General features: G+C 39.2%; 1 protein-coding gene and 1 long non-coding RNA gene across 2 annotated transcripts; both read left to right on the top strand.

Annotated features, from left to right (window-relative positions):
- The first annotated feature begins 346 nt into the window (after positions 1-346).
- TMEM182 (transmembrane protein 182) lies at positions 347-24,000 on the top strand. Its single transcript, XM_023918053.2, has 5 exons — positions 347-4,236; positions 4,624-4,723; positions 6,133-6,231; positions 14,774-14,911; positions 22,858-24,000. Exons 1-5 carry the CDS (start codon positions 4,096-4,098, stop codon positions 23,079-23,081), a joined length of 702 nt encoding a protein of 233 aa, XP_023773821.1. The 5' UTR covers positions 347-4,095; the 3' UTR covers positions 23,082-24,000.
- A 3,841-nt stretch (positions 24,001-27,841) lies between these two features.
- On the top strand, positions 27,842-36,848 carry LOC147654044 (uncharacterized). The gene is made up of 3 exons (XR_015284354.1): positions 27,842-30,992; positions 31,098-31,823; positions 33,116-36,848. It is a non-coding gene; the product is annotated as an uncharacterized LOC147654044 (long non-coding RNA).
- Positions 36,849-60,948: the final 24,100 nt, after the last annotated feature.

Below are 60,948 nucleotides of genomic sequence, written 5' to 3'. Positions count from 1 at the left end.
TGAGATACTCCCATTACTCTTCAGAACAGTAAATGAGCATTGAGGTTTCAGAAGGACTCAGCTCTGAGGCGGTTGCTGAAATTGTTTCTTGGTATATAGCGAGACATACAGCCAGTTCTAAAAGGCTGTTTTTAGATCATGGACATATCTGCCAGCACAGATAAGGAGCTGCCTGCCAATTCCAAACATACGCACCCGACACTTACTCAATCACACACAAACATAAACAAGCAAATAAACAACATCCTCTTCCCATAAATATATTTTTTTTTTCCCTTCAGATGGAAAAGGAAAAAAGAAACAGTCTGCTATTGTTTTTTTACATTTTTTTTCCTTTTCTATTTTTAAATACAAGAAGGGGCTCAGATACTATGTTGAAGCTGGAGCTATTATATGCATAAATAAAATATGCAGATTCAGGACTTAGTTTAATCCTATCTAGCTGGTGAATAAAAAGAAATAAAATAAAATAAGTTTTGCAGCTTTGTTAAATGAGACTGGAATCCATCCATTATGTGGGTCCTTCAATCTTCACACTCACGTCAACAAAGTCAATGAATGTTGGGCTTAATTAGCCAAATTGATTGAGTATTAAAGCTGATTTAATTACTTCATTGTCATTATAGTAGAGATAAATTTGGCTAAGTCATTTTGGTTTAAAATTACAGTACTGCAGAAATTTAGGATTTTGAAAGGAGTTGGGGAAGGACTTTGTTTAAGATTCAGGATAATGATTGTTTTGCCTTGGTAAGCTTGGCTCTGTTTTCTCTGCCTTGAAACTTTCTTCTATGGAAGAACCTTCAGAATTTAATTTAATTAAAGAAAAAAGCACCCTGAGACTTTCTTTGAGTATTCAAGTGGTGGATAACATAATTTTTAAGCTGACATAACAAGTCTTAACATGGCTTCTGATTCATTCTTGACATAGACGGGCATAATGCTGGCCATGTTAGAGTATTTGGAAGATAACACTGCCAGAGAATGTGCCATAAATATAAAAGAGAATAATTAAATTAGATCCTCTCAGGATGAACATGCTAAACTGAGACCAGAGTGCATGTACAGTGTATTAAAAAGAAATACTTGCACTGCACAGGCAGTAATTCAGCTGTCATTTGAATTCAGTGAAACTTTCCATGCAAACTGATTGCAGTGAAGCAACTCACGAGAGTTAGTTACTCTCATGCAGAAACAGGTTCACAGAGTCACTGACATATTTCTGTCCTGAAGCCAGGTAGGTGTAACATGACTGGAACTAGCCATTTGATATTTTTGATTGTTTGTTTTATTAATTGTGGTTCAGTAGCTAAGAGAGGTGTCTGGAGTTCGCTTTTTTCTTCTCATTAAATGTTGGAAAAGTTCACTGTTGTGATGCTATAAGACCTCCCATTATTTAGGATGAGCTAAGTGGCATAATAAACAGTGCATCAGAATTAATTTTTTAATAGATATCGTGAAGGACTTCATATAATGGATTTTTGTTTATTTTACATTTTTGTTGTGACTATCTCTTTGAATTTCACTGTATGAAATTCATGAACTTTGGGCCAATGCTTTCTGAGGCTACCCACACACCAGCAAAATAGTTGGGAGCTCCAGCTCACTGAGTAAGATTCAGTTGCAGATTAAGACCTTTGCCTTCAGACATCTCCACGTGAAACACGGATCTTTGCTGCAGTTGATCGAGGTCTGGCTAAAAGAGTCAGTGGTGTCTCCAGGATGGCCTGACAAGCTAATGGAGCCTGGCTTCAGAGGCAGCCTGGGTCACACAGGTGGTGTGAACCTGGCCTGTAGCTGTCACTCAAGAAAGGTGTCAGCCTCCTCTAAGTCCCCCTTGTACCTGCCTGCCCAATGTAGGTATGTAGATGCCTTAGGCATCCTGGAGCATCCGACTGTGGGAGGTGATGGAAAAGCCACCATATCCCTCTTTCCAGGCATGATTTCAGTCACCATCATGTGGGGTCCAGTGTCATCCAAGGGGAGAGGGGGTCTAGGATCTAGGATCCTGTGTGAGGCTAGCAGATAGTTTAACAGAGAGGGAAATACACCCTTCTGGCATGGCAGCTGAGAGCCAGCAGGATACTCTGTAACTGGCTAAAGCTAGGTGTCTGCCAGAGTGACTGAGCAGAGCCCTGTGAGTCTAATCTAGGTTGTGATGAACTGCTCTCTGGCTCCACTGAGTGTGATCACTATTGATTATGATTGAAAGACATTTAGTTTATATGAAATTGTATAAATTTGGACATGTTAGTGCTGAACTGAATCCTACTTTTTTATTTTTTTTTTTGACACATTAGAATAGAATTGAATAGAACAGAACAGAACAGAATATTTTCTGGAGGGGACCTACAACAATTATCTATTCCAACTGCCTGACCACTTCAGGGCTTACCAAAAGTTGAAGTATTATTCCAAATTGCATATAATCATTTTTAATTAATTTTATAGCACATTCTATGTGTTCTTATTTTTCCTGATTTTTTTTTGTTGCTTTCTTTGATAGTGAAAATAAAACATCACTTTCCAGAATTAGGTTTCCAAACACCTCCCTTCTGCTGTATCAAAATGAACTGCATCAGTGGACATCAGGAGAAACAAATATGACAGAAAGAATCTGTTTGAATATTCATTTGCTGCTCTGCATACACTGAAACTCTGAAATGCAAAAAGGCCACAAAATATTAGATGTGCTTGTGTATGAAATTAATATCAGGTTTGAATAAAGTATGATTCATAACAAACGTGCGTATGATGCAGGGCAGATTGTGTAGTGGTATAAAAACCACTGAGGAGGACACAGCACCAGTTCATCTGTGTAGAAATGAAGAGAGGTGGTAGAAACAGTGTTTCTTTTCCCTTTCTGTCCTCAAGCATGCTGATGCACTGTCCAAACCAATACTGGCATATTGAAAGTAGGAGTCCCTTTGGAGTCCTAAGTCTATTGCCATAAAATATTGTGGTAAGTGTTTTCTGGAGTAAACTGGCTTAATTCTTTTCTTGAGCCCAGCACTTCCCAGTATGTGATATCAATGGAAATTCTTACTCTGGTGATAAATAATTCCAATGAAATTTTATTGGGTAAAGACTGTAGGATCTGGTACATGTTATACATTTCTATAAAAGCATGCCCTGTAAGCCATGAGAGATGACTGGGAAAGCCTGCTTGAAATGAAATTAAGTTGTTGAAAAAGCCTTTTTCTTGTACAGTGAGTACTTGTAATTTAAATGTTTCACCTCATCACTTTCCAAAATGGCCAAAGCATGAGTTTGTGAAAGCGTCTTCTTGTTTTAAAAAGATTGAAGTTTTTTATCAGGTGCTTGAAGGAATTTTTAATTGCATAAATTTTTGATATATGCAAAAAAAAGATGCATCTGAATAAATAAAGCATTTAAGTGTTTTTGTGTTTAGTGTTGCTAAAGTTATTAGTTAAAAGGTAGGATGTAAATTTTTAAAGATAACTCTATATTTATTATATAGGATTTTTCAGAGGCGTGTCTTCATTTTGGCTACCATATTTTAAAAGTCTGTAAAGAATCCTCAACCTTCTTTTGATAACTTGACTTATAGTAACTTCCAAAGTGTTGCAAGTTTTCTGCTAGTAGCTAAGGAAACTTTCACCACCAGGCCAGGCCTTTGGAAGTTCTTGCTACTACTGTGTGCTCTGTAATGCTGCTCATGTAGATGGACAGAGCCATTGCAACTCCATCTCCACTGATGTTGATGCACCAGCTGCAATAATATTTCAAGTCAATCCCTGATTAGTTAGGGGAAGGTCAGCTATTTCTGACTGGCCTCGCCCGGACAGCGAAACAGAGCAAAGCTCTGCCATCAGTGTCCTAAAATAGAAGGCCCTTTTCATCTGTCAGACTTGAGTCAGCCACATGGAACACAAATTTGGAGACACAAATCGACTCACAGGGAATTGGGAAGAAGGACACAGACAGAAAGTCAAGTGAAGAGAAACTTCTTCAGATATGAGCTGTATTCTCCAAACAGTTTTTTAGTTACTTTCACAATTTTTATTTTTTTTTTTATTTTTAATTTTACTGCTCACCTTTTACGGTGGTGTTTGTTTGTTTTTAATAACTTCAATAATGAAACTGAGCGTGGGGATATTTTTTGGAGGCTTCTTTGCAGCTCTGGGTGTTTTGCTTTTTTTGGTGGCATTTGGAACTGATTATTGGCTTCTTGCTACAGAAATAGGAACTTGTTCAGAAGTACCTGAAGGTGCTGGGGTTAGTATGAACTTTTCATTTATAATGAGAATTATATATATAGAATTTTTGGATGTGTTTATTTTCTAAGAATTTACTTCTGCATATACTTTTGAATATACTAATTTTGACCTTCTGGAGGCTTACAAGCCTACCACAAAACCTCTTATAATCATTTGTAATCAGCTCTAAAATGAATTTTTATTTTGTGATACTACTTTTGCAGTATATTATTTCAAAAGAAGAATGAATGTTTATAAATGCTGTAGCTGACCTAAATTCTGACAGGTTGTGTGTCATTATGATGGTGGTGGTTTTTACCTCAACATCTAATTGAACTTAATTCTTTCAGCTGTTCAAAAATTGTATGATAATGGCTTTCTTTTTGTTTTTTTCATTCCTTTTTAGGGAGAGAAGGCCACTTTCCATCATGAAGGTTTCTTCTGGAGGTGCTGGTTTAGTGGAAATGTAGGAGATAATAATGCCAGCATGTGGAATTTTTGGTATAGTAAGTAATTTTCCCTTTTACATTATCTACAGTAGTTTGTTCTTAATATTGTTGGGGTTTGGTGTGTTTTTTGTTTTTTCTTCTGTCTTATGAATCATTAGATTTCACATGGCTTCTTTGGGGATCAGGTTCTTTAGCTACCCTAAAATAAATTCTTGACACACACTTTTGTAATCTGTACTATAGGAAACCCCAGCACAAAATGATACAAGTTGAGCTATCAGATTACACTGTGATTGTTATGGATGCCCTCTTAACCTAAGTCCATTCTTAGCTACACAGTCTTTTACCACTTACTGTTAAGTTGTTGGTTTATTTATTTTATTGTTTAGTTGGTTTATTTCTGTTAAGTAGGGAGAAAAAGAGCTTAGTGGTTAGCCTGGTCCATGAATTTTTGCTTGGAGAATTTCTCCATCTGTTCTTAACTGACTACAAGTGGGTTAAGAAGGGAGTGGGCAACTCCACAGTGAAAACAGTGTGGGACACACCATCTCCAGAAGAGCTCCTTTATTACATTCATAGATGACCCATTGCTTTCTTTCACTACATCCAGGATTCTAAGATAGAATTCCAAGACCAGATAGTGTTTTACAACCAAAATCTCTCTTTAAGAAATCAAGAAAACTTCTCCAGTCTTTGACACTTCCTCTGAGGTAGGGAGCTCACTCACCTTATTGCAAGATTTCCATAGTCCTTGTGAAAAGCAGGTGCCATCATACAAGTTTTACTTCAATACCCCATATTTTCCTAACTATATTGCTTTGTCTTGGGTGGAAAATGTAACATTCACTGTAGTTAATTTCCCCTTGTTATTTATTTGGAAAATTATGTGGTCAGGAATCTGAAATTTAGATGGGGTTAAAGTTGTAGTCAGGTTTTGTCTTTTGCCAGGAAGAAGTTGATATTTTTAGAAGTATTTAATATAAAGGGTAAAATTCCCCTTTTCTGGAGGATATTCTTTCCATATACTAGACTCATATTGTGGACATTGTAAACTTTATGAAAATGCTTGATATTTTCGTTGTTCTTTCACAGAAGATAAATGGTATGGATTTTGTTTATTTAGTTGTTTTTTTTTCTGCATATGTAATATTGAGAAGAACATAATTTACCCTCAAATGAGAAAGGTACATATACATAGAAAGGCATACATATGCAACACATATAAATTGCAGTGTGCCTTCAGCAGGGCTCATTTACTGTCCCAGAGTACAAATTGGAATTGCTCTTTAAGGAATATTCTTATTTGGATAACAAGAATTGTATCTTTCTAAACTAAATTCACTGTAAGCTGTTGCCTAGGAAAGGACCTGAAATCTTGACCTATGAAGCTCAGTTTGCCCATTTGAAGAACAGACAATATTGCTAAGGCACTTAAATACTAATCTTTAGCTTTCTTTCATTTTTAGCCAACCAGTCACCTTCTAAGAATTGTACGCATGCTTACCTGTCCCCATTTCCTCTTCTGCGAGATGAGCACAACTCAACCTCCTATGACTCTGCAATCAGTAAGTATTGTGTGGTGCAAGTGAATACAATGCCTATAGTTTCAAAAAAACAATTTGTGTGCTTCAAAATAAAACAGCCTTATCACTCTGCAGAGTTTAACTAACAGAATTTTGGTATTTCATACTTCTCATAATTTTACAATGTGCATATTTAAGCCACTGTTTAACAAAGCACATAAAGAAATGCTTAGCTTTAAGCATGATGGCAGAATGGAGGTAATTTCTGGGGGAAAAAAAAAAAAAAAGAAGACATTTCCCTTCTAGTGTTTTTTTTTTTTTTTTCTTCAACATAGTAAGTATCTTCCTTGGACTGAATGCATTAAACAAGTATTTCTTGTCATGTATTTCAATAAAACTGGTTTTGGTTGGATTCTTTTGTTTTGTTTTTTATTTTGTTTTCTTTTGTTAAATAAATAACCACGTATAGAAATGCATTGCATTTTAACTTTATGAGGAAGGAGGAGCAGAGCCTTGATGCTTTCTAAATTTATTTAACTGACTCAGATATACTTCACTGAGAAACTCTTGTAATGTGAAGAGATACATGTAAGTATATATTTATATACAATGGAAGACAAACATTAATAGAAAACTGTATGTTTGAATAGTGGCTAAAAAGCTCTGTCTTTAGACACTTAGAAACGACTTAAAAATATCAGGTATATTTAATCAGATTAATAGCTTTACACAAACACATTTGAAGTAAATAACTTCTGATACCTATTTGGTATGACTTTTTATACAACCTGTGAGGTGTGCATGCTACATGTCTCTGAGCTCGCTGACTAAGGGACTTAAGTGATCCCTTCCTGTCATGAAGCTGTAATTATGCTTTTGCTAACCTTGAAGTGTCTTTAAAATCCAATTTTTATGCTGCAGACATGAAAAAGAAAATAAACTATAATTATAATGGTTCTTTTAATCTTTAGAAATTATGAACTGTTTGTCCAGGAGGAATTCAGACCTCACCATTCAGAGATCTAATCTGTAACTTCACAGCACATCTAGAACAGTTTATCTTTCCATTTGAAAGTGACAGAATCATCAGCTCCTAATAGCCTAGACAGAGTTTGTATTCCACTGTTCACTCATACATTCACAAAGGTTCCTCAAATTATATTGCATGATTACACAGAAGTGGACAAACAAAGAAAAAGGAAAGGAGAAGGAATATCATCAAAAGTTTAATTAATTTTAGTTAATGTTTGCCAAAAGAACCACAGCTCAAATATAATTTTTCTATCTATATTTCATATTAGGAGATTAAAAGTAGGCAGAACTGTCCTATAGATGCTGGCCCAGGTAGAGTATATTCAGAGCCATTCCTGCTATATAAATAGATACAGTTGGATTGCTTTTGAGCTCATTAAAACTGAAGAAGGTTTGGGTTTTTTTATGCCTACATTTCATTTTCAGCATCTAAGCTATTTACTAGAACAGATATGATTGTTCAAGAGTCTTTCACTACTTTTTATGAAGAAGGTTATGTCATCATCTCTTCTGTTAGTTCAAAACTTGTTTCTGCTTTAGTCTAGTTTGACAATCCTGCCCATGATATTTGTCAAACAAGTTTTAAAAACCTTCAGCTGCGGTTGCTAAATTAAGAAATGCTAGAAGGTTATCCTTTTCTTCTTGACTCCCAGTGCAGGAAGTGGTTCTCTATAAAGCCAGTGGAAAAAGGCTCCAGCTTGGTTTCATGGAGAACAAGATTTCATCTATGATTTGTATATCCAGTCTGTCTGCATCTAATACTTTGCACCAGCTAAGCATAGAATAAAAGGGAACTACCAAAAAAATGAGGTTATTGTCCCCTTTTTTGTTTCTGCTACTGTTTCTTGACAAAATATTACCATTTTCATGGCTCATAGCTTTCTCGACATATTCTCTTTTGGAGATGATAAAAAGCCCAAATATCCTCTCTAGGTTTATCATTGCATTTTTAGTGAGTCAATCAAGTTCTATGTTAGCAAGATATAACAAGATAGCAGGAATTTTTCTATCATCTCCATTTGCTTTTTCACAGAAAAAGAAACAACTGAATAAAGTGCTTTAAACTTCATTGGAAAAATCAAACATGTATAGAACACATTTTCTAAAAATCTCCAAGTTTCTGCTCAGAGCACTATTATTTTTTGAACAAATAAAGGCATGTGACTTTTTAACAGACTATCTGCCTTAAGAGACTTTTGGATCTTATCAGAGGAATTTGAATTTAACTTTAGCCCCTTTTGCAGTTCCTTGCGTGGAGACACGTAGGTGTGTCACTGTCCAGCTAGAAGAGTTCAGACAAAGATAAGTTGCCTGAAGAGCATGAAATCTCTGATGCTTTTTGAGGTCAATGTCTGGACCAAGTTCTCTGTTGACATAACTTCTTTGGCTTTAGTAGGAATTTGGCTCAGAGCTTTTCTGGGACAGAATTCAAAACAGGATCACCTATCCTCTCTTAGTTTATTTACGTCTTTTTATATGCTGGGTTTGCATTTGTGTTGTAGTTCCCAAAAATCTTAAAGCACTGAGGATGAGGGACTCTGTAGTGTTTCAGTATGCCTTTCAAAGCTTTAGACCAAAGGCTCTGTTCATTCTGATGTACAAACCTAGACTATGAGCTCTTGGTGTCAAGGACGACAGCCTTAGATAGAAATGTAAAGACAGAAGAGCCCACGGGGCTGCTTATATTGGAGGTTTGAATGCATGCTTTAATGTAGGAGATATCTTTTAATCATTATTGTTAGATGCATGATCAGCTTCAAACGGTTAGATAGAAATGCTTTGAAAATACAGAAAGTTTGCTATATCTGTTAATCATGGTTATAATGTTTTTGTGCATTCATTGGTTTTGTTAAATACCTTGACAGAGTGGGGAGGACTTTCCCATTGCTGTAGTGTAAGGTATCGTCAAAAGGTGTGTGATCTATCATTTGTGGTTAATGTACTTTAAGAAATTTAAGGTCATGTAATTTATCTTAACCTGAAACAGGTTCTAAATCAACTCAGGGGAAGCCTGGCTCTAGTGACTTTCTGTGATGGTAGAGGTTTAGGGTGACAACTTTTATAGTGTGCACCTCTTAAGGTGACTTAGCACCTCATTGTGTTGCCAGCAGATTCATTTTTATGGTAATTCACATATGTAAGTGCAATAAACTACAATCTAGGAATAAAAAAAAATAAATTAGACCATGCAAGAGAAATACCACAGCAGCAACCTATATATTTTAAAATAAACATATATTTGCATAATCATAAGCAGATTAATTGCCCCATTAGGCTATTCTGAAAACATAATATATAGTACTTTAATATTAATTAATTGCTAGCTAGATTCATGCATAATATCATGTCACTAGATTACTTAACACTGATGTTCAAGGGTTATCTTTCCTAAAGTTCTTTTACTATAGGACAACACTAGGCCTGTTTTTGTAAAATGTGCAAAGTTCTTACTCATGGAAATAGTCCCATTTATGGGCGCTATTATATATTATATGGCTATAATAGGCCATAGTGAGATTGCTAAGAAAAAGAAGTGAAAAGTCTAACACTTAGTCACTAATTCATTATTTTTATTTTTGAGTGGATTTTTTTTCAACTTAATTTGGAAATAAACAATAGTTCCCTAACTGTTGTAAATCATCCCAACACCTTTTGAAGCTGAAGTGGAAGCATTTTAATGGGGCAGCACTGGCACATTAGTTTAATACTCAGAATTTTTAGCCACTAGTATTTTTTTTCCTGAATATTAGTATCTTATTTTGTCCAGTACTGGGCACATTGCCAGCATTTGATGTAATGCCTAATGCATAATACACAATGTTTATAGGACTGAAGCAAAAATCTGATTCAGCAACTGTTAAATCTAAAATGGTGAGATCAAATTTATTGGCAGGTTTTTTAATGGGTTTAAATTAACCTAAAGTTATCTGGAAAATATCAGCAATGAAATCTGAAAATAGAAGCTGTACAACTGAAATGTTACCAGCAGTCTATTTCTAGGGGAAAAAACTACTGTTATGTAATAGTCATATAATTGCCCATGAGAGATTGTAATACAGTACATTTATAAGTGTGATCTCTGTAGTCCCCCAAGCACCAATAAAGTATGAAGCATTTTAAAAAGCAGTGTGAATCCATCTTGTGAATATTGTATTTGTTTTACTGTTAAAGTTATTTTTGAAAAAAATAAGGGATAGTAAAGGGTGCTGAATGAAGCTGAGGAAAGTCTTGCAGGGTTTACTGTGTTGCCAGGTGTGCCTCCTGTGTTGCTGCTGAGACAGGTGATTACATTAACAGTTGTTTATCTCTTGGTTGAGATCAGTTCAGGCACTTTCCCTTTCACTGTTTTGGCATTGTGTGTGGCAATACTCTTCTCAAAAGCATTTCAATATCTCTTACATTAAATAGAGAGGTAAAAAAACCACACATTCCAAAATACAATCTACTGTCAGATCACAGGAAATGCTCCCTTTCCGATGTGATCTTGTCTGTAATAGTTCAAGGAATCTTTTCTAAGTTGTTTTGCCTACCCCTGTGAGTTTTTATGCAGCATTTGAAACACGTTTCAAAAAGCTTTTCATAATAATAATAAATATACTTTATTATATTAATGTAATAATTCATATTGATTTTAAGATTGAGTGGCTGGGGTTTTTATGGTAAACCGCAGTACTTGTATGGACTGATGTCTGTGTTTTGAAAACAATTTAAGTCAGCAAGGGCAGTAAAATACTTGGTATGCTTTCATGATGCTGATGTTAACATCTCCAATAGTGGAAGGGTGTTGCTTTGTGACATTAGCTAGGCTGTTCCTGACTAACAATTATGGAGCTCCAGAAGTGTCCGTGACTGCTACACAAGTGTGTTGTTGTAGGTGATACTGCTCTGTAACTTTTCAAATATATTATTGCTTCTCTTTCATATCATGCAGCAGCAACATCTTAAAATATGAATTTTTAACTTCAGTTTGTAATAAGTGATGGGACATACTATACTAGATATGAAGGCTTTTGGTAATTTTCAGCCATTTCTCCAAAATTTGGTCCCTTGAACAAACCCAGATACTTCTAGTTTTCAAATAATGCAGAAGTCTCTAGAAGGATCTAAATTAGGATCTTCAGAGGGAAAAACAAGTAGCAAGGGAAAACTACAGGTCATGCAGTTTTGGAGGAATATAATGTTCCCATACAGGCCTGATGGTGCAGTTGTGTGTACTCCTGTTTTCCGCTAAGTCTATTTTATTTTTAGGGCTGCCTGTCATTTCCAAGGCAAATGTTGTACTCAACAAAGGGGCAGCTTACCAAGATGAGTTACAAAACCTTCTGTTTAGCACTCTTGCAACACAGAGCAATGGTATCTAAGATTTTAAATACTGCAGATATGTTTACTTTGCACTGTGCAATAGTGCTTGTACTTTAGTTCTTCTGTTGTAGGAAACACTTGGAATAATGTGTGTATTTGAGGTAGGTAACTCTAACATATCTGTGAAGTACCTGGAAGACACAAAGGTACTTCTTGTCATCTGGACTAGAACATGGGCTATCCTATGAAATACCTCAGTGAGACTTGAAATTGTGCAAAGTTTTGTTAGCACTTTGTGTAGATACAGTTTGTATGGGTTCACCAAACCACTGTTTCCTGAAACAGACTGTTTGGATCACAGTGTCAGCCCTATTAACAGGATGTAAAGAAGAGTAATTCAAAGCAGAATCTTCTGTTGCATTTTATCTATCATTGTGTATCTCGACCTCAGAGTAGCAAGGTCTTTGACTTGAAGAGTAATTTCATTCTTAGGAAGATTTCATTTCAACCAGCTCTTTTGTGTTCATCTATAGATGACAGCTAAGCTAAATGACAGCAGTAGGCCTGAGTTGTAATTTTGAATGACTAGCCGTGCAGAAATTGATCTTGCTCATCTAGGCAGAGAAGATGGGAAATGTGATCTAAGCAAAAATGGTCAGATTATAAAGTAAGTGAAGCCATGTTTTCAGGAAAATTATGGCTTTTTAATTCCCGTACAAAAGTAAACTCTGAGTGGGCGTAGGGCGTTTCCTCAGACCTGTGCCACAAATGAACCGAATGACTTTCTGCCTTGCAGATTAGAGGGGGTAGTATTTTGCTTGAAAAGTCAAAGATTCGTGAGCAGACTTTGTACCTGTCAATTACATTCTATTTTTCAATTGATGCTTAATAACTGAATTAGCTTAGTAAACAAATATTAGGAAAATCAGACTTTATCCTGATTCTTTCAACTAAATAACTGTTTTGGAGAAATAGAGTGGAAGTGTCTGTCAGGTAATAGCTAGGTGAAATCAGTATTTCACACATAAAGCATAAAATAGTTACAGTGTTGGAGCAGGGAAACAGCTTTTCTCTTGTATTATTACAGAGAGGTTGAAACAAATTTTCATCAGTTACATTTGTACTTCTTTTGTGCTGTTTCTAATTTGAGTATCAAATCAAGCTTTTCTCATGAAATTTCACTAAAAGCAGACTTCAAAGCTTCCTGTATGAATAACAGGTAATGAAAATGGATGTTGGTTTTGTAATGCTGGAGAACCTTGTGTCCTCCTCCATTCAGAAAATAGAACCACTGCTCCATGGCTTAGGTGACTGACCATAATAATATACAAGAAAGCTTTTTCAAGGTCCATTTTGGCCAATATGTCCTATTATGTAGTATGACTTTGAAGTACCTTGGGCCACCCATGTAAAAGAGTTGGGTGGTTATAGATTGATTTAGTGGTATTAGGTTTTAAACGAGGAAGTAATGTCCCATGGACTTGGAGTCTGCAGTGAAGCTTATCAAAGTAGCCCCATGAGTAAAATAATATGAAATTGCTTCAGAAACCCTAGACTGAAGGACTTGGGAGATTTACCTTTCTAGGTCTCCATTCACTGTCCACTTGCATTAAGTGAATCATTTAACTATGTGTTTAGCTTTAAAAAGGTGCCTAAATCCCATAAGAGGTATAGTACTTAAAGCAAAACACATATTTAACTGCTTTGCTGAGCCATAGCCTTATTTCCTTACCTAGTATTCCAATAATTTTTTGTTTATGTGGAGACTTGGATATGAACCAAACCACAGTTTAACCCTTCTGCCAGGTACTTTCAGACACATTCATCCTTTTTATGCCCAAATCTGCTGATCAGTGCGGCAGAAAATTATGTCTCTGAATGTTTGCCTGGATTAAAAAGGGTGTTATTTAAAAAGTGTGACTAATGTAATGTGGCGAGCGTGATCTAGCTAATACAATTACAAGGCTGATGATGTATACTTTAACTTGAGTTAAACTGGTCAAGTTAAAAAAAACCATAGACTTTTGGAATACATTAGTGGGAAACACAAGCTGCTAATGCCTAGAGCGCCTTCAGATTTCAGATGAGAGAAAACCTGAATTATTACTGAATAGGTGTCTCTAACAAGCTGTATGAATTTGAATCTTTCAGGATATGAACCAGTATAATAGTTGCTTGGTTGTGTTTTTCCATAACAGTAAGTAGGTGCTGTCAGATGACAAGTGGCAGTTTCTTTTGTGATACACTTTTCCTGACTTGCCAGCTGGCTTATATGCTTTCCTCGAGTTGGGTGGAAATGTTTTTCACTGACTGAATTGTCAGTGCTTTAAGATTTTCAGATCCGACGATGGAGATCTTTACAACTCATAATTTTACTAATGGGTTGTGTTAATGTACCAATTTTTAAATTCATGGGAGAAATTTATGTCACTCTTGTACCATTTGTAAAATGATGACTTTGTTAAATGGATGTGCAATTAACCAGCTAAAAACTAATTGTTAGAAAGACTCTTTTGGCCAGAGTATGTCACAAAACTCTCAGCTCATTTATCACCAGCTGCATCCATTAATTCAGCACTGCTTGGCACTGCCTAACAGGGGCTTCTGAAACATCACATTTTAAATTTAATAAAATACAAAGAGCTTTGGAGCAGAAATAGGCTAGTTTAAGACACTTAGCTGCTTTTCAGAAATACAGTTTACATTTTCTTAGTTTCTCCCTGCTCCTAGCTTAAGTTTCTTTCTGATAAATACGGCTATATATAAGGAGTATTATCCAGCAGTAAATTGTAAAGAACTTACAGATTGTTATTGGTGATATAGTCTGGACACTAAGAGTGTCAAGATGTTGCAGGTCTCTGCTTCTTCCACACAATTTTGGTAAAATAATTGTATCCTGTCAATCCAATCATTTATCCCAAAGAATCACTGCTATAGCTTTGCTGTACCAGTTGTCAGTTTGGTCAGGTTGCAATCTTACAAGGTACTGCTAAATATTCAGCAGATGGATTTCATTCAGAATAACTTACATGCTGTTTTCTATGATCATTAGATAAGGACTGGTAATCAAACCTATTTTGATCCACAGGATATATAATGTGGATAGAATTAGAATTAGAAAATAGAATTAATGTTTCATTTGTTAATAAATCAAGTGATAAAAGAAGGAGGATGGAAAATTTTTGTTAGCCAACTTGGGTAAGCTCTAAAAAGCATTGTATTCCTTTTCTTCCTTCTTCCTTTTCTCCAGTTTATCGAGGTTTCTGGACGGTTCTTATGCTCCTGGGAGTGCTCACTGTTGTGGCAGCTAGTTTCCTCATCATCTGTGCAGCTCCTTTTGCCAGTCACATTCTATACAAAGCAGGAGGAGGCTTTTTCATCATTGCTGGTGAGTATCATGTTTGCTCAGTCAATTATAGAGTAGAAAGGATGAGTAATTTCTTCCATTTTCCTTAACCAAAAATTATATCAATCATGGTTAAAAGAAAGAGAAAGCATATGCTTCTAGCCTTTGGCTTGTGGAGTGCTTGTCCTGGAGACAATTCTCTGCACGGTTATTTAGTCATGAAGCTATTATAAAAGCTATTTTTGGGTTAAGGTTGAGAAAAAAACAACAAAACACATCCAGGGCAAATAATGGAATTACACTGCAATTTCAATCTACTTTTTTTAACAGGAAAAAGAATGTGTATTTAAGAATGTTGCCTTATAGGATTCTCAAGGGCTTTAGCTAAGGAGAGGGTTTTGTCCTTTATCAGTGATGCAAAAGATGATTACCGTGGACTCTGAAGAAGTTGAGAGACAGAGCACATTTACATGACCAATACAAGAAAATGCTTTGGATGTGATAGGACTAAACAAAATAGTTGTCATGTATGAGTAAGTAGGAGCTCTGTGAATGAAAGATAACAAATAACTGAATTCCCTCCTTCCTCATAACCCACACGTACGGCGGAGAATGCATCCTCCCAGGATTCAGCTGATATGGACAGCTCACTGGCAAGCTGTTTGCTTAACCTTGGGAAGTCTGTGAAGATGTCACACTGGTGTGTAAGATATAGTTATATAGGATGTAAATGATAGTATGTGCTCCACTGCTGTTCTCTGTGGTTTAAAGCCTGATGAGGGGCAGCCCTGTGAGAACATATTATGTTACAGGGCAGAGCCACCTGTGTCTGGGCTCTCTTTTTGCTTCTTACACTGACCTCCTGACCTTGCTTACCCGTTCACCTCTAAGCTCTTCATATGCAGCAAGTGATCATTATTCCCTTCCAAAGGACTCTCAGTGAAGTGTGGGAAGTATTTTATGATATTTTAATTGAAGAAAATCCTGCATACTTACATTTTATCTCTTGAGAATTACTCCTGCACACTTTTAAAAGACATACAAAAAATATTCATAGACTGTTGGAGATTCTAAGATATTTCAGTGCTTTTTGTCACTAATTTGCAGGGCAAGAGCCCATGTGAGTCTCGCTCTTTTTCTGCATTTGTAATGCATGAAAAACCTCAGCTGTCACTAGAAAGTAGCAGAAGCTGTTTGAGAGGAAAAGGACACTTGAAAGATGTAGAGCTGATGGGCAGAGGTGCAAAGCGATGCCTGTGTTCTCCACTCTGGGTCAGTTCATCTGCCCTCATTTAAACAGGGGAAAGTTAGATCCCCAAGCCTATGTTAGCCTCCCTTGGCTTCCCTAGGAGGCCTGCAAGAGGCAATAACATTCATTGGCTGTAAAAACAGTAGGTATGTAAGAAGTCCCCCAGCTGGGGATTCATTTCATACTGAAAGAGGGGCCTAATTGGATCAGATGAATGTGCTGTGGAGAAGCCCTACACCTCTCTTTCCTTTACTAAGAGAATCTAGAGAGACTATTTCTTTATGTAGGTGAAGTTAAGTGAGCTTTGTTATCCCAGTGTGTGACCTTGGGTCTGTGTCTTTTTGCCCCTTTTGCCCTTTGTCCCTATAGAGCAAATGGTTCTTCAAGGGAAATCCTGATTTTTTACTCCTCTGTATGTAGCATGTTTCAACTTCAGCACTGCTCTCAATCAGGGATTTAGAAAAAAGATATGTTATTTTTACTATTACCATTGCTGTTGTTGAAAAGCAAAGGTCTTTATCAATATCCTGCTATAATTTGTCAAAAAGTAATGGTGGCAGGAGACAATAGGACCCATTCAGCTTGCTCAAGGCAGAGCAAGGTAAGATAGAATCTGATGCAGAAGAGGGTGATGTGCTGTACTGTGTCCCTGCTGCCCTGATCCCTTCTCTGTCCATCTCCTTCAGAACTAGAGAGGATTTTCATTTACTGCCTGCCAAATCAAAGCAGGCCATGGAAGGATAGAGTGATGAGAAGTGGTGCATATTTATCACTTCTCAAGCTTGTGATCAGGATGCAGCCAGGATGTGCATCTACTTAAACACAAACCTAATGGGAAAATGAAAAGATGTAATGTGACTTAGATTAATGGGAATTAGATTTGGTGAAGTTAGAGTTCTTCTAAGACAGAAACCAGGTTGTTTTGAAGAAAAAGAAAGGAATTATACACATTATTTTGAAAGAGCCTGGATGCTGTCTTACCACAGAATTCAAGTATGTGTTATACTGTAGAGAATAGTCTTCTGAGAAGGAAAATAGACAAGATGATTGGTTTTTGGAAGTTAGGAAGAAGATAGGGAGATCAGTCATTTTCCTACTAGCATGTCTTAAAAAAAAAAGTTGGATGAAATAATTTTAATGCCTGTTATTGGACAGAAGTATCTTTATCTTTTTTTCAGCTTTAATTTCCAAATTAGCAGCAGATAAAAGCTCTCCCTCAGCTGAAGAGTACATTGTAGCATGATCTGCTGTGATGTCCTAGGGTTCCAGAAGTAGCTGAAGATGCTATTGGGAATGAGAGTCACATCAACTGTTCAGCCATCTGAAAGCTGTTTCATATGAACCAACTGCTTAAATTTCTATTGTCAACAGTAAGAAACACTCAGGTGGACACCTCACCTTCTCTGTGATAAGGCAGATAGACTTGCCTTTTGGAGGCACCCATTCAAGAAGCCTAAACAGAGATCCTGAGTGACACAAATAAATGTACGTAGAAAAGGACCTCTTGTGGCAATCAAGTCTGACATCCCATTTAGAGCAGGGTTGTCATCAAAGTTAGATCAGGCAGCTCAGAGCCTTATCCAATCAAGTTTTTAAAATCTCCAGTAACTGATGTTACGCAGCATCTTTGGGTGCTTGTCACAGTTTGACCAACTTCGTTGTAAGAAATGTTTTGTTTTCACCTGATACTGCCCTTGATGCACTTTGTGACTATTACATCTCATCCTGTCAAATCTGTAGGTCTCTGAAAAGTCTATCCCCATCTTTTCTATAGCTCCATTTAGAATGAAGACTGGATTCTTCCCTAGACTAAAATTCCCCTGCTCACTTCGCCTCTACTTGCTCTCCCTTAAGCTTTGTGTTGGCCATCACCTCAGTTTATCAGTATTTCTGTTTCACATGGGGACCCCAAACTGGACATAGCTTACCACATATGATATCACAAGTGTTGAATAAAGGGTGATATTAGTATTTTCAAGTCTGATGACTGTGTTCTTTCTAATGCAGCTCTGTATGAGGTTAATTTTCATTTCTGCCAGACCTGCTTGGACACATAAAGGGACCATTCTTTTACTTTAAGGAAATTGTCTATGATCAACACCAGATTCTTCCGGGCCCCTTTGCCTTTTAAGGCAGTCTTTGCTCTTCAAGGCAGCCTTTCTTAGGATTTTGCATACCAGTTCTCTGCACTCATTGAAGTGTATTCTCCTAAGTTCTGGGTTTTACCTTCTGTATTCCTCCTTGGATATTAACCTTTGCCATTCCATGGCCATTATAACTACAATTAACACCATTTATCTTCTTCCTGACCCATTCTTCCTTAATTGGGAGTAGCAAAACTTTGTAACCTTATTAACCACCTGAGGCCACAGGTGAAACTACACCTGCAATACCTGTGGGGAAAAGTGAGTATCAGTTCCATGATACCCCAGTCAGTGACTTGAATGCTGCCTTTGCAGCCTCATCTCCGTGTCTACAACATCAGAGGATGGTCCAAGAACAGCTACGGTACTGAAAACTCTAAGAAGCCTTATAGTTGCTTCAAAGGTCATAGGAAAAGAAGAGAAAGCTGCTATAAAATGGTCTTATAGAGAGCCTTAAATTAAGTCTGTAACTACCTTGTGCCTCTTTCTGCCTGGTGGTGGTGAAAACTGTCCTCTTGTACTGATGCAAATAAGCAATATACCAGATTGTACACAGAGCATTACAGAATCACACCCTGGTGAGGAAGCAAGATTAGAAGTATGATTGCTGCTTCCTGCCAAAAGAGTGAAAAAAGATGGTACTTTAATTTGACATCCTAGATGAGGACAGAAATCTGTTTTCATAGACATGTACCTACTCCAATAACTTTTGCATGGGATCCTCTGCATGTACTTCAGCAGAGAATGCCAACCATCATTTTTAAATAAAGGTCACAAGAGGCCTGAATTCAGGAATCTGAAATAAAGAAATGCATTTAATAAAAAATATACACACACATAGAAGTTTTCCTCAAATGAGATAAAGAGTTCTAAACTTCCAGGCATAAGTAAAAAGCTCACATCATTCTTTCCAGCACCTGTTGTCTTCACGTCTGCATAGTAAAAGATTCATGCCATAAACAGCCATTCACCATTGACAAGTGAAAGGCATTTCTACGTGGGAAGAATCAGCGCTAAAGGCCAGCAAACTGCTTCTTGAATTCACAGACATTTCTAAAGGTTCCGTATTCTTTCTCCTCTACAATATGCACAAGTATTTGTTTGAAAGAAATTCAAAGGAATGAATGTGAAAGACAGAAAAGAGTGACCTCAGAGAAGTCCGTGTCTTATCACACTGAACAGAGCTATGTTTCAAACATGTGTGTTTATAAAAAAAAAAGAAAAATGAAAAAAAGAGACAGAAAAAGGAGTAGGAGGGAAGTATTTATTTGTCTTAATCTCTCTCAGACATATTTCATGTTCTAGGAATAATTTTCCCCATCATTATTGATTCATGCAACTGCTGTTCTATTTTTTATTCACTAAAAGGCAAAGGCAAAAGGACGTCTGCACTCTATGAAAAAGGTCTGAATGCCAAAAACGTAGAAATATATCACAGCACACACTGTTCCTAAAAATATTTACTTCAAGAAATTGTGGATTTTTTTCAGTCTCAGTAATTTTGTCTTGGAGCTTGCCTCTGAGAGTTCACGACATTCCCAATAGATTGTCAGTACAAGAATGCAGGAGCAGATTTCTCAGGATAAATATATGTTCAGTAAACTGTCTCAGCACTTAATTCCCATGAAATCATAACTCTGTGAAAATTAGACAAAAGGAGTGCTAATGAATGAATACTGATGGAGGCATGGTCAGTTTTTACTTAGCCTGATTCTATTGTTCAAGATATTTATTGAACAAGCTGAGTAATACACCTATTAATTAGTCTCCATTAGCAGGTGATGAGAACCCTTAAATACTCCTTTAGTGCCTTAATTAACTAAGAGGGTTTACATACTCTTCCTTTCTTTTTCTTACCTTTTAAGGGAGGACATTTATCTCTGCTTGACATACATTTCTTCTGCAAATTCCCATGCCCCACAATTTGCCACTCACAGGTGTAAGAGCTTGCTGTGAAATCACACCCAATGGATGATAGATTCCCCGAAGTTGTTTTACCACTGGCACCACTGGCTTGCTATTTTGCACCTACATGGTGTTAATTCTAGTTTAAGCACCTAGGTGTTGCTTCAGAGTGCCTGAAAAGCAAAGGGTGTCCATTTCTAGATTAAAGCACCTTTGATGCAGTTTTGTTTTAATGACAGATGTTTTTGACTAACTGCTTTACATAACTTTGCTTCTTCTCAGAATACCAGGGGGCTTTCCAGGTCTGCAAGGCCTGGATATACTTACCTGCTGTTATAGTAAGGAAATATACATCACTACTTTTTGTAATTATTATAGATTTGGACTAAGTTTTCCCCAGTGTAGAGGTTAAATAGAGGACTAGTTTGAAAATGCATAGGCACAGCTGGTTGAAGAAGTAAATTCTAATGTCCATATGGATTTTGCCAGATTATTAATGTATCTTTCCAAATCTTAGGGCTGTAAATTTTTTTTTGTTTAGGTTTTGAAATCTTGAACAAAATCTATATATCTAATAACTCCATTTATGAATCTTTCCCTGAATTTTTCTACTTTTTAAAATCAAAAGTTACTAGCTCTTTTTTGTTCTAATTTTCCTTGTGTTGCCTACATTATCTGTTATCATTAGATGTTCTGTTCTAGGAATCTTCTGCTCATTTTGAATTATATTTGAAGAGTCTTCAATTTAATTTCTCACTCTTCATGTCTGGCCCTAAGGCGATCCTTCTCTCTGATTGTTTCAGTGGTTTTATGTTTAATACAAGCACAGTACTAAATTCCATCAAAATCGAGTTTTACTTAGGTAAAATACTTTCAAAATTGAATTTATGCCTTTTGGAGTTGAGTGTTGGGTTTTCTCAAACTTTGTTAGGAATTTGAACCTTAGCAAAAAATGTAATCCTGGAAGTGTATTTCATAGATATGAAATGTGTCTGCCTCCTTCTTTATTTAGTTTTTCTTCTATTATTTCAACCTCCTAGAAATTGCAGATCCTTGGGGAATGTTTTGATTATGCCTCAGCTTAACTACTTCAGCCCTTTTTTTGTTCGTCTTCAAAAGTCAGTGTTTATAAGGATTGAACCATGAGCTCTCACCTGTCAGATGTTCAGGATGCATGTAGAGATTTTACATTTCGTCCATAAAGCAGTAAAAGGAAGATCACCAGATCACCAAGTTAGCTGATGCATCTAACCTGCCTGGTTTTGTCTGCATCGAGTGAGGGAGTGAGGACAACAGCTGTTCCCTGGTAAATGGGCAGAAAGTTTGGGGAAAGGAGGTTGTGAGGCAGCATCTCAGGTTGGGGATGGGGATGGGGAAAGGTAACTATCAAAGGTTTCCAAGCCATGTGGATATGGAAGCAAATGACTGGCCATGGGTGCTTACAAAGTGCACCTGTAGATTTTGCCACAAGTGTCACATTTGTTCAAGGTTGTATTGCAAGTATTTAGCAGGATGGAGAAGAGACCACAAATACCTTTGACTCACAGCCTGTAGCCTCAAGCTTGGCAGTGAAGTGTTCCCAGGACTGTGCCCTGACTTGTGTTTTAATGAGGCACGTTCTGGGATAAAAACGTGATGGGGTGGTGTCCCTCAAATATTTTAATGTTGGAATAGATGTTCCTGCTGCTGTAACTGTGCTGTGACAGCTGGAGCTCAGGGAGCAAATGGGTACAGGCTGAAGCATGTGAAAAATTTAGACTCGTGCCCTTGGTCCTCCAGCAAATCTTCTTCTGAAGCATCTGTTCTGCAGGCTTGCATTTCTCAAGTGTCCGCATTCCTCTAAAGTGAAATGAAATATTAGGAATGCAACTGATACTTTGGAAAGCACTTTCTTCTTATATCTCCTTCTGGTGCATAGTAACAAGGAGATTATCAAAATTTGTAAGGACATGTGCTCCTATTACTGTCATGTATAAACAATTCGAAGGCCTTTCAGAGGAGTGGTTGGGAAAAGGCTGTGAATTATGTGGTGGATTAATTTCAGGAAGCTGTCATATCCAATTTGAAGTTATTACTAATAGCCTTCTTCATAGTTATTATTTAATTATTGTTGGGTTTTGTTCCTCTACCAAGAGCTTCTTTTCTAAATGTGGATGATTTTGAGTTAAATAATTTGAATTTTTATGCAAAATATTTGAGTAGAATACTCTGAAGTTTTGTGTTCCAAACACAGCCCATTTCATAAGAATAAAGAAGAAAATGTGGAGAGATGAAGATAATAGAAAGTTTCCCACTCCTTTCTATATCCATAAGACTGATAAAAAAATTGCTGAAGTTTGGGAAGCAAAAGTACTTTTTTTTTTCCAGATTGTCCCATTCCATTCCCCTTCCTTCCCCCACCTTGATCCTGAATTCAAAACAGTAAATACCTGCATGAATTTTGTCATCAAAGTCTGCCTACCAAAACCAGATATCTCCTTTGTCATGGGAGTATGCCTTTCAGTGCAAATCAGGAGCAAGATGGAGGTAGTGCTAGTTAGAGGAAGCCAAAGGCAAAAGTTATCCACTGGTGGCTGGCTGTGCCATGCTGACAGGACCTCAAGCATTGATGGATTTTTAGGTAATATACATTAAATGCACTCAGCATCTGTCTCACACTCTATTGTTAAAACCTGGTGTTTCTTTTCCAGGTGTCTTGTTTTCGCTGGTTGTCGTGATGTATGTCATCTGGGTCCAGGCCATGGCTGATCTGGAAAACTACACAAACATGAAAAAAATGGATTGCCCAGACTTTGCTGTTTATGTACGTTATGGCTGGTCGTTTATGTTGGCTCCTATAGGAGTACTTTTTGCTTTATTAGCAGGAATGCTGTTCTTGTTGGTAGGGCGTTCCATTTATTTACACTCAGACTAGTCAGATGCTCCTGAAGCTTCTGAATACAGCAATACTTGTGAAACCTTGTGACAGAGTAAGTTTACTCTGGAACACAATTTTGTACATTATTAGCATTATGGCAATCTTAAGTGTGCAGGCAGACTTCTGGAATTTCTTCTGTTAATTGTTTAAGGGTGAAGGACACAGAACTCAATACAGGAAGAAACCATGTTTAGTCCCAACTAGTTGTTTTTAATTCTTTAGAAAGTACAGTTGTGGTTCTTCACATTGTACTACTAGCAACATTTTTATAGGTTAACAAACAGAAGAGGATAAAATTTTTCTGCAAGCAAAACATGAATTGGCTCAGATCAACAATTTATACATTTATTTTTAACTTTTACTTTTAGCATTTACACACTGTACTTCTGTTTGCAGAGAATAGCACAAGGTAGAGGAGAAGGCAAACATTCAAACACAGTAATTCAATCTACCTCCTCTCCTGTTTTCCACTACTTGCCTTAGCTTTAATGGCAGCAAACATGTCTGCACTTCATAAAAATAGAGTGCAGTTGTTCATGGAGCATCCATAGGAAGAGGACGAGAGAGAAGACAATTGCCATGAATGTGTAAAAGCTTAACTGTTCTATTACCCATTTCTCTTTTCTGTATGCATTTGAAAGCTGTTTACTTCTGTATTCTAAAATCCATGTGTTTTATGATTCTGTAAATCCATGTGTTGCATGATTCTGTAAGCCAAAATGCCATAGTACAATCACTATCTGAAATTCTGCCAAAATTGTACTTTGAATTATAGCATTAATATTTTAATTAAGTTTTAACCCTTTTATTTTTCAGTGGAACAATTGGCTCCTCTAACAAATATTTTCATGGTTGTGTAAAATTAATTTTTTATTAAAAAAGATTTATTATCAAGACAATATCTAGGACATGTAAACGTGTGTCTTATGCAGCCTTCATTTTCCCACATATTAAAAATCTGCATTATAGACCAAATCCAACTTGCCTGCTAGGCTTTCTGGAGAAAGCAATGAGCCTAGCTAAGACAGCAGGGAAGATGGATTTGGTTCTGCACTGTAGGAGTGACTGGTTCTGTGTGTGCATGCACATCTGTGTCGAAGATGGGGTAAGGATGAGACTGTATGCATGGTATGGAAAAGGTGGGGTTGAGTTTTAACAATGGGGAAACTTTGTCTGGCATTGGGCCCAAATAGAAATTAAATCCATCTAAGAGTGTGCTGGTTTTCACTTTGTAACTCAATGCAGAATAGTTTGGGGCTGATGGGGAAAAGTAAAGGCTGCATGTTGTTCTTGTTCATAATGCTTAATTCCACAGCTGTTACAAATACTGAAAGCATTGCTAAGAGGCAGGGAAGGAATGCCCACAGAGAAGATGTGGTGGGCCAGATTGGATGTTACTTCCATTTTGGGAGGTTTTTTTGATTGGAAGCTTTCCAGCCTTTCCTGCTACTTATTTATTTTTCCCTCATCAAGATTAGTGTTATACATTATAGAACAGGAAGACAGCAAGAGTGGGAGGTAGGGAAGCTTGGACTGTGAGGTTTAGAATAACTACCAATTCACAAAAATATTTTTATTGGCAAATAACATGGCGTTTTTAATTATTGTGTCAGAGAGTATGATGGGTGAATTTTTACCAAATATTCATAAGCTCATAAATGATAGCCATCCGGAGAACATTAGGGTTACACCATTATGCCATTGGTTAGTCAGGAAATGCTGAAATTAACCCTGCTTGTTGTGCATGTGGTATTATATTCCTGCCCTTAATTACACAATCACATACTGCTTTTCAAATAATAACTCTATTGGTATTTTCCCTCTTTACAGTCTAGGACACTCACTGGTAATTGTGAAGATAAACTCAATAATCAAGTGTTATTGAGTAGTTACCCCCTCCCAAACCCTGTCTGCTTCTCTGCAGGGGACAGTTCTCCTCCACAAGAGCTTAGAGGGGGCAATATGTTTGAGCCACTTTCTTGCAGCTTTTGGAAGCTGGAGGAATTGAGAGGTGCCTCAGAGCTGGACTTCTTCCAGCAAACCCAACCAACCATGTGTGCAGCAGCAGCTAATAAACTCTGCAAGGATTGAGCCAAAGGCTCTCGTGGCGCCCTTAATTCAGCCCATATGCATCTTCAGAACTCTCTCCATTATGCAGCTAAATTAGTAACACTTTTGTGTGCAAGACATCCTTTCTTGGAGGCAACCCTTTGGGTCAGACTGTGGATGTAATGGCTGTTGAGATCCAAGGTATTTCTGAGGATTCCCTTGGAAATATCTCGAAGCCTTTCCAACACCAGTAGAAATTTCTTGAATCCTCATAAATTTTTCTCTCAAACTCATACTTTGGCAGCAGTCTGTAGCTCTATCAATTTGCTTTAATTGGATTCCCTCTTAGTGGCAGAACTGAAAGTCAGGCTCCTTCTGAAATGGTGGGGTTTGTTTGCTCCCTCCAAAAAATGTGTGTAGGTAAGCACATGATATGTAGTAAGTAATTGCTGCAGGCCAAGGAACGGTGTTAAGGCTGGTGGGGAGGCATTTCTGGATGGATATTGCCTAAAAACACAGTTTAACTCTTGTTCTTCTGATTTCATTAAAGAGCTATGTGCAGGGGAATGGGTTTGTAAGAACTTGGGGAAGACAGGCCAGCTAAGGAGACTTGCTTTGTGGCATTCTTCCAGATATGCTTTTGTCTAGAAAATCCTTGGCAGGGATGCAGGGATTTTCATGAGAGCTGAATAAAATATTGTAAAGAGGATTAAGTACGCTAATCAAAATATTCAGTGAAATTGGTCAAAGAACTGTGTTCCTCACAAATCCATAGGAGTTTGGGAGTTTGGTTATTTTTTTTCCCTTAATAATTTCCTAGCTGGCTTAATAGCCTATGATCATATTGGAAGAAAAGAGATTTATTTTTTAAGAAATGTGTTTGGAAGAGTGAGGAAGAAGAGTAAATAAGAAGCATTTTCTGATTACTTTCAATCTGTAAATCATCCATTTGTCCAGTGCAAACATGGCAAGGACCACAAAGGAGGCAGTGTGAAAATGAAGAAAAGGAGGTGAGAGAAGGAGAAAAAGACAGGTGAGTGTCCCTCTGTTGATTCCATCTGCCAGCCCTCTGTGCAGCTGTTGTTCATCCCTGGGGCATGCACCAGTGCAGTGTGGCAAAGGCAGCTGTGGACAAGACCAGTCAGAAAAGGATTTGCCCCAGTTTATTCTTTTTACTTATTTGGATGGCTGCTGTAGGTTTCACTGGAACTGGCCTTCATGAAATTTGTGGCTGTTTATTAGCATTTACATAAATGAGGTAAATTTATGTGTTCTCCTCAGTGTTCTCCTGTGAGGAAATGAAAAAAAAGGCCTGCTTTATTTCTCCTCAGGGTACCTACCTGCTGCAGCTGAGACTGTACTCTATAGTGTGCTAGTAAACTGCTAGTAGGACAAGTTGTAAGTAGTGTCTGTTGCTGTCTTTATTCTTGCAAAGTCCTGGCTGCTAAGTATGTTGTGCTTATTATCTTTTAGGAAGTCATATTGAACATCTTAAATGAGCTATTTACCTTCTGATGCAGCAGCTGGCTCTCCTCTGGCTCTCCCGTTCCCATTTCTCCTTTTGGCAGTGTGATTCCGAGGCAGTGAGGGCTAGATAAAGTATGTTCACATGAAATTCTTCTGTTAAAACTTACAGCAAGTCTGAACTGATGCAGCTGAAGTTGGTGGAGACACTGAAATTGAAAACAGAAGTCAGTCATCTATAATCAAAAGTGACAGAAGGGATGAAGAATCACAAGTACTTACAGCACCACTTTTCCCTCTGTGTCCCTCATTCACTTTACCAGTTTAAGACCCAAACTTGCCTGCCTTTCCAGTCCTTATGTGCCTTATGTACCCAGGAGATATATTTCTAATAGTGGTCAGGAGAGCCATTTGACTTGAAGGTAAGAAGGAATGGAGACATATTAGACATCTCCAAACTGCACCTGATTTTCCCCTATGTCCCAAAGAGCCCAGAAGGGCCTCATAGACTGCTGCAAGACTCCACATTTTGCTGTGAGGATAAGGAGAGGGCTTGGAGTAAAAATCACCCCTTGTTACTTGCTGTAGATCTGTTCCTTATCTGTTCCTAAAATCTGGCAAGGATGGATTTGATACAAACTAGGGAGGTAGGGGGATGGTAATAGGGTAGGGGTGGGAGGTGGAGCGCGGCTCTGCACAGGGAAGGTGCCTTTCACACTGACAGGCAGCCACTCTGTACTAGGTTAAATCAAGGGAACAGTCTCAGTGGTGTTACTTCACATTTGTCACACTGTTACTCCCCACCTTGTACCGGGGTACCTTAGGAGATCTTATCTGAAATGACCTGGACATGGTTCAGGTTTTAAACCAGTGGAGAGAAAGAGCTTAAATTAATGCATCTCTGAGTTGGAAACACATTTAAACCAGGAAGAAACCCAGAAGGATAATGAAAAACGTTCCCCCCTCCTCTTCTATACCACATCAGATTGACTAATCCTCTGTTATGTGGCTTTACTTTGAAACAGATCATTCTCGTTGCAACACGTTTAATGCCGCCAGCCACCACATGGTTATTTGGCAGCTATTTAAAGCTCAGATCATATTACTCTGTCGCAGTGCTAGGCACCCAAGTTCCAACTGGTATACAACTGATCTAAAGAGAAATCAGCTTCAGGTTTTGTTCCCTGAAATTAAATGTGACGGCATGATCTCTATGATCCTTTCTCTCTCTCTCTTTTTTTTTTTTTTTTTTTTTTTTTTTTTCTTTTTTTTTTTTAATGCATTATTACTTTTTGGAACAGCATTTTGCTAGCACCACAGGGGAAATTCAGTTAGGTTGTCAGCCTGATATACTGTATTATCAGACACGTTAGCTTTTCCTCCCTCTTACATTTGCTTAAGAGCTTATAAACCACAGAGAATAAAAAGTGCTAAATAGAATGAAATGACCTGTCAAGGGTAGATATAGTATTTGTGAATGACTTAAAAAAATTCCAGCAGCTTCAAGCACTCCAGTCTCACTGACTGTCTGCGTTATCTTGAAATTTGGCATCTTTCTTTATTCCTCCAAGTAAAGCTCTTTGATGGTCATTGATCTTTGATGATTCTGTCTTGAAAAGGACTAATTTTGTCTTCCCATATTCAGTCCAGGGTGAGATTTTGTAGCAGGAGAGGATATCTTTATGAGATTTGAAATAGATTTGAAACCTTCTCTTAATATCGTAAGACTGATCTTGAATTTTACAAAACATCGACCAAAGTCAAGAAAAGCTAGTCTCAATAAGAATTAATCAATAAATACACTGTATTTAGTAGGGGATTTAGTTATTCTATTAATGGAAAACAGGAGAATTTTCCATGGAAAACAAAGCAACTGATCCCATGCCCAGCTCATTTTGAACTCTGATAGATGTATAAAATTCAGAAGCTGGAGTGATCAGCTTGCATTTAGCCTCTCTCAGGAAATATGGAATAGTGCTTTCAAAGAAGCTCCAGTAAATCTTGATTAGGAAACTGAAGTTTTTAAGTAACCCTTTTTTTACTCCTATTTTCTGACATCCTGCCCATTTGTATATCATCATCCTCCCCCCTCCCCTCCCTCCTGCAATTATGAAAAAACCTTTTCAGTGTTTAAATTTTTGCCCTGAACTTTAAATAACAAGTTGCTAGTCAAAGCAGTATATACAGCATATTCCTGTATGTTCTGGGACTGGTGCTAAGTAGTTTGCTTCTTTGGCATGTACATCACATAACCCAGTACAAGAGCACCCTTTCAGCCTTCCCTGATGAGCAGGCTTAGCAAGTGAAGTGTTAAACTTCCCTTGAAGCACCTCATCCTTCGAGGCACTGGTGTGCTGTGTCCTACATGTCCCTGGTGCTGAGATAAGCCTGAACAGTTTTGTGAGCTGCTCCAGGACCACGCCAGGGTGCAGATGTGGGACAGATTAGAATGCAGTCTCCAACACATGTCTATGTGGACAAGACACAGCAGTCTTGTGTGCATGTGGACAAGTAGCTTGAAAAAGTTAGCTCAAGTACAGTACTCTGCCAGCTGATGGTGACTGTCCCTGAGGTATGCAAGACAAAGAGAGGGCCAAAGAGAGAGCAATAACCTGGATTATGCTCTCTGCCTTCCCCACAGAAACAAGGTTTAGTGCTCTGGTCCTATCAGTGTAGCTCCAGATGTCTGTTATGTTTTTGAAGTTGCACAATACACCATTAATTCATGGGTTTCCCCAATGTTAGTTGTGCCTGGGGAAATGAGACTGGTGGGATTCAGAACAGAATGTGGTAAATTGTAGCTTTTTAGTTGGATTGATACACTACTATGGAAAAACTGTTCAGAGTTTCATTTTTCTGGTTACTCTCTGTTTCTGCAGAGAATGCAATCCATAGGAGGCATTTGCTTCTAATACCTATCAGAAAACAAAAGTTCCAGCCTGATTAAAAGGAAAAGCTAACTCCTATCAGCTTAGTTTTTCTAACTCTAATGAAAACCTAGGAGCAACTTATTGTACAAATGATGCTATAGAAATCTGTCACAAGACAGTGACATACACACTCAAAGATGGGATGGTGATGGTTCTATTGCGTAAAACCCTCTTAATAAGTCTAACCTGTGATTCACACAGTGAATATTTCGATAACCTTTCTGCAGTAAGAAGCATTACTTGTAATTCATATGTATGGGAATATTAAGTAATTATCTTCCAATTATGAATTGCTGCAAAAAAGCATGTCTGACATTTTTTCTCTGCAGAAAAGAACCCAAACAAATTCTGTGCATATTTCAATGGCAGTGAAATACTCTTCAGCTTGCCCTTGGTAATCTGTGTCCGTATCTCTGCTGCTCCAGTGTAACAAGCGCATCCATTGAAGACTCTGCATGAATCAGCTATGGGCTCTTTAATTTAATTGAGAGCTTCTGCAGTCAGAGCAGGAAGAAATTAATGAACTAGAGAGTCCAAAGCAGAAGCCCCACTTAGAAGTTAAGGCCCTACATCTTGGTATCTGAATCTCTTTGATCAGCCATTTGCTTGGGTTATTTGGTGAGATCCTTATTCCAGCACAAACAAACTGCCTGCTCAGTTGTTGCCTATATGCCTACATGCAGGAATACCAGTAGATGCAAGAATTGTCTAAAAAATGCTCAATAACAGAAGAAGATAGGTCTTTGAGAGAGCAATTTAACAAAAAGCATTTGACCCACACCAGCTTTTCAGTGCATCTGGATTCTGCCGGTGAAGAATGCCAAAGGTGTGGCTTTTAACTTTGGAAGGAGCACTTGTAGTGTATCAGCATCTGAGCTACTGCAGCGTTAAGACAAATGGTTGGCAAAACCAAACTCCCCTCACGAGACTGGGACACCTGCCAGTTTCTTCCTCTGTGAAAGGGAGAATCTGCACCGTGTTTGTTGAGATTTGTATTTGCTGTTTATCTAAGAGGGAGCACGGGTGACATTCACATCCCTCCTCCCTGTGCAACCTGCTGCAGACAGGACGGGGTTAATTTTAACCCCGAGGGGTTAAAATGTGCTTAATTTCACCTGGCCGCTCACGACGGCGGGCTGCCGAAACACGGCGGCCACATTTTTGGCGAGGGGATGTGCGGGCCAGGGGCGTGCTGCGGTGTGCGCCGTGGGGCCGGGCCGGGCCGGGCCTGGCCGGGCCGAACCGCGGGGTGGCCAGCAGAGCCGCGGGGCGGCCAGCAGAGCCGCGGGGCGGCCAGCAGTGCCGCGGGGTCCCGGAGCGGTGCGGGGCAGAGACAGCGGTGCCGGAGGGTGTGAGGGCGGTGCGGGAGCGGTGCAGGAAGCTGTGAGGGCGGTGCGGGAGCCGTGCGGGGCAGAGACAGCGGTGCAGGAGGGTGTGAGGGCGGTGCGAGGGCGGTGCGGGAGCGGTGTGAGGGCGGTGCAGGAGGGTGTGAGGGCGGTGTGAGGGCGGTGCGGGAGCGGTGCGGGAGCGGTGTGAGGGTGGTGCGGGAGCGGTGCGGGAGCGGTGTGAGGGCGGTGCCGGAGCGGTGTGAGGGCGGTGCGGGAGCGGTGTGAGGGCGGTGTGAGAGCGGTGCGGGAGCGGTGTGAGGGCGGTGCCGGAGCGGTGTGAGGGCGGTGCGGGAGCGGTGTGAGAGCGGTGCGGGAGCGGTGTGAGGGCGGTGCCGGAGCGGTGTGAGGGCGGTGCCGGAGCGGTGTGAGGGCGGTGCGGGAGCGATGTGAGGGCGGTGCAGGAGGGTGTGAGGGCGGTCCCGGAGCGGTGCGGGGCAGAGACAGCGGTGCAGGAGGGTGTGAGAGCGGTGCGGGAGCGGTGTGAAGGCGGTCCCGGAGCGGTGCGGGGCAGAGACAGCGGTGCGGCAGCGGGGCCTGCAAGGCGTCCGGCGGCCACCGGGGGGCTTCATTTCCCCTCGAAAGGAGCTCTGCCGGGAGCCGCTTCCCGGGAAAGCGGCTTGTTAGCGCTAATGAGAGCCCGGCTGTTCTGCTCCCGCGGCTCAGCGTTTACTGTTAGCTCGGGGTTTAGCCATTTAAAGGTATCTCGGCCTCCCTGTTTATTTTGAGGGTCTCACGTCTGTCAGCTTTCACCGAGTACAGACTAATACGCTTACGCACGTTTTACCCTTGGCGGGAGCCTGAATAACAGCCGAGGCCATTAGTGGGGCAGGACGGCCCCAAATGCTGGGCTGAATGCTCTTTCCAGCCTGCCAGGCTCCCGTGACTGCCGTGCTGCTCCACTTTTTGCGGTAAATGGGTGCTTCGATAATTTCTTGCTTAAATAATTATCCATGAGAGTAATACATATTAATAACTATGGTACATTGGGGTTTTCTTAAACACTTATATTCATTCATAAGACCTCAAAGTGCTTTATAAATGAGGTCAGTGCAATTAACCCTATTGAACCACTGCTGCGAGGAAATTCCAGATGTGCCCATAAACTGATGCTGTCACTTGGCATCAGCAGGACAAATGGTCCTGTTTCTAGCACCTTCAGTCCAATCTGGAATCAAAATCAAAACAGCAGAAAGCCTCCATATTAGATAAGATTTTTGGCCACAGAAGCTGCCATTGCCTTGAAGGGAGTAAGGAAGTAGCCTGGAAGAATTTGGGAACTGCCCTGCTGTGCTTAAAGTGGTTGGGGATCACCGAGGAACTGGAATAAGGAAAAACAGCAGTTGGCAAAAACTGGAAGAAGTAGCAGTGAGGAGAGTGAAGTTTCTTAAGTAACATGTAGCTTAGAGAGCTGTCACAGTTTTTGAGAGAGACTCCTGCCCTTCCTTGGAGGAGAACATTCCCAGTGATCTGAAAGAGTGAGGGGGCTAAAGCCCTAAAAGGAGGCCTCCTATTTTAGAAATGTCTCTCCTCACCATAATCCCTCCACTTTTATAACATTTTCTACGTATGACATTATACGAACTGCGCAACTGACAAATCCTTCATTTGCATTAGATTTAAGTGGCTTCCCTCCCATCACTCCTCACGGTTAAAAATACATTACAGAAATTACTATCCTGCCTAGGAAAATGTGTGATGACTCTGGTGTCTGTCGTTTATTTCTAAAACATTTTGGCACTTTTCCTCCTGAGTTGTCTTTTCCCTTCAGCATCGAGAGGGGGAAAGGGAAGTGCAGGGTTAGGGCAAGATTTTTCCATTTCCCTGGTTATTGCATGCATGCATTGCAGCCCACATGCCAGGCATGACGGAATCTAAATGCTGGGCAGGAACAGTGAATTCCTCAGGAGGAAAGGAGAATAGAAAGCACAGAGAAGCCACAGTTTGGTCTGCCATCACAATGACCATATCGAATCAGACCAGACGTACTGGCCCAAGATCTTTTCTTCCTACGTTGCCCAATATTTACAGAAAGACTGTCAGTAAACAGCAAGTGGAGCATGACCTTTCCATTCATATGACCTTTCAGCTCCTGCAAGGGGAAAAATTCAACCATGCTTTTTCACCTCCTTGCTACATGGACTAAATTTGACCCTCTGCATGCAAACAGCCCTCTGATGTTCTTCACTTTTTTCTCCTGCAGGCCTGCAGCTGATGCTCCAGTGTCTTGTCTCAGGAGCTGCTCATGTGGGGTGTTTCTAGTATTAATCATGCTGCAGACATCCGTTTTCCCTCTGATAAGAGCCTGGCTCAATCTGTAAGGAAGGGAGGGGAATCAATCTGCCTGATTGCCGTAGACCCTTCATTTTGCACTGCTCAGCCCCTTGCCAAGCAGAGCAGCAGGGGAGTCTCCGCTCAGTTGCTCCCAGCAGGTGTCACTATGGAATGGGAAAATGCAATTCCAGGGCTGGGAAAGAAGTCTGGCTGCAGGCGGAGCATCCTCTGACACTGCCGCCGAGGTAGCGCGCCACTGTGTCCCGGAAACTTTCATAATTAGATCTGAAGCAGACGCGCTGCCACCCTCTGCTTTCCCTCTTTTTTTCCCCCCTCATCGCAGCAACGAAGCGGGTTGGGGGAGAATTTGATTTTTTTTAGGCATTGCTTAGCAATGAATGCAGAGACACCCATCTTCATGGATCACTACCCTGTGTAGTAACACAGCACAATAACGTGTAAAGTTTCCAGAACTGTTGGTAATTACTGATAAGCCCAGTTCAGCTCTCAGTTACATACAAAGCTGGGTAAACAATGGGAGGAAAAAATTAATTAGAGCCCATGTTTGCTAAAGCTAGCTAGTGATTCCATCTGATCACGTTCCTGCTCCTTTTATTCCCTTTGCACAAACATTTGGGTGGTCGAGTTTTTCTAGCACCTAGGTGTGCAGGGGGAGCATTAGTCTGTGCAAATAAAATATCTTTCTCTAAGGGCATGGGCCCTTCTACCAAGTGCTTGCCCATGGTCTGCCCTTGTGTTTGCAGCCAGGAAGGAGTTTGGATGCCTGGGATGGTAGAAGTCAAATGGTCACCTCTCCCAAGCAATACTGGGAGTCTATCCATCAACAAAAGCAATGGGGGAAGAAAGAGGAGAGGAAAAGAATGAATGGGAGACAATGGGAAGGACTCTCATCTGGAGATATTTCACACATATCTTGACCCCAGAGTACCTTTGTACAGTGTATCTTCTGTGATAACAAACACAGACTATGTGAAGAGACAGAGGGGAATTCGCCATCTCACAGAAAGTTCCTCTTAGGCATGCTCTGAACACACTGGTGATGTGAACATTGGGCATGGCTTGGATTGCCTCACTTGCTGGGAAATCTGAGGTAGACCCAGTTCATAAGAGTTTTATCCCAGTGGGAAGGCTCAATGAGTGCTATGCAGCAGCTCGAACGCTGCGTGGGTCCTGGCTTCTCATCAGGCACTCAGATAACTTCTGTGTGTGCAGGTGGACTGAGTCAGAAGATGCTTCCAAGACTCTAAAATCCATGTTGGCCTTTACAAGTGGTTGAACCCCCTCACTATGGTAGGTCTGACTTACTGGCCTCAAAGAAAGACATTCTTGATAAGGTAATCAGAGCACATGACCACCAAATGTCCCTTCCAGCAAAAATAACTGTAATTCTATTAATGTGGAGTTGTATTTACTTATTCATATCCTTGAACAATGCCCTTATTTTTCCTGCATACCATTTACCAGTTTTATGCAGAAGCAATGCCTATTCTTGTGCTCTGCCATCCTCAGAGATCAGGAATGTGATCAGGATGAATGTGACATCTCCTCAACTGATTATAAATATTGTGTACATCTTTCCCTCTTCTGCATCCTCAGAGAAACTCAGGTAGCTCTGCTGGTGAGGACCATGTTTAGTCAAGGATAAACAGAGAAAGGACTTGAGTGCCCTCAGCATCATCTCACATCTCCATTCCCTAAAGTGCTCCCTCAGAGTCAGTGCCATCAGTGATTTCTTCAGATTCGTGTAGCAACCAGGTCAGGCAATTGTAGGTATGGCTTGATGTTTTGCTGTCAATGAATAGTTTGGTGAGACCTGGCATCTGCTTAGGCTCATAATGTATTTCTCCTCTTGTGAATGAAGGCTTGGCAGATGGATCCATAAAATGCTACACTTAAGTGCACCCCTTTTATTGCTGTTGTTCATGCCCTGGTATGCAAAGCTGTGTTTTATGGGGTGTTGGGAAAGGCTCAGATCAAAGCTAATGTGATTTACCCATGATACCTTCAACAAGAAGAGGAGTTCAAAAGGTAGGAAATCATCTATGAAGACAGTCAGACTTCACATATCTTTTCCTGCTGGAAGACAAAAACAAAAGGGTTCTGGGCAGAATCCTGATATCAGCCTCTCATTTTCCCACTAGCATACTGGACAGCAAGGACCCCATCTAACTTATCCTGCAGGGTTTTCCCTTGGCCTCCAGCTGCAAGTATCTGCCCTGACAGTACGCTTCTAAAACAAACCCCCAGTGTGTGAATGTAAATAAATTCTTCCCTCTGCCTATTTGACATACTTTCAGGAAAGAAAATATCCCTATGTTCTAATTTTTTGTTTATTCTGAATACAGTTGCTGGATGTAAGCCATTCTAATTAAACTGCAAACTTCTTTTGTAGAGAGCTCAGATGTTGAAGAAATCTATGTCAAGCATTACACAAGTCTGTATCATTTGTACTCATATTTTTAAATTCCACTGGCACAGAAGAGTAGCAAAAACCACCACCAAACTCCAAAACAAGGCCCGCAGATCTGTTTGCTCTTGCACTTTGGCTGTCCCTGGGGTCTTCATGGAATTTACAAAACCAGGAGCAGAGCCTGACGCAGGGTGTCAGCTGGCAAATGTGGGTGGTACTTGCGTGTCAGATAAAGATTCACTTAGAAATGCAGCCGAGGAGAAGGAAGCCTCCTTCTGTACCCAGCACAGCCCCTGCAAATCAGGTGTCAAATTTGATACCATGTAGAGAGCAAGTGCTTGGCAAGTTGTTCCCCGTGCAGAGGTTACAGAGGTGGTGCTGCTTTGACGTACCGAACTGCAGTGGATGTCCGGCAGAAGACCCTGAGACACTTTTCTCGCTGTGCAGTAGAGCCTGGGCCATCAGCCAGCTGAGCTGCGTGCACTTGCTCATGCTCAATTAGCAGGTTCAGGCTGTGCATGCAATCCACACTGACTGCAGTGCCAAGGCACCAGTTGCCCTCAGCAGCTAATAACATAGAACTGCAAAGTGCAGTTAATTAAGTAGGTACAATTTATTCCGTAGTGTGTTCCCTACATGTGAAACGGTGTGGTTTCCTGCTAGCCGTGTAGGTCATTGCTCCCAGGGCGGGTTCAGGAGGCCATGACTAACACCAAAGATGTAAAGTCTTCTTTTGAACTAAACTCTTGGGGAGTTTGGACTTTAGTTGGTTTTTCTTTGGCCATCTTTGACATCTTTTTGCCTCCTAAGCTAGGATCCCAAAGATCTAAATAGTAGTTCTCTGCTGCTGGAAAACAGGCTAGCGTCAGGATTTCTGTGAAAGCTTCCTGCTGATCACTCAGTGCCATCCTCACTCAGTGTTTTTTCAGTGCACTTAAACACACAGCAGCCTAATGCAGAGATTCTTGGTTGGCTTCAGTCATTTGCAGAGGCAGAGAGCTATGACTTAAATGTCCAGAGGATATATGGGAAACACTTCAAAAATAGAAAGGTTCTTGTTTTATAAGCTTCCAGTGAGTCCCCTATCAGAGAGAAGCATGTTTTCCAGATTGTGCATCATGTTTGAAGGAAGATTTGTTACAACTGCATTGTTAGTTTGGGCTGAAGAGAGATGCACTGGTGCTTTATAAACACACTAAAAATCATTAAAGAAAAGACAAAATCAAAACAACATAGGAGTGATTTCTGAATGATTGATAGTTGTCTGAGGGCAGTGTACAAGCAAACCTTGCTCTCTCCTCTGTCTCTGCTTGCCACGGTAAGTGTTTGGCAGCATCTGCCATTTGTCTGGGTCAAGGTGAAATATCCATTTTATTTTGAGGAGGAATCAAGCATTTTTACAGTGCATCTCAGTTAAAATTTTGTTCTTAGGTTACAAAGAAACCTTTACTGCCACACTGTAAATGAGGTGTAAGTCCACTGAAATAAACTCAAACTGGTTCAAGCAGAGACCAGAAAATACTATTACATGTTTCTTTTAAAAGGAAAGAAAATTTTAAAAAAAAAACTAACAAACCAAACAACAAAAAACAGTGAAAGATAAAAACAAAAAGACAAAGACAAAAAAAGAAAGAACAAAAGACAGTGAAAGATAAAGATGTATTTGAATGATCTGGTAGTTATATCTACACCAAGAACCACTCATTCATTAATCTATTCTTGCTTTGCTGACATTGTTGAGCAGGTAGAAACCAAACTCTTCCAACCTTCTCTGTAATTTGCTGCCTCTCACCTGCTTTCCAGTTTGGAAATCAAATTTAGCTGTCCCTCTGCTATGGACATTTGAAAGGCTTGTGTTGTGTCCCCTTCCTTCAGCTGGCTTCCAGTTCAAATGGACAGGCCACATAGGAAAGGTTTAATTTGTAAAACACAATTAATTCTGTAAAACACAATTATTAATTTCAGGAGAAAATAGAAGACCATGAATTCTGGGTACTGGGAATGTCACTTGCAGCAACAAGGAAGGCATCCAGATGCTGGTGAGAACTGATGGACACGTGAAGGACACAGCCCTGTGCTACTTATGTACCACTGGTAGAGGAATAATTGCCCTGCACACATATCTCAGATGTCAGGAAGGCAAAATGGCTGACTGCAACAGTCTATGGTCTGACATAGAACAAAACACAACAAAGCTAGGCGGGAAAAGAGCAAGAATTAGGGGAGCAGTAATAAGATCACACAGTAAGTAACTGCCTACATGCACAATTAGATGGTTCCAAGCCATTTTAAAGAGGAGTTGTGTGAATAATTGATTTTTCAGTTCACTGGTCAAACTGAAGGAAAAAACTATTCATTTCGGATTGACCTGAAGCATAAAATTTTATTGGCTTTCTCAGAAAAATAAAAAAAAAAATGTTAGGGAAAATGATTTGGGGTTCAAGTCAAAGTTAATGATTCATTAATTTATTTGAGGAATTGAAATGCTCATTAAGTGCATTTTAAATTTAGAGAAGTTTAGAAATAACTTTTGAACAAAAAATTATTTTTTTGAAAATACGTGAAAAATATTGTGAAAATATGAAAATAATTTATCTTTTTTTTTGAAACTGTGGTCCTTTTCATTCAAAATTATTAGCCAAAGTCAAGCCAATTTCAGAAACAATTTTGACCTGACTTGTTTGCCTAGTACCTAACAACACTGCTTCCCTGTCCTTCAACTCTTCTTTCACAGGACAGTGCATTTGTTGGAAGGTAAGTTGTAAACAAACTCTGAGGGAAATGATGGATTGATTTTCAAATGAGGGTTTCAAACTTGCTTTTGTTGGACGTGAACAACATAATTCTAAACCTATTCCTCTATTATGAAACTAAGATTAGAAAGAAAATATTCAAGTGAAGAAATAATTTAGTTTTTTATTTTTAAATAATAAATAAACAATTTAAATACGGCTTGACAAATGAGGAAAATTTTACTTGATCAGTCCATAACACCCACTATTGGCAAAATTACTCATCACCAGTCCTGAGGAAAAAAAAAAGAATTAAATAGCCTGTGGTGTCAGAGTATTCAGATAAGCATCATGGGGTTTTCCCTGTAGTTGCAAAGTCATTATTCCTGCGGCAAGCTGGTGGTTACCCGAGGTGCAGAGGGCAGTTTTGGGGTCCTGTGTGGAGCTGAGGGTGGGTGAGATCATTGTCTGGTCATGCTGACTGCCCAGGTGTCAGCTCCCAAGGCTGGATCTCTCTTTTTCACTCCCTAAGGAAAAGCTGGCATGCCTCCTGTGGGCTGTGCTTTCAAGCTTGCTCTTCTTCCTGCAACAGTTCAAAGATCAAAGAAGGAGCAGAGGCTGTTTCCCAGGAGCCAAAAGACACCCATTACACAGACCCTGTGGGAGATGCCTGGCAAAGGATCAGAATTTAGTGGTCATTTTGTTTGTTAGCCAGTTTCTTCCAGTCCTTTAATATTCATTACATTGAAAATATTTTCTGTCTTATAAATACCATCTACTCTTTATTGGTTGTCTCTCTTAAGTGTCCTTTATTTCTGCACATTATACTATATATATACACTTAAAAGTTCCTGAATGGACCACTTCTTCTATTAGCTGAGTAATTTTGAGCAAGAAAAGGAAAGAAGCTGTCTTACAGACCACCCTTCTCACCTCTCAGAATCACTGACCTGGTATATTTGGTGCCCAGGGCCTCTGTCTGGGTCAGGGGGTGAGATCTTTGCTCACTGTATTGACCTCTCCTCATGTGGTTTCAGCAGAAGAGCACAGACAGTTATTTATGGCTCTGAAGCCTAAGCAGCTCTCCAAAGTGAGGACACCACGATCTAGTTAGGTTACAGAAAATAATGGGCACTATACATGTGCTTTGATACATTTGCTTTTCCTTTGATTTGTTCAATTTGTCTGAAAGCCTCTCGTTTCTTCTCCCTACTGTCATTTTCCTTTTTTCTCATCCCATTCCCAGTTCAAACCTGACTTAAAGAATTTATGAGGGAGAACCAGACCCCAGAACAACCACTGATCTTAGGGGGATCAGGTTTCTGCCCATATCACTCTTTCCTTTGGGTGCTGCTGAAACAATTTATTTTATATTAAAAGTTTATTAGGGAAAAACAGTCTTGTTTTTTCCTATGCATTTCTATATTTTTTTCCCAGAAAAAATGGAAAAAAGCAGACACACCAAGATGGATTCATAAATCAATTAATAATTATAAAAATAATATCCTCACTGTCATTAATGACCACACTCTGATATTTTTTTTAAGGCAACAGATCATCCTATCATGACTTCTGTAGCTCTCTGTGCAAAAGGAAAAAAAACAACCAGCTTCTCATGGTGTATAAAGAAATTGAAACCTGTTTATTTATGACTGGATAAGAATGAGCTGCCTCATTAATGTGGTATAAAATGGGTATAATTCAGCATTCTGTACAATCCTCCATGACGTGTTGACAGGTGCTGTCATGCACTATCACTTTTAGGTTATTGCACTCTAATAGACTACAATTATAGCTCATTTAATATGATATGACAGTGGGGAAGCACGTGCAAGGTTACAAGCAGTTACACTCACTAAACAAGCTGGTGGCAATGTATACAGCTACAGGTAAATATTGCAGGGGACAAATCCCCTTTCCACCGTCACAGAGCCCAAATGTCTGTGGCTACAGGTCTTATGCATATAGTTCTTGCAATGAAACATTTGTGCCTCGCATTTTCTCTTATTTTCCCCACAAATGCCAGTATTACTGCTTTCAGTTGTGCCTCCTAATGTTGCTCCAACAGTTGAAACCACAGCAGGGGGTGGAGTAGACTTGAAGAAAAGCCGAAGCTGTAAGTAGCACAAGATTTATAACAGTTGGCAGCCCAACATCTCATCTCATACAAACAACTCGGTTTCCTTTTGGTGGCCTGCTGTGCCACTAACAAGGCAGGCTACAAAATTCACCCACTGGGTGATGGGGAAAGGCAGCACGAAGCACAGACCAGCATCATTTTCATATGGTAGGAGAGCAGCAAAAAAGTTGGGCCCCGCACATTGATTTCAATCATTAGAAGGGAAAACTGCAGAACTGGATAGAAATGCTGGATGGAAATATTTTAAATGGGTTAGAAACAAAAGTCCCCTGAGGGGACTTAAAATTTCTCAACAGCATTTCCAACCCGAGCAGTGCAGAGTTTCACCAGGGCAAGTTTCGCACTGTGGCCATGTAGATAGAATTATAAGCCAAAAAGATGCCAACCAGTCTGTGTTTTTTGTCTAAGCCGTGTACTGAAGTGAGTGATTTTGCTGCTTTCTTGCCTGAATTGTGTTTCAGATATTGTTTTAAATGCTGAGGTCGTAGCTATTCTTGCAGACTGAGCAACTGTATGATATATTCCTTCTGGGAGTGGCCACACACTTAAATTCAAGGGTTTAAATATAAAAACGTAGACGCTGACTCTGTGCAATATTTCGCACAGAAACCCAGCTTCCTGGCCCGTGCAGCCGTGGTGCCTCGACAGCTGGGTCACGCCATCTGGGTCAGGACGCCGCCTCTCCGTTCCACGCACCCACAGAGCCTGAGTAACACTCCTCAACCGGTTTGTAATGAAACATCTCCTTTGCATTACAAAGAATGTGCTTGTTCGCAGAAACTCTTTCCCCATCAGCAGCAATCATATGCTTGGCATACCTCCTGGAAGAGCACACACGCTCTTCCTCTGCTCCTCTTCTGCTGCACGGAAGGCTCAGCCTGGTGAGCCGTTGCCTTCCTCGCTCCCTTCCTGAGCAGCCTCATGTCTCTGGAATTCATTTTTCCCTGCCATTCCTTACACATTTCCAAATTTCCAGCTCCCACCATGTTGTCAGTGTGTCTGCTTTGGCTCCTGCCATGGGCTCAGTGAAGGAGAAGGAAGGTAAATCTCAGGTCAGGTCCATGATGAGGCTTCTGCTTCTCTGCCAGTGGTAAATGATTCCCAGCCAGCCCTGTGTGCCTGAAAGTGGGCTTTTCTCAACACAGCTACTTTCCAGGGGAGATGTCTATGTGCATTTCAGCTTGATCATCCCAGCTTGCTATGTCCCACGGACTTGCCCAAAGGATGCATAGTGGAGCCATTGTCTCATACAAACCCTGTTAAACTAACTGTGCCCTTTGGCTCTTCAGGAGATTGCAGTCCTAAAGAAAACGGCACAAATAAGTCCTCCTCTAAAAATGGTGGCATATTATTTTGCATTTTTCTTGCTATTTTCTGCCTCCAACCCAAGGGACATACAGAATTAATTCAGTGTACTGGGGTGCTGGAGAGAAAATATGAGAAGTGCTGATATAATCATGCAACACTTGCCATTTAATATTATTGCCAATTTGATGCAGGACTCTGAAAAATTCCCGCTACTCTTCGGGGAAGAACCTCTTCGGCAGACCAGTGACACAAATTGTATGGTTCTCTCTGACAATCTTCCATTTAATGGCACTCTTGTTTCCAAATTCTCCTACAATAAAATGTAAGTTGTGAATATTAAGATAATATTAAGATAAGCCAAATAATATCTAAATATTTTGACTATATTCATTAGTAATGTATGCTTTTAAAAGAAAGTTGATCTCGTGTAACAGCTATCAGTCTTTTTGTTTGTGACCAATCTCAAATCTGATAGCATTTTTTTCAGTTATAAAAGTAATAAAAATATCAAAGCTTACATTAGAATACCAGTAGTGTGACATGGCTTAGGTCTATAAGAAAGTGTGAGTGCTAATATTGTCTTGATAAAGAAAACTCTGCAGGATAAAAGCTACAAACAGTAGCATCTATTATGCTCCAAACAATATTGCTACAAAAAGGAAAAAAAAGATCCCCAGACTAAAAAGAAAACAGACTGAGGCTGAAGGGGCACAAAGGAGCAACCTTCACTCCATAATTTTCTATTATTTTTTCTTGTTTGACGTGAAAAGTTGTCTCTGTAAACCAGGCACAGCTGGACCCCAAGCTTCTACCTCTGATCAGTTGTTGGTTAGCAGGAGCTGTATTATTGGGGTTTTTTTTTGTTTGGGGTTTTTTTGTCTATACCTAAATAAAGATTTTTTTCACTGAGTGGGAAGGTTAGGGAGGGGACTAAGGGTTAATGCTGCTTGAAATAAAAATCCAAGTGAATTTCTACAATTATCTGCTGAGGTCTCCTGAGGGTTGCCACAGATGGCATGTGATCCTCCTGTCTTGGATGGCACCCAGCACCTGTGGATGGGGCTGAGGGATGGAAGGAGAAGTGCCAGGAAGAGCATTAGACATGGAGATTTTCTGCAAACCAGTTGTAAAACAGTACCAGCAGCAGAGTAGCTGTTGCCAGCTTTGGTGATTATATAACTTCTTTTAATACTTCATACTTGTAATAAGCACCCTTCTTCCCCCTTCTCACCGTTACTTTCACAGTCCTGGGAAAGCAATTTATTTAGTGCCCTTTGCTATGTACAGAAATTCAATTGTGGCTGTGTGATTTTAGTCAAGTTTTCAGGAAACCATGTGTTTCACCCTGCTACTGTAGAGTGATTTCTAACACATTTCATAAAATTCATTATGAAAGAAAATGTCAAGTAGAGAATTCAAAGACTTTTTTTTTTGTGTCTGTCTTCATGAACTGCTCACAGTGGATAATGCCATAACCTCTACAGGTATAATGGAGCATTATCAAAGGCAGACATTCGCAAATCAACAGGGAGGTAGAGACCTGAAAGGCTTTTTGTTTTGTTTTTAGTTTTGACAAAGGATGATCAACTCTTTGCAAGAACCTCTAGGTTTTAGGCTTTGTTCTCGACTTGATAAAACCATGATGAAGTGGTGAGTGTTAGCTTTTCCCTTTTTGTTCCGAAGAGCTATGCCCTGTATTTTCTGTATGAATCAAATACCTGGACCTATGTATGTGTGACAAAAAGAAAGTCTGATACATTAGTGGGGATCTTTTTTACTACATGAATAATTCTTCTATTTTGTCCGTACAAACGGAAGACCTTGGTGGTAACAAAGTAATGGTTAAAGGAATTACATTTTTCAAATTATAACTTTGAGATTATTGAGCACTTTTGGAATGAGATTCCCTGTGACATTTTATTCCTTGCTATACTCACCAAAATACTGGGAGTCATATTAAAATTTTTCCAGTTAGATAGGTTTCTTTTTATGTATCTTAATCCTTCCCTTCCCTTCCCTTCCCTTCCCTTCCCTTCCCTTCCCTTCCCTTCCCTTCCCTTCCCTTCCCTTCCCTTCCCTTCCCTTCCCTTCCCTTCCCTTCCCTTCCCTTCCCTTCCCTTCCCTTCCCTTCCCTTCCCTTCCCTTCCCTTCCCTTCCCTTCCCTTCCCTTCCCTTCCCTTCCCTTCCCTTCCCTTCCCTTCCCTTCCCTTCCCTTCCCTTCCCTTCCCTTCCCTTCCCTTCCCTTCCCTTCCCTTCCCTTCCCTTCCCTTCCCTTCCCTTCCCTTCCCTTCCCTTCCCTTCCCTTCCCTTCCCTTCCCTTCCCTTCCCTTCCCTTCCCTTCCCTTCCCTTCCCTTCCCTTCCCTTCCCTTCCCTTCCCTTCCCTTCCCTTCCCTTCCCTTCCCTTCCCTTCCCTTCCCTTCCCTTCCCTTCCCTTCCCTCTTCTCTTTCCTCTATTTTCAAGACAAATTCTGTCCTCCCAAATTTATAACTGACAGCGCTGACAACTAGAATATTTACTGGAAAAACAAGAACACACAGCAAGACTTCATGATTCTATTTCTCATATATATTTCTTTATAGGTTGTGTTCTGCAGTATTTGGTGCATGTGTCAGTGGAGATGAAAAGATACTTTACAGGGAAACTGAAATCTATTTCCAATGTCATTGCTATAGCACAAAATGGAATACTATGAATGACAGACACTCAGATTTCCATAAATGTGGATCCTGTATAAGCAAAATTCTGAAGTGATTTTTATTTCTAATGTCACCCTTGGAGGCTCTGCAATGTCATTCTCATTTTTGTCAGAATAATTATATTTAATTTTGGGGTTTGGTCTATCAGAGGTCTACAAATTTATTTTATGCGTTAATACTATTTTGTCAAAAACCAGACAAGAAGCAATCATTTCCCTATTTCCCTTCTATACTGTATGGACAGCCTTTAATGGTTAGAATATTATGGAGAGGGAGGAAGAGAGAAAATGTCTTTTATGAGTCTTTTCCAGTGAGCACAACAGTCTTTGTTTGCCTGATGTGGAAGAGCGGTTGGACCCTGTGTTGCATGAAGACCTGAATACCTGCCAGTCAAAAAGGAACAGGTTACTCAGTGAGGTCTTGGAATTCTGAAGTGTGTGTATGTGGGAAGCTACATTTAGAGATTTTTCTTTAGCAGCATGTTATGTAGAGTTTCAAAATGAGATCAGTCAAGTCAAACCAACCTTCCAAGTCCATCTCAGTCTTTCTTTTTTATTATTTTTTTTTCCTCTTTGGACATAAAACACTTCAAATAAAAGTTCTATTAATAAAGCTCTAACCACAGATTAAATATTTCTGCTGACATTATTTGACTGATAATATCAATTTCAAAGTTCAAATTTTAATAAGGTATTACAAAGCATAGGAAGAAACAAGCTAATCAAGCCAAGTTTCATATTTCCCCTCTTTGTATAAAATGATAAGTGAATTTAAAGCTATGCTTTGTCTCTTTAATATCTGCTAAATATGGATGAATTACTGAATATATATTTATTCTTAGCCTCATTTGAAGGCAAATATTTACAAGGCTTTTCTGTTGTAATCTGATTTTAATATCTCAACTGAAAATGATTCATAACATGTGGCTTCAAATACCCTGTAGTTAAAGAGGCCAGAAATTAATTAGCTGATTCTAGCAAGGGTTTCTTGGAACTGACCTTGAAAGAAAAAAAAAAAAAAAAAAAAAAAAGCAGTACTGTTTATCAGATCATTTTACATTGTTGTTTCTTGTGCAAAGAATTTCAGGAGAATATAACAGAGAGTGGCAATAACTTGGTATTGATCCTTGGTACTGATGTGCGTGTGCATCCTTTGGTTTTCTGTGGCCTCTGTAGTAGGGTTTCAAGGGCCGAGTATCTTCTGTCCTTTTGGCATGGAAATTGTTCAGACAGGCATGGGCATGTGAAGTGTGTTAGTGACTGTTATGCAAGCAATGGGAAGCACCTCCCTTTAATCCCTTGTCCAGATTAAAATGCAGTGAATGCGGAAATATTTGCAGGTCCTTTTTTTCTGCGTCTTATAAATATACTCAGGAAGCCATCTGGGAACAGAAATACTCCCTAAGTACCGCTGACCTGAAATGCAAGTGTCTTTGTGAAGTCAGTTTCTCTCCTTCCTTTGAAAGACAATCTTGCTGATGCTGACTGCTAAAAATAAGGATGCAAAATCTTTTCCAGCATCTGGAGTTTTCTGTGCTTTAATCTGTTCATTTCCTTATGTATTGTTATATAGGTATTTCTGTGCACACTCTGATTAATGTACAAATATATATTTTACTCAGTAGGATTAGAGTCAAGTGGGCCTGATTCTTCACTTCCTTGCAACTTGCATCTTTAGCTATAAGTGTAGGTACAACCCTTTTAAGAACTGTCATTTTCTAAGGAGCTTTAGGGAATTAGATTAACTCTTGCTTTGCCATTTTACATATAGTCCATCTATTGTGAGCTGAAAAAAAATATTTCCTCTGCCTTATTTTTTTGTTAACTGCTTTTCTAGAAACCTGAACAGTGGGCTATCTTCTGTTCCATTGAAGCATGTTTCCAAAGGATATTGTGTGGTCCAGGACTTCCCTGGGACAAGAACATTCTTGTAATTGTGTAGATAATATAGATAATAATTGTGGGGATATTAGATAGGCATTTACAACAGCTAATTGCTAACCATAAAGGTGCAAATAAGGTATTTAACAGCCCTTGCACAAACCACTGTCAGACACCTTCAATTCTTGCCATGAGTGATTTGCAGTGTATTTGGGGAGGTCTCCAAATTGCAGGGTATGTTGATTGTCTTTGTGTTTTGTGGTGTTTGTTTGCTCTGAACAATGGTTCATTCATCTTTGCATTAAATTACAAATTTGCTTTGCTTGTGTCCATTCTCCTCGCTTCCTGTGAAACTGGGAATCACAGTGTGTGTGTTGTCCTCGGTTGCTACAGCCAAGTTACCTCAATGAAGTTGTGTCAATGGCAAACACTGCAATAGTAAGTCCTCTCATATAATCCTGTATTAGGGTTTAAATATGTATAATCTGCATATTTCTCTCTGCATATAACTCTCCCATTTGCATATTAGGTTGGCAGTAATCATCCTTGGAAGAGTCAAACATTAAAAAATATTTGACATCATTTCTTCAGCAGCAATGAGCCTTGGTTTGTCATGGGAACAATCTTCATGATCATCCTGAGTATGGCAGGAACCTGGTACCAGGGTACTGATTCAGCTACATTTTCAAAAGTGTGAACCAGCTCAGGAAGACTTTCAGGATTTCAGTTTTTCACAGAAAAGAAACCAGGACAAGGTTTGTGTATTTAACCAAAAAGGGATATAGCTTTAGCTCCAAGGTTTGGGTTCTCTCAGCAACTCAGCACCTGCTTTGGTCTTGATAACATTCATTTGTTTCAAAAAAGCTGGTGGAATTTGCTCAGTGTTAAAGCATGAGAATTATGTATGTAAATACACACTCTGTGAGGTTTTGTCTTTGCAGAGGGGTGTGTATGTGCATGCAGGTGTGCTGTGTGTCTCTAAGAGCCCTGAAGGCCCCGTCTGCAGGCTGACAAGAGTGTGTGCTGAGGTCCAATGATGATGATGAAGCCGAGGTGATGTGCACACTCCTGGTATCTGCCCCAGTGTGTCATTCATCTTAGCTTGTTCATGAGTAACCTTTCTAACAAAACATAAAAAAATTAGATGTACTTGCAGGACTTTGCCAGTTTGGTGTTGTCCGGTGTTGCATTATTATTCCCTGAATGAATGTATTTAGCAGAAGTTCTTATGGCGGTAATGGGAAAAGTCAAAACCTTGATCCTGCCCCGTATCTATTGAAGGGTTTGTCTTTCAACATGAAATGAAGAACATGAGGGATTTAACCCCACACTTAGCACTTTGGATCAAGTTGCATCTAACAGAATTGCATTTTTATCAATTAATGGGTTCACTTTAAATAGCTCTTCCTCTTTCCACAGGGCTAGGTTTTTCTTGGTATATAATTGGCAGCTTTTTGTCTTCTCTTAAAAGAGTTTATGGAAACTCAAGATACATTTTGCTTGGGAATGGAGTTGAGGCCTAGCTTTAGGCAAGCTCATATGCTTAGCTAAAGGTTGTACATTTGTTGTTTAAAAGTTGCCTTTATATACAATGCCACATCTTGCATCTTATTAGTGTGATGTGGTCTAACAGCCACAGGAAAGACAGATTGTTCTGAGCAACAAACAACTGCTACAGGGCAATATGATTTGGCAGAATCTTACTTGTAATTGCTGATCCTGAGCTGAGCCAAGGAAAATGCAAAGTTATTTGTGCCCTCTTATTTTTCTTTCTGTAAAAATGTCAGGCATTAATGCAGAAGTCTGGACTCCTAATTTTTCACTCCACACTTTCATGACTTTTTGTTGCTTTAACAAAATCAAGGAAAGAAGTGTTTTGAGTGAAACTTTTTTTGTACATATTACCTGTGGTTTAGGAATGGCCTCCTCACTATAGGAGCCACGTCCTTCCTGTCTCATAATAACTCTTTTGTTCTCATCCATAACACCACCATGCAAATTTCCCCTCTTCATTATCTTGTGTAGTGGACTTACAGAAATCCCTTCTTTACCATACAGCTAGATGACCTAGGCTATAAAACGCACATGGTGTGGGAATACCAGAGGCCTTATCGTGATCTCTGACCAATGACTTTCTGCAGAGTTTGATGCTGCTGTATAGCTCCTTTTTCCATAACACCCTCTGCCTACTACCGTTACCAACATAACTCAAAAACTGAAACCAAACAAAAAACAGAAGAAAGTGTTTCATTTTAATGCCTTGAAAATCAAATTTAGAATCGCTGGATGGTTAAGATGCTTCGAAAAAGATAGCTCCAGGAAGATAGCTAAATACACTACTGAATTAGCAGACCAACCCAAGGCCCTTACACAAAGTCTTCTAGTTTATGATTTCTCGAGTGCTCTGAGCCATCAGGTATTAGCCAGTTGTGCTACAGAGTTTACAGCATAGCATATACAATTCATGGCCTGTTATAACCATAATCCATGTTTTAATGCTTTGTGTCAGGCATCCCTGCTGCCCTCTAACCATTCTTTAATAATAAGACAAAAGTGATATTTTAGGGTAACAGTTAATAAATAATGTGACTTATCCAATCACACCTTTCACTAAAATATTATTATCTTTTGACAGGTTCATTACTGTAGAGACATCAGGGACTGATGAAACATTGTCTAATTCTACCACTAGTACATTTTCTGTAGTTGTCTTTCTTTTAATTTAATTCTCCTACTCTGAAAGCATACTGTCCATTGCAATTATTGAATGAGCATTTAATCTAGCATAACTAAGGCATTTTAATCTTTTCTTATGGAAAAACGATTAAATGGTCGTAACATTGCTATGATGTGCAATCATCTACTCCTGACTTTGAGAATCAAACTTTTCTCCTTTCTGATAACCAAACCTCAAGTAGGACTTTAGCTTTAGTGCAGCATGCTGACTGCCTGAGCAACAAGAGGACTGTTATTTTTTTCATAATACTTCAGAGTCAGAAAAATAATTTGTGGTTATCAGCCACTTTTGCTGAGATTGTTTCTGGGCAAATTCTGCGTATGTTGGTGCCCTTTGCTAAGTACTATTAAAAATAATTACTGTTTCTTAGATTGGACATAAATGAATAGTACAAATGCAAAAAATAACAGATTGGAAAAAAACAAGAAGAAAAAGAAGTATGCTAAAACCACTTCCTGCATACTCATGTGATCATGTGCCAAGAAAAAAACATTTCTTGCAGTCTAAGTGTCCTTTTTGTCTGACATTACACATACAAATTTAATGGGAAGTGGATTTCAAGTATACAAATATACATGCAGTAAAAAATAAGCTTTTTTACAATTTTTGTCTGTAAAATTTGGCTAGAAGCACAGTTCATCCCCAGCAAAAAGGAGATTGAATAAGAAATCAATCTCATCTTATTAATAAAGAAATTAACCATCCCAGAACAAAACAGCAATTCTCAATCTCTTTTCTTACTGAGATATGGCTGCTATCTGTCTAGGACAGGAGTTTCTCTTGACATCATGGAAAGGGGCAGTAAGTTCATTGCTCTTTCAGAACATGCTGCAATCTCTAAATTCCCCTGGAGAGAGTATATCGGATATCCACAGAGTTCTGCTTCAAATCAATTCACAGACTTGAAAAGAGATTTTAATAATGGGTAGAATTGTGAAAAAGAAAGCTAAATTTAACAGTGATTTACTGCTCACTCTAGTCTCCAAGATATCTTTTACTATCACTATTTTGCTCTTAAATAACTAAATATGTAATGTTATAATAAAGAGGGATATGTAGCACCTAGCTTTCTACCCATATAAAAAAAAAACCCTAGGAATTCAGTCACTGTCTTTGCACAAAACCATAAGTAAAGTCATACTTCTAAATTCAAGGAGAAAATGCTGGTGCGTTTGTAACAGGCTTTAGCACTGACATTCTGGTTGTCATCATTCAGTAATTTTTCATCCTAAGCAAGAATGAAACATCTTAGTCCACCCTCACAGGAAAATACAGCTGTTTACAAAAGCTATCTAATATTAATGCTTTGTTTTTTCATTTAATACAAATTTTGGTTTGGAGAGGTAGTGAGCAAATGGTCAGTGTGAGTCAATTGGTGTAGAAGAATGCACAGCTGTGTGCATTCAGTGATTGCTGCTATTGCACTAGAGATTATAATGCTCCAAAATCCAGCAGAGGTAGTAATGGCCAAATTGTATCAGCTCCTAGCCTCCAGAAATGTCTTTTAATTTCTTCCCTAAATTCTTAGCTTATGGATTTGGCGGTCTTTTTTTAAAAGTTATTCATGAGCATATTTATTGCCATGCTAGGCAGAAAAAGGGGGTAAATTCTTGTTGCCATTGAAGGATTTATCTAATATTTCCCTTTCCTGACAGATACTGAAAAAAACTATACTTCTGTGAGAGCAGCCTCATCATGAAACTGGGTAAAATTTAGCTTTAGCAGAAGCTGTAGAAAATTCTCTTTAATTTGAAAGTAAATTTTCATAGGCAACTTCTTTCATGCTGACAATGTAAAGTCTGAAATACTTCTCTCTTCCTACTAGCAATGAATGGAAAAGACTGCTTCTGTTCAGTTTTGAACCTGCTCAGCCATTAAGAGTTTGCAAGTTCAATTCAGACTTAAAGGCTACAGTGCCTGCATGCTACTGGGAAAAGATCAAAGCATGGAAAGGAACAAACACCTAAGTCATGTCACGGAGGAAGGACACTTTGCAGGCTTGAACATCTACTATGGTATTAGTTCATGCTTTTGATCTTTGAAAGAAAAGGATGGGTGACCTTTAAAAACATCAGGGAAGATGTGCATTAGCTTTGCATTAATTGATTTCTTAAAACCTAAAATGATTATGAAATAAGCAATCACTGCCTATATCTACTCTCCCACTAATACAGAGAATACATCTGCTTTAGATCCATGTTGCAATTTTAAGCAGAATAAGATCTCTCTTTATGAGTTGTCTAAGGGCTTATCAGGAAAGGGAAAACTTGCTAAAAAAAAGGAGCAGGCCCTGTCTGGCAAGAGCTCTGGCAAGGTCAGTATCCCAGGTGTCTTCTTTCTTAACATGGAATAAAAAAGCAGGAAAATTGTTCACAGTGGTCATCTAGCTGGAGAACACGCTTCCTAGCTATGGCCACTGGGGACTTCTTGCTGCATTCTGCCCCAAAATGTGGCAGAGAAACAGTATTTCTGCCTTGTAATGTGGTGGACATAATTTCTACATTTTTTTAGCATCCTCTTCAGGTAATCAGTGGTCTTGATCTTTTCTTCATGTCTATGATCAAGGGAATGAGGAAGGATCACTTATATTTTCTTATTTTGAGAGATGGACATTGGTGGGAAAATGCTAAAAGAAGGCTGTCACTCATCCATCTAGCTCTCCACTGTTTCTCACTCAATTTAGGAAGTAATTTCTAAGGGAAGATGCTCTGACTGCTTCTATCATTCTCTACAAAGCCAGTCAAGGACTGGGTGCATCAACATTTTATTCCCAGCTCATAAGCATGGTGAAACATGAAACAAATCTGTCCCTGGCTCTACTCAGCAGTTTGGTTCAAATCATGGGGTAGAGACTAAGGATCTGTGAAACTGACCCTTTTGGTTGAAACTAAGCTAAGAGGTATGCAGTTAGTTGCCATTATCACCCGTGTGGCCCATTTCAATACCCTCTTATGACCTTATGGTTTTGTGACTCAAATCCAAAATTAGGGCAGCAATTTGCTTAAGCCATAGCTAGCTTAGTGACAAAGTACAGACTTCATATTTTCTCGCTTAGCCACAGGTGAAGTCACAGCCCTTAGCAAGCTCCTTTTCTTTTGTGTCTTCTGCTTTGACATTCCTAATTTATTTGCTCGTTTTATTTACCTTTTCATTTTGTCCTGATCCATGCCTGATTTGAAACCTCTGATCTTATACAAAATCTGCCTCTGCCTACCTTCCCTCTCCCATTTTCCCATTTCCCTAAGTCACTTTCTGAACTAAGAAAAAGCTTATTGGCTTCTCTTCTAATCATGAGACATGCATTACATTTATTTGACATGACTCAAAAAAGTTTTCAATTGAAACGGCACTTATTTGCTAAATATATTGATTCATTCAAACTCATACATTTTAAAAACCTGATAAATTATCAGTCTGTTCTGAACTTAGCTGTATTAAAACTATCACTATTTCCAGCAAAAAATAGTTGATTGCTTAGTAAGATAGAGTAATTTACTGTAAACTTTGGTGAAAGTCTGAGACATAAAGGAAATATTTTAACTGCTTTTAGCAATTTTTTCCCTGATTCTCAATGTGGGAAAAATTTCAAAAAGCTGACATTTGTCCCAGCTTGAGGATGAAAAAATAGAAATCTAGAAATATTTTGCTTAGCAGTAAAGCCAAATGGTTAAGAGCAGCTAAACGCACATATGGCAACAAGATCATCTCCTGTAATTCAACCCATTAGTGCAAGAAATTTGTTCAGACAGGTATGGAGTTGGATTCTCATTTATGTTTCTGCCAGCCCATTCTTATCCAGCTATAAAAAAAGGTCCTGAAATGCTAACGGCAAATATAGCATATGCTCCCAATAAAAGGTGTCAAAATCTTCTCGCTTCCTTACACCAAATTAGTATCTGTGTGTGTGTAATGTACATGTATTTAGGCAAAACCTGAATCTCTTTTCTGTTTATTTTCCTCTTTTTTTTTTTTTTTAATTGTTTTAGGTTTTGCTTCTATTTTATTTTTTATTATTTTATTATTGTTTTCCTCCATCTGAAATTAAACAACTTAATTTTAGAAGAGCCACAGGATGATTGTAATATTTTTACAATATTGTTTCTGAAACAGAATGAAAATCAGTGTATTCTCTATCTGTACATGCTCCCATTTTCCTACAGGGAAGTCCCTGTTTTGACAATTCCTTCTTTTGCAAGTTTCAAATCCCACTGCCTGGGAGACACTTCTTCATGATGAAGCCTAAATACAATCACAGATTAACATCTTTAGTGTCAAAGAGGTTTTTGGTAAGGGTGCTCATTTGTCAGTAAAATCAACAAAAATATGTATTTATTTTATGTATCTTATTCCAACTGCTGGCTTTGTGGACATGTCAGTATCTTCATCATCATTTCTACATATTTATCCCAGTTTCCTGGAACACTGCTGACAATTTACCTTGACAAAGGGGAAGGACCTCCTAGTTTAACTGTCAGGTTGCAAAAATACTCTGCATAGGGAACCTATGTGACAGGAGGAGTGGGAAACTGTATCCCTCTGGTCTGTTGAGGGATTTCAGGTAAGTCCCTTCAACTCTCTGTGCTTCAGACGCTGTGACACTAAAGCACTCTACTGTCTCTCTAAAGCTCTTGCAAAGCTGGATACTATTAATGAAGAACATTCGGTATACAGTCATGGTCATTGCAGATGGCAACAGCAGTATTGCTTCCCAAAGGGAATCCTCAAACAGAGTTGTGGTGCTCACAGTGGGAAATATTTATTTCCAAGGTAACTCTCATAGTTTGGGGTTCCTACAGACTCCATCTCCAAGTTTCAGCAAATCCCTGCCTTCCAAACTCTGCACAGGCAGGTGAAATTGATCTTTTACTGTTAGAAGTGTAATACTAGAATGTATTTATTGCAGAGAAGCCAAATAGGAGAAGATAAAGTACTTGACAAAGTTAGATATGGAGATCTCAAGCACTACACAATGCTAGGAACACCCCCCAATGATTTTTATTATCCTATAGAAAATATTAAAATTCATAAATTTTTCTAAAATTCGACAGAAGTCATAGAGCTCTGATATTGTGAAGGAGAATGAAGTGGCAACTGAATAGTGGTTACTTCTAGTGGCTGAATTTTGTGTATTTATATTCAAAGACTAACCCTTCTTCTGACCTTATATTCTCTGTAATAAACTTCCTGGCCACTGCAAAATTAAAGGCTGAGCTGAAAATAATAAGGCTTCCTAAGCCCTTTGTGAGAAAATTATCTATCTAACAGAGTAGATTTATTTAAAAGGTAGCTCTGAAAATCACAACAAAAGTGTTTAAACACATTGCCAAATTGTTCCGTAGATATATCTCATTTCCTTTTGTTTGTTATTTATTTTCATGTTCAACAGCTTACTATCATTCAGTCTTTGCCCTCAGGTTTGTTTGGGAACACGGATTAAGAAGACTCTCCCAGGAGTAGATTTTACTGTCAAAACCATCAGGATCTGTGTAAATCCATTGCATATGTTTTAGGGGACAAATTAACAATACTATCTAAGTCTTTCGATAATGCAATAGCTAGCAGGTATACATAAGGAAAAAAACCACAAGCAGTATCTGACATTATTCAGAGTCAGAAAATGGTTGTTTAAACATAAGAAAACGTTACCAAAGTTTGTCTGATTTTTAGTGCCTGAGACCACAGAACAGCTAGGAGAGTAAGTGAAATTTTTTGCAGGATATAAAGATCTTTCTGGGCAAGAGGCTAAAATGACAAACCACATGTATTTTCTGAGGTTGTGGAAGATTTTAACTGGCAGAGATGATGTATATTACATATGTATCTACCTCCAGTTTTGCCCTAATGCAGCTCTTGAGTTGCTATGTACCTTAAGATTTTAGAAGGCTGTCTGCAAAAATGTTTGTGAAAAGACTCCCAACCAAAATGGTCTCGAATATGTTCACCACATGAAACCAAGCAGGCAAGAGAAAATGACCACAGGAACAGTCAATATTTAGCCTAATTTTGATTTTTTTTGTAAACAAAACCTCTTCTGACTAAGAATGTCAAGAAATATTGTCATTGGTGCTATGGTAAATCACTGTGAAGGTATTTATATAACACAGGTCCCTGACTCCTGCTCTAGCCTCTGGACCATGCCAGCTCAATGTCATTCTGCTTTCTCCTGTTTTTTTTTCAGAGAGCATCAACTGTGTTTTGGCTTGCTTCCCAGACAATGTTTTTCCAGAGCAGAGATTTTGACCCTCACTAGAGACAAAGACATTCAAAATAAAAATAAAAAGGAGTTGGAAAATAAAACACTAGAGATGCAGGCACAATAAGAAAATTGTGGGTGGTTTGAATGGTAGACCTTACCACTAGCGTGACCTCTAAACATGTCAGAATTGCACACCTCTAAAATTTGGTTTTGTTTTTCATGGCCATTACTTATCCTTGGAATGTCTTGGTTTTGAATACCAAATATTCTTAAAGATGAAAATATTTTCCAGCTCCCCAGGAGTGGTCACTTGGGTTAGTGGCAAAGGCCCCTATAGTAGCAGATAAGTGGTACTTTGCAGGGTCTGCCGAGTCCTTCCCAGCTAGAATTTACCAAAAATGAACCATTCTCTTCAAGTGCCTGTCTCTGGAAAGACATTAAGCCAGATGCTTAAGAAACTCTTCAGATCAAGTTGTAACATTCTTGAATTTACATGCTTGGAAGCCTAGGACAATCTGGGACTTAGGTGAAAGTTCAATGCCTTTCACCTACAATTTATGGACTGCATAAAATGATTTTAAAAAGGATTAAATGCCTTCCACTCACGTCAGGAAGGAAGAGGAACCCAGTCACACTGACTAAGAAGCCCCTCAGACAAGAAAAGTCAGTAAAATTGGTATGAGGGATGGCCTTCAAATGACTTTAATGGAAACCCCTAGCTGATCCAGTACTAGGAATAACAATGATCCATTTTGTTTAACCTGTGAAGGTACTGTATATATTTCTGTATTAATTGTCATCTCCATTGAAAGATACCTGCTGGCACTGCCAGCATTTTGAAGCATGCACACAGGAACCAGACACTTCCAGGCCTTTGTCCTTTGCTTTTGTGAAACCGATGTTAGCAGTGTGAAAGAGGGAGCTGGTGTAGAACAGTCTATGGGCAGCTCAAGTGCACTCAGGCTCTTAACATGTGCATTGGTGTAGGAGGATTGGAGTCAGATGAGTATTTTAAAATTTCTGATTGCTGGATATCGGTGTGGCATGGAAAGGCAGTGTCTTGGCTTTGTTTCTTCATTATGGAGTATCATCTGATCTTAAAAGTAGTATCAGCAGGAGACTGAATGCTGTGAAGTTAGTCCCCTGTACAGGGTGGACAAAGGTCCCTGGTTAGAAAGGAACAGCTACAGACTGTAGAATGGGCTGGATGAGGAGTGTGATAACCCGCAAGGAATGCTGCCGTTGGCTCTCCAGCTCACAAGACGTGCTGCCAGTCCTCCATTTTCCACCTCTCCCTTTTTGTTCATTCCAGTTGCTGAATTTCTCCCTTCCTCGTTGTCATCAGTCAAGCCTGTCAGTTCCCTTCTGTGGCCTTTTGTGCTCATTGATGGGATGCTGCCATCTCCTCCAGTGTCCCAGTCCGCAGCCGAGCCCTCCGAACCTGCCTCTCCTACTCCAGCTCCACCAGCCCCTCGCTACCCCTTACCCTGGGCTGTCAGCATAATGAGGGCTTGATTTCAATACTTCCCCTCATTTCTCTGTTCACTGCTCTGCAGGTTAATGCAGATTCCAAACTTCAACAAGCAGCTGTTAAACATGTCATTAACACTGCTTCGGCTGCAAATGAAACTCTGCTATTGGGATTATTCCGGGAGCTATAGTTTTGTGATGAGCTTTGTCAATCACAGCTGACCTGCTGTGTACAGAATGAAACTCAGATTATCTTCTTTCTTCCTCAGACTCTTGTCATTTTTTCACAAAGAATTACTATTCTACTCCCCGAAAGATTGATTACTTGCACAAATAAGAGAGTCTGAGACATTAATACAAAATTCACAGGCTTTTCTTTATCTCAAACCTGCAACTCCCTCTACATTTCCTCCTGGTAATTATATTAGAATTGTGTACACTAGGAATTGCCATCTGATTATTATGAAACTAGTTTTGTCATGACAAAAATGAGCTTAAGTCTTGTTTTTTTGGAAAATGATCAGTACAGTGCACTGGATGAGAGAGAAGGAGATTAAATCCAACTTGCTTTCATCCATGAATGCTTTCATCTCTTTTTCAAACACAGGAAATGATTACCACTGCTATAAGCTGCAGTTCATATGAGTGAAAAAGGATAAGAAAATATTGAAAATTCTGTAACCAACAGTAGGACATAATATAGGTCCCTGGTACCCACTGAGAGACATGTACTTTATTTTTCTATTCTGGCAATGTCAAGGGTTTCACATTTTAAGAGTTTCCTTCTACTGAGGTGTCACTAAGTACTGGAGAATATGTTAATTAATTTGCCATTTCTCCAGGTTAGGATTTTATTTTATTGTAAGACAGTAAAATATTTTTTAAAATTTCACTCAAATACCCTGTCCTCATCAGTCACTTAGTGAACCTTACTTATTTCTTTCAGTAATTCTGGAATTGTTGAATATCTCATAACTGATCCCAAGCTGTCCTTTTTTTCTTTTCATAGTTCTTGGAGAATATTTGAAATTAGGAAACATTTAACATTGGTCTGTGAGACTGAATTCAGTCCTTTCATGTCCTACTTTAATACATATATCTAAATGCTGATTTGATTTCTTTTTAATTTCAAAAGTGAGGAAAATTCTTGACCTCTTGCACAGCATTTTGTCCTTTACTAAAGCATCAATCCGAATGAACTCTGTCCTCCAAGTTATAAAACTAAATACTTGGAATCAGAAGCCACTTTGAGCAGGGGATATATTTAAATTTGAGCTCACCTCCTCTAATACTGCAGTCCAGTAAACAAAACCATTTCAGGTTTCATTGCCTTTGCCCAGCAGATTTCCCTTTACAAGCCCTGTTGAGCTTCTGCTGAAAAATATCTCATGGTATTATTTCCTTCAAATCTCCATTTAAAGCATTTGAGTTTATTAAATGGTGTGTTCAAACCAGTAAGAAATTCAAACCCTCCCTGGCAACTAAGCCAGGGAGCTGCTAAATGTAAGGACATGTTCAAAGTCAGATCATCACTTCATGAATCATGATCACACCCAGAAAAAGTGAAAAAAAGACTGTAAAGAGAGAGAACATGTTTCAGGGAGAGAGGAAAGGAGCCAGCAAGAAAGCAGAAAGCACAAGGTCTGAATCAAAGGGAGAGACCAGGATGGTGAAGAGCAATGAGTTGGTGAAATCTGGGTTCCTCTTCACTCTGGGAACTGGAACTTGAGCTGCTAATTTTCTTCTCTTTTAACCCTTATGTCTAGATGAGAATGAAAGGAGGAGGATGTGAAGTGTGGAGTGAGTGACAAAATGCTCACCAAACAAAACCCCACAATTATTAGTAATTGAATATTTCATATTTTGAGTCATTCAAGCTCTATGAACCCCAAATAGCACTTTTAAGTATTCAATTTTTTTCTCCATTGACTTTAATTAAGTTTGCCCCAGGCTGGCAATCCTGATGAACGTGGAAAAGATTTTTTATAAAGAAGTAAGCTTTCTACTAGTACAATTTTTTTCTTTCTGAAATCATCCAGCTGTTATTTAAACTCAAACTCTTATTATGTCATCAGGTACAATCTTAGAAATATAAAATACAGATATATTAAACTACTGCACCATAAATATTTTCCACTTGGTGACTGTGAAAATTACCATATCATTTCCTGATTTAGATACGCCTGATGAAACCTAGTATTAGTGATAAGTGACTGTATGTATGGTAACTTCTGTGTAGGGACTAGAATCAAATGCTTTAATGATAGGATTCACATACACATCTGCATTAATGCACCCAGTCTCACATTTGCTTCTTTTCTGTCACTTAACCAGTACTACAGCCTTAACAGAAAAATATCCAAAATGACCATAGGGTAAGACCATTTGGAAGCAAGTCTTCCCCATTATCAGTGACATTCTTTTGCTGGCATACAGTGAATTTATTGTGTCCTCCAACTGTTGAACTCACTGACTTAACTGCTCTTGATGGCAGTGCACTACTGTCAGAGAAGCCATACAAATCCATGCTGAGTCCATTTATCCCCCTATCTGTCACAGAAATACAGCCAGTTTGGTGACTGTGATCTTTCCCCTGACATGTTAGATACAGATACAGATCCAGTGTTAAAGTATGGCCTTAGAGCACATAGGGGTCTTACAGAAGCAGTGACACAGATATACTGAAAAAGAACTTTCTTCATTTCAGTGAGTTGTATTTACTGTCTGGATTCTCTCTCAATACTCCAACAGTTGATTTCAGTCTAGCTATACTGATTTATACTGGTGGTGAGCTAAGATTTAAAAAGCACCGTGATCTGGAGTGTTAGAAAAACTACAATTATGACAGAGTGAGACATCAAGGGGAAATAATCGCTGCAGTCACGCAAAGCTCGCTATAGACACCAAGGACGCGCTTTCATGTGGTTGCTGAGACAGTGCCAAGCCCAGTGCTAAGGAAATAGGTGGAATATTTTTAGGGGTCCTAAATATTTTTTATTATATTATTAAATTATATTATTAAAATATTATATTATTATTATTAATATTATATTATTATTATTAACATATTATATTATTATTATATTATCAGCAACCCCAGGCCCCCCAAGAGATCAATGGTAATGGTGTAGACTAATATGTTAGAAATTGAGCCTTTGGGTGACTGAGAAATTCCAGGGATAGTTTAATATGCTGTGGGCTTCAAAGGTGGTGCTGGTGACAGCTTATCCTGGTGACTGTCTTGTAATGAACAGGTAAGCCTCTGTTTCTTGCAGCACAGAAGGCTTGCTATGAAGAACCATTTTCTCTCATAGCCTCCCAAATTATTCTTGTTTTACCTAAATGTTTTGTTGAGATAGTTCAGGAAATAAAGGTTACTCTGTGCTCCTGCTGAGATGCTTGAACATTACTTTAGAGCTAATCTGAACAGCTCTGCCCCTCTACTCTTTTCCATTTCAGTCCATCTGCTGCAAAGCTTCAGCTCTTTCTGTTTAAATGACATGGCATATCAGCAATCACTTCCTCTGGAGATCAACATCAAACCAAACTTCATTTCTGACCATATGGAATAGTTTCCTCACGGGCTTCTGAGACTATGGATGTTTTTTATCCTTGTATTTGCAGAACTGGACTTGGCTTTTCAATCTCTCAGTGACCCTTTTGGCCAGATTTATGCCTGTGTTGAGGCACTGACTCACAAAGGGGAAATGCACATTTTCATATAACCTAGCAGAACTATCTGCAATAGGACCACTTACTAAGAGGATCCTGAATTGACTCCTCCAGAAATTGCCAAAGCTTTTGCTGCCAGAACTTTATTACAATGAGCCTGGCAATGGGATGTGGTAGGGCATTGGGATTCCAAAATGTGGGCTGCATAGGCTGGCTTAGCAAAAAACTGCTTTATGCACAAGTTAGTGAGTTATGAGTGCTTCTCTTGCTGATGTGGGAGCAATCACGGTATAGAGGCTGTGGAGGGGTCTTCTGCTACAAATCCTGCTTTGTGCTGATGCTGCATTAGTAGAGTATTAGCAGTAGTCAAAAGCAGAATCAACTTTGAGTGGGTGGCTTTGCAGCTTATCTGTATAAACTCAATTCCATCTCTGTACCAGTCTGAGCTGATACCCATATTGCTGTTAATGCTAATTAATTTTCATAACAGGCAAAGCC

Source organism: Cyanistes caeruleus, chromosome 3 (assembly GCF_971803275.1).
Source record: "Cyanistes caeruleus chromosome 3, bCyaCae1.hap1.1, whole genome shotgun sequence".
In the NCBI taxonomy this organism is placed as follows: Eukaryota; Metazoa; Chordata; class Aves; order Passeriformes; family Paridae; genus Cyanistes; species Cyanistes caeruleus.
Note: the sequence above shows the minus strand (reverse complement) of the source record. Positions and strands in the feature narration are given on the sequence as shown.

Coding starts and splice junctions, on each gene's coding strand:
- TMEM182 (XM_023918053.2), top strand. CDS start 4,096: ATGAAACTGAGCGTGGGGATATTTTTTGGAGGCTTCTTTGCAGCTCTG. Junction 4,237..4,623: donor AAGTACCTGAAGGTGCTGGG/GTTAGTATGAAC, acceptor ATTCCTTTTTAG/GGAGAGAAGGCCACTTTCCA. Junction 6,232..14,773: donor CTCCTATGACTCTGCAATCA/GTAAGTATTGTG, acceptor CCTTTTCTCCAG/TTTATCGAGGTTTCTGGACG.